Source organism: Octodon degus, unplaced genomic scaffold, assembly GCF_000260255.1.
Source record: "Octodon degus isolate 3935 unplaced genomic scaffold, OctDeg1.0 scaffold00001, whole genome shotgun sequence".
NCBI lineage: Eukaryota > Metazoa > Chordata > Mammalia > Rodentia > Octodontidae > Octodon > Octodon degus.
In genome coordinates this window covers 3,248,579-3,299,615 of record NW_004524577.1, presented here as the reverse complement: position 1 = coordinate 3,299,615, position 51,037 = coordinate 3,248,579, and the positions used below count along the sequence as shown (strand labels likewise).

Sequence of the window (51,037 nt, the reverse complement as noted above, 5' to 3'; positions counted from 1 at the left end):
TTTTTTTTTTTTTTTTGGTGGAACCAGGGATTGAACTCAGGCCCTTGCGCTTGCCAGGGAAGCACTTATTCTACTGAGCCATCTCCCTGGAACCCGGGCTTTGTATTTTTAAAATTCTCAAAGAAAAAAAAAAATCCCAATATACTCTCATAGAACAATCACCAAACAGGACCTGGATCTGAGACATCAGGTGTAGCAGAGGGGAGGGTGCTGTGCTCAAAGTAAGGAGACCAAGTGCAAGATCAAGATATACTCTAAGTGAAGCTCACCCTCGCCCCTCCACCCACCCAATTTTTTGTAGCTAGATTTCCGACAAAGCCATATGTCCCCACACCATTCCAAGGGGTCGGGGATTACTCTGGCGGAAGTGTAAGCAGCAAGAAAATTGCCTGGCTCAAGCAAATCTCCTTACTGCACCTGCTTGACAAATCGTACATGTAAATTTCTTATGCGAAGAGCAGCAGAAAACTTTTACAAAACCTATCACATCCTCCCAAGTCCTATTACATCCACAAAAGAACACAATGTCATGAAGAGCGTAAGTAGAAAGCAAAAGCTGAACTCTGAGAAATTAAATGTGCCAGCAGAAATTAAAAAAAAAAATAGGAAAATGTCAAAGAAATTTCACAATAGAAACATAGATAAAAATAGGAGAAATAGGGGCTGGTGAGATGGCTCAGTGGTCTAAAGCACCTACTTAGAACAAGTTTAGCAAAACACAGGGACAGCGGTTCAATCCCCCAGCCCCACATGCCAGCCAGCCCCGCCCCCTGGTGGGCTAAGCTGGTCACACACACACACACACACACACACACACACAAATAAAATTTAAAAAAAATAGGAGAAATAGGTAAGAGCATTAGATAATAGACTAAGAAAGTTAACTAAGAAGAAAAATGCAGGAAAAAATGCCATGCAGGATTTAATCCCACAAGCATTAAAGGAGTAGTTTTCTGGAGCTGATTTTTCCAACTCAAAAGGGCTCATATGACATTCAGAAAAATAAATTTTAAAAAGACTCCAAGGAACATCACCAAAATCTTATAATATTCTTAGGACAAAAGGATGTTCCCCAAAGCTTACTGGCAAGGGGGAAACTCACATATAAATGTACCTGGGTCAGAATAGATTTGAACTCCTTCTCAATGCCAGGAACTGGATTATAAGAAAGGCTGTCTCCAAACATGAGTGAAAATAGTTTTCAACCTAGAATTCTAAGCCCAGCCAAACCACAGATCAGTGAGTGGGTGGAACAAATGCATCTGTGGCCTTTTATGCTGCAAAAAATGTTACTTCCTATGAACTCTTCTTCAGGAATCTGCTAGAACATATGCCCTACGCCACAAGGAGGCAAGTCTGGAAAGATGTGAACGAATGGAGGACATAAGGACTCAGGAAGATGGGGCGTGGAGGTGCACATCTGGAACCCCTGCACTTGCCAGGCTGAGGCCGGAGGACTGCAGCAAGTTGGAGGACAGCCTGGGACACAGAGTGAGTTCACGTCAGCCTGCACTACATAGCGAGACCCGGTCTCAAAATACAAGAACAAAAGAACCAGGAAAGATGGTGAAGGAGGTTCCTAGGGCAGCCGACTTTAATTGGACAGGCAGAAGAAAGTTCTAGGAGGAATATTTCAAAAGGTAAAACTAAAAGAAGAGGGCCGGGGACATGGCTCAGTGGAATAAGTGCTTCCTTGGCAAGCTCAAGGGCCTGAGTTCAATCCCTGGTTCCACCAAAAAAAACAAAACACAAAAAACTAAAAGAAGAATACTTCATTGCCAGTTAAACAGAAGAACCAATGCTATTATGGGCTACTGGACTCTTTTAGAATATTTTGCTGAGTTTACACACCTATAATATTCAATAATGGAACTTAGAAAAAATGGGGTATACAGATGAATGTCCATTTTGTATCTGTGTATTCAAGGTGGTTGGGATAGATATATAGTTGCATTCTCTTAATGAATAGAATGATTTGTTCTAATGGTGTTTGTAAATAGGATCACAAGTCCGCATCTTGTACAGCAATTAACCACTAAGAAGAATATATGCAGTGCATTATTTGTTGAAACTACTTCCGATTTGATTTGAAACTGTCTCATTGCTATCTGTTTATCAATAAAACTTTGGGGAAAAAAAAAGAATACTTGATTTATTTCTGGTGATATACAGGAAGATCAAACATTTTAAAATGAGCATTTTCAGGGCCAGTGAGCTAGCTCATCAGACTAAGTGCCGACTAAGTGTCTGCTAAGGCAAGTGTAGGGACTGGGGTTCGATTCCCAGCACCACCTGCCATGCTGGCCACACCCCCAGGAGCACTGAGCCAACTGCTTCCGAATCCAGGCATGGTGGTGCACGCCTGTAATCCCAGTGCTGGGAAGGCTGGAAACAGTGGGATCACGACAAGTCCAGGCTGCATAGTGACACCCTGTACCAAATACATTAAAAAAAATTAAAAATAATAAAATGAACATTTTTATTAATCCCATGAAATTAATTTTTTTGAATTTCTTTTTTCATGTTCTTTTTTTTTTTTTTTTTTTTTTGCAGAACCGGGGATTGAACTCAGGCCCTTGTGCTTGCCAGGGAAGCGCTTATTCCACTGAGCCATCTCCCCGACCCTTCCATGAAATTAATTTTGTAAGAAAGTCATCTTATATGAAATGATTCAGTTCTGAACTCCTTCTTCTTCACTGTATGTCCAGAAACAAATGCGTAGCTCGCTACCTACCAACTTGTGTGATTCAGCCTCCCTGGTGAAGCCTACTTGAGGGTAGAAGGGGGGACATTCTGTGTACTGTGTCCGAGTGGTGGAGGACAGAGAAGTGGTGGTTTTCAACACAGGGTTGCCTCTAAATGCCTAACAGCAATAGAAATTTTTGTTTTACTGTTTTTTTGTTTCTATATCCAGTGACATTTAACTTTGGCCATTTGAACTTCTGCATAATAGTTGAAAATCTTTTATTTATTTTTTTAACAATTTATTTATTTTTAATTTTTTTAAACATTTATTTAGTGTGTGTGTGTGTGTGTGTGTGTGTGGCCAGCTCAGCCCACCAGGGGATCAAACCGTGGTCCCTGTGCTTTGCCAAGCTTGTTCCAAGTAGGTGCTTTAGACCACTGAGCCATCTCTCCAGCCCCTGAAAATCTTTTAAAAACTGAAAATGTGGATGGCAAAAAGTGGCTATGCTGGGAACCTACAGCAGCGTCTACCCTTTCGTAGCATACATCATCTCAAGAGAACTGCTTCCTGTTTCAGCAAAACCCTTCATGACTAATTTCAGCTTAAAAAAGGAAAACCTGGGCCGGGGAGACAATTTAGTAGAATAAGTGCTTGCCTGGCAAGCGCAAGGACCTGAGTTCAATCCCCGGTTCCACCAAGGAAAAAAAAAAAAAAGGAAAACCCTATAATGAAAGACAGAAAAGATGGTGGTGAGCAACATGTTCTGTGAAGCCTGGGAGAAACACCATCATGTCTATGAACACTGAAACACTGGAACTACCACAGCGAGGGCAGAAGCCAAAAAGCAGCACCAGGAGGGAGCAACAAGTTATCAGAAGGGCTGCGCCTGTGCTCCAGCGCTTGGGAGGCCGAGGCAGGCTTGCCCAGCAGGGGCTACACAGTGAGCTCAAGACCAGCCTAAACTGCACAGCAAGGTCCTTTTTTATTAAACAAACAAAACCACACACACACACACACACACACACACACACACACACACAAAGTAACATAAACAGTATCACATGACAAACAGCAAAATAACGAGGAAGACCTGGGCTTCTCTGCGGCTCACCCACTGAAAAAAGTGAGGCTTAGACTGTGAAAGACAAGGTGGCGCTAGAACACTGGAGAAAAACCGATCAATTTTGATGATAGAAATAAAATTTGGGACGAAAAATTTTAGTTCTTCTAGAATTCTTAAGTTGTGAAAAACTTTTTCTAAAGCCACTTCTTGAAAAATCAGGGCTGGGGTGATAGCTCAGCACTCTTAAGCGCCTGCTTGGCAAGCGCAAGGACCCGGGTTCGATCCCTGGTTCAGCCTGCCATGCGGGGCGCTGAGATGGGAGGATCATTACAAATCTGAACTGCATAGCAAGTCCCTGTATCCAAAGAGTGAAAAGTAGAATCCCAAAAAAAAAAAAATCTTTTCTCCTTTGCTTATGCTAATTTTCTATGTAGCCCAATGTCTGGCATCGCTCAATCTGAGACGTGTCTGCTCAGCTAGGGCCAGTATCAGCCCTTGGCAGCTGCGTGCTTCCCTCTCCGCCCCTTGGGGCCGCGGAGAGGAGCGCGGCTTGGCACCTCCGAGGCTTCTGCGCTCCGGATCCCCTGCCGCTCTGCACAGCAGGCTGCAAAAGAGCTGGGGAGATAGCTCGGTGGAATAAGTGCTTACCTGGCAAGCGCAAGGTCCTGAGTTCAATCCCTGGTACCACTAAAAAAAAAAAAAAAAAAAAAAAAGCAAACAAGCTAGCTGTGCAGTAACAAGACGAACAAAGAGAATAGGGCAACATATAAACTGGTACACCGCCCGTGAGAAGAGAGCTCTTGCCATCTGCAACACGGATGGACCCGGGATATTTATGTAAAATGTAGTAAGCCAAGCACAAGACAAGCCCTGCGTGGATGCGTTCATATGTAGGATAGTAAAACAACAACAAAACCCCAAACAACTGCCTTCATAGTACAATGGTGGTTTGCCGCAGAGGCGTGGGCGTGTCTAACCTGATACATGGGTACTAAGACAAGTCGGTTGGAGCAAGTTCTGGTGTTTTTGCATAGTACGGTAACAGTGTACGATTACTTTTTCTAAAACTAGAACAAAGGTTTTTGAGTTTTCACTGCAAATGGTGGAGATGTTTCACTCGATATAAACACAAGCATATCACATGTACCTCACTGATGTGTATTTAATGTGTCAGTTAAAATAAGGAGAAAAACGTAAAAAATTTAATGTAACAAATGATATGATGACATAAAAAGCAGGGTTCACACTATATTTCATACACACACACACACACACACGCGCGTGGAGGCTTTCAGACACTTCTCAAGTGGGCAATAGTGTAAGGAAGGGCTTACAAATAGTGTATTCCAGGGGCTGGGGAGATGGCTCAGTAGAATAAGCGCTTGCCTGGCAAGTACCAGGGCCTGAGTTCAATCCACAGTACCGGAAAAAGAAAAAAAAAAAAAAAAAAAGGTGTATTCTAGAATCAGGTTTTTTGGTATTGTTTTAGGGAAGGGTCTACAGGGTGTTCAGAATCTCACTACTAGATCGAGCAATCCGCCTGTTCACAGCCAGCACGGCAGGCCCGGGGATCGAACCTCTGGCCCCTGCGCCTGCTTGCAGGTGCTTTAATCTGCTGAGCTATTAGGCCGGCCCTTTAAAGGTTGAGTTTTACACAGGAAGAACAGCACTTGAAGGCAGGCCATGGTACAGCTTTCTGCTGGTGACATTGCTGGCTTAAACCGTTTTGGGTTAGTTTGCTTTATGTGGCACGTGGACACTAATGGAGGTACTCAAGTACCTGGTTTTGGCTGTGGAATACCCTGGGCACAGAGCGCGCGGCTGCTGGCAGGGTGCTTGCGCCGCCCGCGGCAGCGCTGGACCTCCGCTCCTCGCTCACAGAAGCTGACGCGCCGCTGTCTCTGCTATCTGCTCTGTAGGCTCTGCACGGTAGTTTCCAGCCAGTACGTGGGTGATGATTTGCTTGGTAAAGCATCTAAGTTTTTAAAAGGCTATTCCCCCTTGTTTTCTCAGGCACGACTGCACAAGGCAGGGTTGGCTGCTGCAAAGCACACTTCTGAATTAACAGCCACCCTGGAGACAACCACACAGCCGGGGGAAGACAGTCTATAGCCACACAGTGTGCTCAGAGATGTCACTGCACCCCAGGGGTGTAGGGGACTGGACAGGTGGGGGGCAAGATTTAAAAATGCACCGTAGCTCTCCACCAAGGAACAGAAGGCGGTCTCCGGAGGGGCGAGCGCAAGTGGAGTCCGCAGGCTGCGTCCCCCTCCACGTGGCAAGGACGGAGGCCTCCATCCCTCGAGGCAGCACATTGCATGCTTGAAATGCAAGAACCGGCCACCGAGGGCCCCAAGTTTCCTCGATTAAGTGTAAACGGGGCTGGGGAGACAGCTCGGCGGTCTAACTGCCTGCCTGACAAGCGCAAGGTCTCCAGTTAGACCTCCGGTACCACATGCTGTGCTGGCCACCAAAACCGGGCGTGGGGGTGCACCCCATTAATCTCAGCACTGGGAGGCTGAGACAGGAGGATCACTGAGTCCCAGCTGTATAGCGAGACCCTGTACCAAATAAAAAGATTTTTTAAAAAAATTAAAAGAAAAAGTGTGAATAGCACAATGCCTGACATTTTTTTAAAAGAGTAAAGCATTTCTAAAAACACTAAAATGATACAAATTTCAGAACAAGGTAGGACATTAACAATGGTTGTTATATTCCACCCTGTTATCTTCAAAGTGGTTGTTCCGACGTCCTTCAGGGCCTCTACCGTGATGCTAGCTCAGGTTTGGGGGGTAGCAGTTTAGGTGCTGCAAGAGAGATGGGGCAGGGCAAGTTCAGGGCATGCTGGCAGTGACTGAAAGGGCACAAGAGTGACTGGGAGGAGCTGAAATCCAAGCCCAGGTAGCCCCAAGAGTGCAGCTGGGGAACCTCGCTGGGGATCAACTACTGGGGCTCAGCTCAGAGGACTGCGGACTGCAGGAGTCCCGCGGGAAGCCGTCAGAGCCGTGGACGGCAGTTGGGAGATGGACTGGTCCGCACGTGATGGAATTAGCCAAAGTTCTGGGTACCAAATCCTCAACGTGGGAAACAGAATCTGGAGTTTCGGTCCAGGTTAATTGGAATGGCGTGCAAATGAGGTGGATTAACAAGGTAGTGCCATGTTACAGCAGGTGGGCGGGGCGGGAGAGGTCAGAAGAGACCTGTCCCTAACCACGGTGGGCAACGCCACTCCACCAGCTGCGCCCAAGCAGAGCCCTACATAGCGCTCCCCAAGTGCCGACTTAAGGCAGCAGCACTCCCCAGATTTCACTCCTGAATTATTTTCGCACTCACACTTTGTACTAGGTTCACCTACATGATTTGGACTTCTTTAAATGTTAAACGTTGCACTAAAAATACCCTTATAAATGCTGTCCAGAAGCCTCCTAACAGCAGGTGCCACGCACCCGCAGCACCTGCTGTGCCGTCACAGCGGCTCGTACAAATCCTGCCCCGCTCGGCTGCCACCGCCGGCCACCACACGCCCAGCACCAGCGGCGCACGTGGGTCTCGTCACCAGGCAGCAGGCCGCTTCCTCTGCACGCCCTGCGACCTCCCGCACTCCTCTGGCCGCATCACCAGACCCTCGCAGCAGCCTCTTACCGTCTGCAGTACTCTCCTTGCCTGTTCCAGTGGGCCGGTGCTCAAGGGTTTGCGCGCATCCACAGGTGGACTGCACAGGCCAAAAGAATACTTACAGGTTCAGGAAAAACACTAGCCTAAGTGAGTCGCAATTCCTCGGGATTCAAACTCAAATTTTAGAAGTTCAAGTCCGCACTGCTGTTGGCTGCCAGGTCCTGCCGCCCCGTGGCCACCGCCACAGGCCCGCTGCGAGCGCCCCCCAGGGCGGGCATCTGGCACCACCGGCTGGCGGCAGGGCGCACATGAGGGTCTTAATCAGGGAGATGAACGAGACGCAACCCTCATTTCCTGAGTAATGCAGACATCCAACGTGTGAAAAGTTTACTGAAAACTTTTATTGTAATCAAAACGTCACATAACAGGGTTGTAATGAGTTCAGCAAATCATTCTGCTGATATTTTAGAACTTATACCAGCTTTTGCCAGGCAATTAAAAAAATTCAAATGTGAAAATTTCACAGTAAACTCCACCCCAACTAATTAATGGTGGTTAAAAATAATAGGCCCTAGCAAAACCTCTCAGGTTACATGGTCACAGCTCACAATTCTGTACAAAAGTCCGTGTTATAAAGCTCTGATGTAAAAATCAAATAATCAAGCAGCAATATTTTAAGTGCAGCACAGGGTCTCCGTGTCATTATTTACAAGGCTTCAATCTCTTTACATTATAACAAAATTTAATACAGATGACTTAGGAATTAAGTCAATTAAAAAAATCCGCCCTTCTACACGGGGACAGATTTCGCTTTTTGGTCATCCTTCTCCTTCTCCTTCTCCTTGCTCTTCTTGGACTTTTTCTTCTTGTGTTTGTGTTTTTGGCTTTTCTCCAACTCCGCCTCGGCGCCCGCGTGCTTCTTGTGCTTCTTATGCTTCTTGTGCTTCTTGTGCTTCTTGTCCTTCTTCTTCTTCTTCTTCTTCTTGCTGTCCTGGCTTCCCGCCGAGCTGGCGCTGCTGCTGTGGCTGCGTGTCTGGCTGCCCGAGGGGCTGCGGCTCCTGCTCGGGCTGGCGCTGGGGCTGCTCTGGCTCTGGCTCTGGCTGGCGCCCGCCTGCTGCCCCGCCGCGCCCGCCGCCAGGCCCTCCTTCGCTTTCTCCGCCACCTGGTCTTTCGGGTCCTTCGCAGTGTTTCCAGAAGTGTCGTCCTCCTTAGCAGACACGTTGCTCTCACTGTCACTCTCGTTGTAGTCCGGCTCGAAGGCGGCTTCGTCGGTTTCTCGAGTTAAGTCGGAGGACAGCCTGGAGGACTGGCTGGGTGGGGGCTTCGGCTTCGGGGCGCTCCGGTCCGCCGGTGCCAGCAGCGCGGCCGCCTGCTCCTTCTCCATGTGCGGGGCTGGCGGGCTGAGGATGCTGGGCACCGGCACCTTCGCGGCGCCCCGCGCCTCGGTCACAGGCTTCTCACGATCCTTGCCCGAACTTTTATCTGCAGATTTTGGCTCTTCAGTCGAACGCTTAGTATCATAAGGGGACTTATGATCATGAGGTTTTTTGTCTCTTGAGGGACTAGAACTTTTTTTGGAATCTGCGGTGCCCTTCTTAGGCAAGTCTCTCTCCTCCTTTGGCTTGTTCTTCTGCGCAGCAGAATCTTTATTCCGAGAAGGAGAGTCTTTCCTTCTTGTTACTTCACTCCTCTCATCTCTCCGCTTAGAGCCTGAATGCTCTCTGTTCTCATAGTCCAGTTTTTTGTCTCTGCTGGGAGTGAAGTCTTTGCTGGAGGAACCCCGAGTGGAATCATGCTTCTCTGAAGTTCGAGTCTCTTTAGAGGACTGAGACCCACTTTTAAAATTTCCTTGTTCATTTACGCGCTCCAGACTACTGTCCTTCTCCGGCTGGGCGCTACCCTTCCGCTTCTCAGTATTTTCCTTTTCCAAGCCCGCGTGCTCTCGGTCTTTGCTTTTGCCCTTCTCACTAGACGCGGTGCTCTTTGAACCCTTCGCCTCATGCGGCACAGCTTCGTGGCTCAGCTCCTTGGCAAGTTTCACCTTCTCTGACGGCTCACTTGCTTTCTCAGTGTACTTAGTTGCGCTTGAGGGTTTAGTGGCGACATTTTTTATGACACTAGAAGGCTTCCCTGCACTTGGTACAGGCTGTGTGGCCTTGGCATCCTCTTCCTCAGACTCAAAGTCATCTTTATCCCATTTGGACTGCGGAACCTGGATCATAATAATAACATCTTCAGCAGGGGCCGTATTGTCATTGTTATATTCTTCCATAGTCTTAATTACAGTTCGCTTTGTATCTGGTTTTTCTTCAGATTTTCGCACAGGACTGCCTCCAGTTGAGCTCGTACTAAAAAGGAAAAAAAGGCTTTTTAATTAATGAAGAATTACTAATTATAAAACAATACAGAAATGCTAACTTCAACATGATACATTTTAACTTTTAAAGGCCAAATTATTCTTTTCTAATAAAAATAATGTGAACAAATGTGTCTCAACACCCTAATCATCTTATAACGGTCTTTAAAACCCACGAAAATGTTAATCAGGCCAATCCCCACAAGCAAGCAGCACATTCTTAACGCGGAAAACACAGCACAGGTCAAACTCAAAGAGCTCACTCCCCGCGGGTGCCCGCGCCCCTTCCGTGTCGGTTACCTGGTGTAGTCCACGAGAGCCGAGCTGGACCCTTCCGTCCCGGGCACTTTGCGCTTGGCCTTCCCCTTCCCCTTCTCCTGTTTAACCTTGCTAGAGGTGGACTCCAACTTTTCAGGGAGCTCTTTTGTACTAGACACATTTTCTGTCCCCCCAATTTTTTTTCCAGTCTCTCGGTTAAGCTTAATTTTTTTGGCTGGCGCAGATGAGGATGGAATTTTGTCCTTTTCTGGGGACCGATCCATCTTCTCAACATCGGATTCCATTTTGCGCTTTGGTGATGGCTTCATTATTTCAGTTACTTCTAGTTTAGATATTTTCATTGCAGCTGACTCAAAATCTTTATCTACACCTTTTTCTTCAGTTTTTCTTTTTCTCTTCTCTCCCTTACTATCAAGTGGCTTGTTTTTCTCACTGGGCTTTTTGGCCTTTTCTTCCTTATTAGCTAGCTTTTCTAACTTGACATCTTTGGAGTGGTCCTTCTTTACCTTTTCCTCCTTGATTGGCTTTGTTTCTGGGTGCTCTTTCGCCGATTTAGAATGGGCTTTCCTGAGGGTTCCAACCATCTTTTCATCCTTCTGGGAGGAAGAGGATCTAGCAGGGTCAGGCTTTGGAGTCTCCTCTTTGGCCTTTTTAAGTGGCGGTTCAGGCCGAGGAGATTTTTCCCGCTCCCCATCCAGTTTTTCCTGGGGTCCTTTAGCAGGTTTGACACCACTTTCTTTTTTGGACACAGCGTAACCATCGTTCTTCCGCTTGGTCTTGTCACCTTTAGCTTTTGGTTTATCTTTCTCCCTCTTGTCTTTTTCAGACACTGATTTGAAAGTGATGGAGTCTGCATCCATTGGCTCATCCCTCACCGGGGTGGCATCGTCTCTGCCTGGAAGAACAAACAGCGAGTCTGGCTTATTTTCCTCAACACCTGGAGGCTCTCTTGATTTCCTAGCAGTCTCTAACAATTCTGGGTTCAGGAAACCTTCACTCTCTTCGCCTTTTCTTCTTTTCCTGTGTTTCTTATGCTTATTTCCTTTACCATCTCCAGGAACATTTTCATTCTCCCTCTCTTTTGATTTTGTACTATCCTTCTGATTGTGACTGTCCCTTGTTGAAAGCTTCTCTGGGTAACTGCCACCTATATTTCGACTTCTATGACTCTGTCCAACATAGTCTTCTCTGCGACCTCTTGTGAAGGGTGAATTTCTGACATTAAGAGGTAAAAGTCTCTCTGGGGAGAAAGCCTCCCTATTTGTGGAGGGTCTAGGCTGTGCTCCAGCAGCATAACCTTTATAGTATTTTTCATACCACTCTCTGTATTTTCTCTCCCATTCTCGATAACGCTCCTTTTCAAATGGATCCCTAAAATCCACACTCCTCCCGTAGTACGCCTTCACGTCATACGGTGGCGGGACTTCTCTGTACCTATTAAAATATTCACGCTCAGCTTCTCCTTGAGGTACACTACGCTTGCTGGGAGACTGTGCCCTAAACGCCTGAGGAGATCTTGATCGGGAATGATAGCGTCTATATGGGGGTGACCGTGACCTAGACCGGTGGTGCCCGTGGGACCTGGACCGGGAGCGGTAACTGCGACTCTTGCCTCCGCCTCTCCGGGGGTACGGGGGTGAGCGCGAGTAGGAGCGAGAATGCGAGCGGCTGAACGAGCGGGAGTAAGAGCGTGAGCGTGTCGAGCCGGATCTTGATTTAGAGTAAGTGTATGAACTTCTTGAGTAGGATGACCCACTATAGGGAGATTTGGACCTAAAACCAAAAATAGAACAATAATTGGTAGTTGAGAAATATATATAAAGTACAGATTCAGATTCTACATTCTTGCTGCTTCATTATTCTTTAGGGCAAGTTTTATCTTGGGTGATTAAAGAGGCACAGTGACCTCCTCTAGCATGGAATACAGCAAAGAAATCAGAGCAACCATTTACCACAAAACAAAAGTGCAGTCTTAACTACAGTGGAGCGCATTCATGTGCCATGAGTTATATGAACTTATTAACAATTAACCAAAATGCCAATTGAATTCAAATTTCACTTCCTATCCAATTATTGAAATAGCAGTCCATTTTTTGTCCTATACTGGCTAACAGAGTAGCTTTAAAAGGAACCACATTTTAAGTGTAAAGCTAAATAAAAAAGAAAGACTTTTAAACTTCCAGGGAATTTTTACAATTCAGTTTTTAATCAATGAAGTACTCTTATGTACACTACCTCATAATCACACAAGTTAATGTTCCAGCGCGAAGCTGTGGCCTCTGCTAAGAGGGTACTTGCAAGTTTCTCTATTTCCTTCCTTCCTTCCTTCCTTTCATAAACATTTCCCAATTATTTTAAACTATAAATGATGCCAAGGAACTAGGGCAATTTAATCCCCGTAATTGCTACTTTTACACAATAGAATTTACAGAGACATTTTTTCAATAAACATATACTGGGAAATAGGCGACATCTCCATTTCTATATACCTAGACCGAATCAAAAATTTCATAAGTACACTTATATCCACAGCTAATCCCTGGATATTCAAAGTCCCATTTGTAGTTCTGTTGTGAAGGCTTACAAAACACTAACCTGGAAAATGAGCGCCTACGCTCCTTTTGAATCTTTTTGTATTCCATCAATTCCTTAGCAAAATCATTTGTAAACTCATCTAGCTTGGACTTTTTCTTTTCCCTAGTAAAATAAAGTTAAAGAGTGAAAGTTAACAAAAACCATTTAAGAAAACTAACAAGACAAATGTAATTAGATCATGAATGAGATGAATGAAATTGTCATTAGTTTTCCATTTTAAAACTACAAAGGACTAGGAATCCCTGAGGAAGTTGTTTATATGGCTTTGGTTTAAATTTTAGGTGAATTTTCTTTTAAGTGGAAACACTGGAAAAATGTTTCCAAAGATACCTATTTAATGTTATGCCAGAAAATGAAAAGGTATATAATAATTGCAAATTAAAATACTTACTCTTCCTTTAGTCGGCGCTGTTCTCGATAGAATTCTTCCCTGGACAAAGGCGGTGCCTGTGTTGTCGGGATGGTGTTTGAATGGGCTGTCTGTACTCCTGATGATACCCAAGGTGTTGACAAGCTGGCAGGGGCTGGAGGAAAACCTGGGGGAGGGACACCGTACCCAGCAGGTGGAGGCTGGCCAGGGGGAAACTGAGGAGAGAACTGTGGAGGAGGGACGCCTGGGGGGAGGGGAAGCGAGTGAGGTGGAGGAGGGTACAGAGGCGGCGGTGGAACAGGCACAAAGACTGGAGTCGCTGGGAGTGACGGGCCTTGAGTCCTCTGTGATCTTTCACTGTGGTGTCGCCCGCGGTTTATACTTCTGGAGAAATAAATTTCAGGATATTGCTTTAAACTCAATTTATCTCAGAAGTAAGCTTACCTTTTCCAGCTATCGTTATTTCCAAACATACAATGGAATGGACCCACTATTCAACTCACACAGAAACATTAATATCACTTATTTGTAAATGCCACTGTACAGAGGGAGGCACAGTGACACATGCCTGTGGTCCCAGCTGCTCAGGAGGCCGAGGAGGGAAGGTCACGAAATGAGGAGTCTGAGACCATCCTGGGCAACAGAGCAAGACTCCATGTTAAAAACAGAAAAGTAACTCTTAGCAAGGGCCACAGAGGCTGAGATGGTAAACACAGAGGACCTTTACTAGCAGCACTACACTGAAGATTCCCTGGCGAAGTTCAGAGTACCACTGCGTTCATCACCCTTTGTCACTGTCTGCTCAAGGAACAGGCGATGGATGCTGCTGCGACGCAGTTCTCCCAACTGCCTTTCAAGACCAAAAGTTTAAGTCAAGAAAAACCATTCTTGTAACCTTCTTCATGAGGAAATGGGCAAGAACCACACAAAATCATTTTAGTATCTGTGACCACCGGTGAAACACCTGTTTTCTCTCGATGTATAAAATAAAACTCAAGTTGCCTAAAGTTTCTGAATTGTGCCTCAGCAAAGAAACTGAGTGAGATTCCATTATACTCAAGTTCTTTAAATGACGGCCAACTGGTATACCAAAGCAGGGGAGAAAGTTTAGACCTTAGGTTTTTCAGAGTTATGAATTAGTAGCTATTTATTACCTTTTTTAAACGTGAGATTTAGTAACGAGGTAGTAGCTAGTAAAGACACTTTGAATACGCCTGTGACGGAATTCTGGCGGCCCCTCCCCCGTGGCAGCCGTGGCCACAAGATGAGACCTGCGCCTTCCTTCTCTGATTAGCACTGCCTATGCCTTTTCAGGGCAAGAGCACCTAGCAATTTCTCACCTTTTCTTTTGGAAAAGAAGTGGTAAGGAAAAGGGAAACAATGTATTTTTTCCATGGCAGCTGAGGTAGTTAACCTTCATCACCAACACTGTGTATGCTCACAAGGAGAAAGTAGTTGAGAAGGAGTATAGAAGATGTAGCTTTAAAAACTATCACTTCAAATATTAAATATAAGGCCGGAGGGGTGGCCTGCACCCATAATCCCAGCACTCAGGAGGCAAAGGCAGGAGCACCGCCACAAAACTGAGGCAAGCCTGAAATTACCCATTCAGGTGAGATCCTGACTCAAAACAAGAAAAAGAAATATAATTTCTGCTTTGTCCGGTTTAGGGACAGCTACTGAGGTCCAGGAGAAGCACAAACACAACGGCCCCCTCTTGCCCCTGCTTTGCTTTCCCTTGCTGTACTTCCGAAGGCTTTCCGAGACTTTCAGCATGCCTACCTGTAGCAGCTTCTCTCCCCTCTTCTAATTTGTTGTGGCGGAGAAACCAGATAGCCGAGCTTGTTGGAACTGTGCATGTGGGGAAAAGCATAACAGAGGTCTGAGCATTTCTGAATTGTTTTTTGTACCGGGGGGATCAAACTCAGGACCCTGCACTCGCCAGGCTGGCGCTTATTCTGCTGAGCTATCTCCCTGGCCCGTCTGAGCACTGCTGCAGGAGCACAGTGTGTGGCCGTGACTGCCTGAACATCGCAGCACCCACCTTCTGCTGAAAACTTTATCTATTGAGTCTGCACACTCCAGGTAAAATCCGAGCAAATACACTTAATACTGATTTGTTTTTCTGCTTAACTGTGTTATAACAATAATGAATCTTCAATATGAAATATTTTGTTAAATTTTAACTAGCACTCTATGAATTTTCTATAGAAAAGGAGCCCTGGCTACAAGGCGCCATGCGGGCACTGTATACAGCAAGGCAGGCCACCAACATGCCGCTTTCGTGCACATGAATGGAGACAAGGCAGGAGAGCGCGGCCCGCTGCGAGGGGGGCGCCCTGAAGCCCAGGCCCACCTCAGCACAACGCCCACGCCTCTGGGCTTCCTGTGCTTCCTTCTAATTTCTTATTTAGCACCAGAAGTTTGGTTTACCTTGCAACCAAAAGAGCTAAATTTTAGAATGAGTCTTTATAAATCAGAAAGCTATTAAATAATCCGGATTTTTAGTGACAAGAAACAGTCCATAGAAATCAGTGTTTTGTATTTCATGGTTAAAAAAAAAAAATCATACTCAATAGATTTAAGAATGTAGGGCTGGGGAGATAGCTCAGTAGTGTAAGTGCTTGCCTGGCAAGCACAAGGTCCTGAGTTCAATTCCCAGTACTGGGGGGAAAAAAACAAGTAGCAAGACTTGAACACAGATTATACTCAAAATGAGGAATTTGTTTGATTCTTTAATATTAGTATGTTTTTTGTTTACACAAATCATATTTTGATAACTCAAACTAAAGGTAGGGAAAAAGTTTAACCTTTTAAGTAACATCACATTTTTTTTTTTTTTTTTCCTTTTTTGGTACCGGGGATCAAACTCAGGACACTGTACTTGCCAGGCAGGTGCTTATGCCACTGAGCTATATCCCCAGCCCCAACACCACATATTTACAAATGAATTTTCTTTTTTTCTTTGGGGCAGCTCAGCCTGCCCTAAGGGCAGGACTGGCACAGCATGTGGTGCTGGGGATTGAACCTTGATCACCTGCGCCTGCCTAAGCTTATCTCAGCAGGCATCTTAGACCACTGAGTCATCTCACCAGCCCAAAAATGAATTTTCAAAATTTGTTTATTAATTCACTAATTGAAGTCCTAGTCAAGATCCCTATTTGTTAAGATATTTAAAAAAGGATTTTGCACATTACTATTTTGGAAAAAAAAACTACAACTGACCCCTAAAACAGTGGATTTGAACTGTGGAGGTCCTTTTATATACATAGAGCTTATTCTTTTTTTTGGAGATATAACAATTTGAAAAAACTTCCAGACAAATGTCATGGCCTGAAAATTTCAAAAACCTAAGAAAATGGAATGCACTAAATACATACAGTGTATGTAGTTAATAGTTTTGTAATCATTTACTACCACAAAATATAAACAAATCTTAGTAAATGCTACAATGTATCGAGACTTATGCCCACAGACTGCACAAGAGAAATGTAAGCAAGCATAAGCACGCTGCATCCACACACTGGCCTCAGACCACAAGCACCTCCTGCCATGCTGCTCAAGTGCTGTGAACCTGCATTTACGACAGCGTGATGCAACGCCAACAGTCGGGGGCAGTCAGTCTGCAGCTCCTGCGTCAGAGGGACGTGGCACCTTCCACAGTTCCGAGGTTTCTTTCACCACAACACAATCCACATGCAAAGCGTAAGTCAATGAACGGTTAGGGGTAGGCCTCTGGGCAGTGGTGTAATATTAGGAAATTTCAGGAGTCAAGCGATGGGCTAGTGACGTACTTCAGTGGCAGAGCTCTTTCTTAGCATGTGTGAAGCTCTAGGCTCAGTCCTTGACAATGTCCAAAGTAGATTCTTCTAGGCCGGTAACCTAGCTCTCAAGTTACTTCAAGAGTCAACTGTAATGTACTTACACTTTAAAAAAGTAACTCCTCATATGAGCTTGGATTTGTGACACTCAACATGGAAATCTGCAGTAACTAATTTGGTCTATAAGATGAGGAGTCACACTGGAAAGCGCCTGCCTAACTGCAGGTGGCACTGCCTCACTCACAGCAGTCGGAGGTCGGATACTTACTGTTCCCAGCCAGGTCGACCACCACCCGGGCGAGCGGCATTTATTCTTACTGGACCTTACAAACAAAACCAGAAACAACCCGTAAATATAAAACTGCGCATTGAATAAAACCAACCATTTCTGAAGGAGTAGAAAGGTGCCAATCACAGTAGTTCTACTCACCAGTCGTGGGGATCAGCTGTCCATGTAACAGTGACTGTCCAAGCAAAGACGGGGCTCCAAGAACAGGTACCTGGTAACCCTTTCAGGAGAACCACAAACAAGTGTCATCAAAAAAGAAAAGGACAGAAGAGAATAGTTGAAATCAAGATTTAAAAAACCAAACCAAACCAAACCCAACTAAAGAAAAGAAAGTTTACAAACCAGTGAATGTACCTTCTCTTCCATAAGAGCAGTAAGTGCAATCGAGGAAGCTCCCTTTGGGTGCTCCGAGGCAAGTGCTGCAGCTGGCAATATTTTAGGATCAGAATCCCTGGAAAATAATGTAATTATAATGCACTGAACAGTCATCAAACACGGGAGACCGAGTAAAAATAACTGTCACTAACTGTCCAGCAGCAAAATGTGTTAAGTCAAAGAAGATGAACATTTCTGAGCGAGGAAAGGACTGAGTCTTTGGTGAGTTCTTTGTGCATAAATACAAAAGTAAAAGAAGAAACTGTCATAAGAACTACTACATATGCCAGGCGTGGCACACATGTAATCCCAGCCCCAGGGAGGCTGAGGCAGGAGGATCACTGAGCTTGAGGCCAGCCTGGGCTACAAAGTGAGTGAGTGCAAAGCCAGTGTGAACTGCGTAGTAAAACTGTGTTCAAAGGAGAAAAGAAACTACTACAAGTAGGTGGGATTGGTGGGTCACTCTGTAAATCCAGCACCCACTGAGTCAGGAGGATGGCTGTGAGTTTGAGAGCAGCCCGAACTGTGTAATGAGACCCTGTCTCAAAAAACTGAAAAAAATTTACAGATAATAGAAAGTTCCACAAATAGCAAAACTTCAAAAGGAGTAAAAAGTCAGAAGTATATGCTAAATAAACCAGGAACAAAATTTTAGTTTTAATTCAACCACTAAACTGAATTGGTGTTCTTGGATAAGCCTGCCATAGGATTCTCTGGGTCTCATTCCCACTATCAACATAAAAAGCTAAGGGGACAACCAGGTTTCTCAAATAGTATGACTCTTAAAGTCAGACTCTTAAAGATTTGGCTCATCTGGAACAGGCTCAATATTTTTAGGTACTGGGGATTGAACTCAGGACTTTGTGCTTGCCAGGCAGGCACTTATGCCACTGAGCTATCTCCCCAGCCCCAGGCCCAAGATGTTTATAAGAGTAGTACTAATACCATTTTAAGAATGGTCTTAGACTACAAGGGCAAACCTTTCTGAAGCAGGATTGAAGTCTACTTTCCTTACTCCTCTATGTAATCATGCTCTGCGATAGCATTATTCCTGATCTCCGCTTGCACCAAGGCATCAACTCCTCTATGCACCAAAATTGTTCTTAGTTGTACTGTAGTCTCTTTCCTAATACCATCACCTTGACCACTGTGAGTGGATTCTGCCTGTTCCATGAATCAACACTGAAAGGCTGGCTGGCAACATGCGTATTATTTAGCTGCTTAATCATCATTTGGCAAAAGATTTTCCATCTCCCTACTTGCCCAGGAAAACTTAATCATCACTTCTTATGAATCATTTCAACTTACTGGACACAGTGACATATGTACTGAAACTAGCATTGACCAATATACAATAAAGAACTGTATTATACACTTTGTTCTCTGGCACTGAGAAACAGACTTACCGGAAAGGCCCATCTGCTTTTTCTGAATGGACAGATATGGAGACAGTTGCGGTTATGTCAGGCACAGGAGCTGGGGCAGAGGATGCATTTCCAGGTACAGAAGGGGCCAAGGAAGACTGACTTGAAGTTAATGATGATAAAGAGGGAGCTGAGTGGGCAGACGACGAAGTCACTGGAATCATCAAGGGATCTTGCTGTCGGGATATTGGCGATCGCATCAGCGGCTGCAGGTTGCGCTGAATGAGTGGTCTTGGAGGTGGTATTGGGGGTGGTGGTGGAGGTAACTGTTTCCGTAGTCTTTTTGTATAGCCCGTTTCATTTTTGAAGTTATTAACAGCCTAACATACCAAACATAAAAATGCAGAAATGAACCAATACAGCTTTCACTCTAGTAAGGGTGAAACCATCAAATCTGTCATTAAAGGGATGCGAAGACAGTTACCTGTCGTAAGAATTTGTTGGCAATTAAAGCATCAGGAGAGACATCATTCTGATGACACGTTGGACACGTATGTTCATCCGACTCCAGGAGTGCTGTTCTTATACCTGCCCGTCAGGAAATTTTCATATTATTTCCAAACACACAGAAGATCATTTCATATACTGCATAGTGCACTCTCTTGTTCCAGCTATTCCTCTACTTTCTCTCTGACCACAGACAGCTACATCAGAAAGTCAAGATCCATTCTAACGAAGCTTAAACAGAAAAACCTCTTCCCCGATAGTTCTGGTTTAGCTAGTAGTTGAGATATAGAGCAGCGGCGGTGAACTTATGGCATGTGTGCTGCACACACCTGGTATTGCTGACAGCTTTGAAAGGTTCACTGGCACAGTGAGAAGAAAACAGAAATGAGAACAGTCTAGAAAGTGGCAACAATTTTCACTTGGCTTACACCTTCTGATTAATCACCATAAAAGGCACTTTAAAAACAAGCATCGACAGCCATCCATGGTGGTGCACACCTATAATCCCAGCACTTGGGAAGCTGAGGCAGGAGGATCGCTGTGAGTTTGAGGCCAGCCGAGACTATACAAGGACAAAAGGAAACAAACCACCCCTCCTCCATCTTTCAGATGAGGAAACTGAATACTAGCAGTGAGCAGGTAGATTAAAGTGTACATTCACTGATTAGATTTCAATCAGCAGCTTAAGTGACCTCTTCTTGACCTTGGTCTTCAAAGACATCTGAAAATAGTGATATCCTGAAACTAAATGCCATACAGAATCGAACACTAAGACTTTCAGATAACACCATTTTCTTGTGGGAAGAAGAAACAAACTTAGGAACGTGGCAGAAAAAAAACTAAGTGCTAATATAACTGAGTTAAAAAAAAAACAACAAAGGGCCAAAACACATGGCAGTGCTGAGTGACATTTATAAGACAGTCTTTTAACTTCTCAGAAATTTTACAACAGTCCAGGAAAGAAACTATAGTGTCATTATATTTCCAGAATGATCTAAGGCCCAAAAGGTTTTAAGATTTTGTATAAAATGTAAAACATATAGAAAACAAAAATGATTAAAAATATGACATACTGACATTGACAAAAGGATGTACAAAGGGCGGTACAGGGCCACAGGATAATTCCTGAGAGTCCTTGGCTGACCTTATCAGATACAAAACTTACATTTCTTGTTATATAGGTCTTGCTATATCTTGGTCTTAACCATCCAGCAGAAAAGTATAAAAATGAGGTATATAAAGTAAAGCCATACTGGGGCCGGGGAGATGGCTCAGTAGAATAAGTGCTTGCCTGGCAAGCGCAAGGGTCTGAGTTCAATCCCCAGTTCCGCAAAAATAAAATAAAATAAAATAAAATAAAGCCATATTAATACGATGAGCTGTAAAAGGCTCAAGTCAATAACTTCTGAGGATAATCCACTAATATTATAGACTGCTAGATAGTGTTAGATTGTTCAGTTCAAATATAAATTCAAACACCTATAGTATTTAGATGCCAATAGAATATTCACCTCTGACAGAGAATAAAAAAAATGATACAAAAGAATGATCATTTTGTATTTATATATATAAAATAGGATAAATTTAGAGCTATTTTTGCTTAATTCAAAGAGAAGAAAGAGGTGTACTAACAGTGTTTGGAAAGAATATCCTGCCTGCTTCTTGTACTATGGATAACCACTAAGAAGATAACAATGTACAGTGTATTGATTATCAAACTGTCCTATTAATCAGCTGTGAAACTGTCTCATTCATATTTATTTCTCAATTAAAAAAATTAAGAAAAAAATATGACCTAGTCACCCGAATGAAAGCATAGGAGGTAGTTAATTCTAATATTGAAAAGGGAAAAAGAGTCAGCTTTAAGAGCCTTTAAGCAAATATAAATTCTCCAAAATACGTCTTCACTGCTTCAGCGGTTCTTACATTCATCGCAGTAACTGTTTCCACAGCAGGGAATGACAACAGCGTCAGTCATGATGTCTTTGCAGATCAGACAGAGCAATTCATCCGGGATAGGATCGTCTTCTTCTGATGAGGACGAAGGCTCCTCTGGCAAGAAGGGTGGTTTTTCTTTTTTCCCAATTGCATATGCTTCTCTGGAAAGGAAGGTTTTAAGTGCTTCATCAGTAAGAAGGCGAAATAGTCACACTGTAAGTCCTACCCTATAAGGGGAACATGAACCTCAGCACGATGCCAAGCATTTTAGACAAGCAAATCTTCCAAACTAAGGGAGCAGTTAATGCATATCCTCTAACTAAGCAAACATACAAAACTCTATAGAAGTATAACAAAAAGAAAGAAATGGGCTGGTGAGACGGCTCGGTGGTCTAAAGCACCTACTTAGAACAAGCTAAGCTAAGCAAAGCACAGGGACCGCGGTTCAATCCCCCAGCACCACATACCAGCCAGCCCCGCCCCCTGGTGGGCTGAGCTGGCCACACACACACTAAATAAATAAATAAATAAATACATATATTAAAAAAAAGAAAGAAAAGATAACAGTAGCTGGAAGGATCCCAGAGTGCTCAACTCTTGAGAACTGAGGGTCAGAGAAGTAAAGTCATACATTCAGTGCCATGAAGCCCTACTAAGATGGCAAGAAACAATATAAATTTAGAGAATAGCCTAATAATTTTCCCCTGTGCTAGCATATTTCTTGAAAAATCAAGTAACAAACACATCCACCCCCACAATCGAACAGTCTCTAAAACTCGTGAATTTATTAGAGTGAGTGCTACAAGATGGGAAATTACAACTGGTATTGACATTATACAATTAAAGGAGGGACAGTTCAAGGGAGATATTTTACTGTCACGCAATTACTGAAAACCATGATCTATCATTACTAAGAAATTAACCTATTTATAATCAATTTAAAAATATGATCTGAAGGATCCAAAGTATGTGTTACAGAAAGATACAGTAACGCCTCATTAGACACTCACGCCTTATTTTTTTCTTTTCTTTTTTTGGTGGAACCAGGGATTGAACTCAGATCCTTACACTTGCCAGGGAAGAACTTATTCTACTGAGCCATCTCACCGGCCACCCTTTCTTTACTTAGAAATGCACTTTGCAAAAATGTTGGGTATTAACTACACTGAAAAACAAACAAAGCTATGTGCAGACTTGTCACTACTGTTTCTACACCCCCAACTCTGCATTAAACAAATCTGTAAAGCACGTAATCCCTGAGAAACCTTTCTACTTCATTTAGGAAAAGACTGTGTTTATCTCAACGCTGAATATATCTCAGCTGTCCGCAGTAGGTACCTTAGGTGTGTTATTTGGGCTGCAGCTGCTCCACAGACATCACCACGACTCCAGAAATAAGTACCAATGTGCTTATGCCCCAGTGTTCCCAATTTGTGGAAGAGGAGTCTCCCACTGCCCAAAAGACAAAAGAAAGAAAAAAAAGAGGAGAACAGAGGATAGAAGAAACAGAAGAGTCTGAGTTGCATATCAGTGGTGTTAGTGGAGAGGGTGCAAGTTTCATTTAAAGTATCTGGTCTCCCATCTCTCCCCAGTATTTGCTGTGTGCTTCACACAAGAGGGCTTTCATATTCTCAGTCAAAAGTGAAGAAGGCAATTCTCTGATGCTAACTTTTCCAACACAAATTTTACTTTTAAAGAACTTACAAGGGCTGGCCAGTTGGCTCAGCGGACTGAAGCGCCTGCTTAGGCAGAGCACAGCGGCCAGGGTTCAATCCCACCGCTGAGATGGTGACTGAGATTGGGTGTGGTGGCACACACCTGTAATCCCAGCGCTTGGGAGGCTGAAAACAGGAGAATTACTACAAGTCTGATCTACGTAGTGAGACCCTGTAAACCCTGTGCTAAAATACATTAAACTTCCGTGACAAAGATGAAGTGGTCTGCTCTCAGAATGACAGCACTATCATCATCAACCTGAGTGCTTAGAAGCTTCTATAAAGGATCTCTGAATTAGAAACAGCAGAACAACAGACTGTTCTAAGATGGACCACGAAAACAGGATGGTGACTGATAAAAAATAGATGGGGGTGAAGCTGAGGAAGCGCGCAGGGCTGGGGCTTGACTGTAAAGCACCGCATACTCACGCACAGACAGTGTTTCCCTCTAGCAGCCCGCAGCGCCTAGTCTCAACATTCCTACCTGCTTGCTGTACTATTGTCAACATTTACAGCAATAAGCTAAGACAAAGTGCGGGCTGCAGTATTTAAAATGTTTCTTTCGTCACTGAGAACACCTATTCTCAAAAGAAAGAATGACTGCTAGACTATGGCATTCTTAAAGTCACTTACATTTTTAAAAGACAAAAAAGAAATGACTATGCAGACACCTATTCCCTAAACTGATCTTTCTCAAGGTACAAACTGAAGTTAACCTCAATTTCCTGTAAGACCTGTCAAAAATTTTTCTGGCAGAATACACAGAAGCAGAGTCTAAAAGAACAGATACTATTAGGTGTTCCTTACAGCTACTAAAGGCAGTCAAAAGGCAATTTAAATATGTTAATTGCCAGGAGCGGATAAAACGGCAAGTTACCTCGTTGAACTGTAACACTACATTTTCGTATGTGCTCCTTTCATTAAAACCTGGCTCATGAAATAAAATCCAAAAACTAAAAATATGCATGAAGGTGTTTTATAAAGCTATAGTTGGTCTGAATTAATGGTTTATAAAATAAACTACTTTATTTTTATTTTTTTCTATAAATTACTTTAGAAGCTTAAGGCTGCATGGTTATTGTCCAAACTTACTCAAGATTCCTCAGTATTTCATTTATGCTTGGAACTTAAATCTGCCTATCTTACTGAACTTTTAAGCATTTGTTAAAATGATTATACCCACTTTGTTCACTTAAGAAATGGAAATACTATATATATATATAAGATAATGTGGAAGCATGTACATGGATGAAGAAGACAGCAGGGAATGACAGAAAAAGAAAAAAAAAAAAAATAGAAGACTACAAGGGAAGTGTCACTCACTGATGACAGAATCCCCAAATCCATTTGAAACTGGCTTTACATGGAGCAGACTGCAGCCTTTCAGTATTAAGGAAACGCAGCAGGTACGAACTAAGGACCTGGAGGCACAACACTCCCACCAGAGCCGAGCAGAGCAGGACCCCAGCCCTGTGCCCGGGATGGACCGCAACCCGCCGGCCTACTTACGCGTCTATCGTTGGGATAGCGTACTTCCCAGTGTTGGTAAGCATTGCACCTTTCATATTGGGGTCTTTTACTTCCATCATAAAGCTTTTGGGAATTCCAGTGCTCTTCTTAATTCTAGGCCCGGATTCAAAGTTCTTATCCTATTTGGAGAAAAAGAAGACAAAAAAAGAAGTAGTCATCTTTAGTTAAGGATCTATTAATACAGGCAGTGTTTACTAACTTATTCACCAGGTTTTACACAACTGATCTCATTCAATGCAACTGTCATGTGAGGTGACTGCTACTAGCCCCATTAACATCGGAAGCCTGGTGAATCTGGCTCCAGAGGCGGGGTTGCCTTGCCATCTTAAGAGACAAATCAGTTCTTACCAAGGAGGGAAAAAGATGGCTAAGCAATAATTCTGAGGGAAATAACTGTGCTGCAGTTTCTAGTCTGGACTTACCCCATTTGTTGGGCAATTCTTAATATAATGGCCAGGTTTACCACAACGGAAACATGTGTAAGATGGAGGTGGCGGTCCTAGAGGTTTCTTCATGTAACTGGAAAAGAAAACCGTGACATGTACACAGATTTCTAAATAATAAAGCTTTCCTGGGGGAGCTCCCCACAAGTTTCTAGTCGTAAAAAATTATTTTTGAACTTACTTGATTGGGTCGTATTCATGGCCAGACTGCGACATCATCGCTTTAATTTTATCTTCTTCGGAAGCATTGGCTTCAGCCAGATTGGCAGTCTGTTTAACAGGTAATTATTTGACACACACATTAGAAACACATTTAAGACCATACAGCCAAAGCCAACAGCACTCATCCTGTAAAGAGCAGTATCTAGACTAAGCTCACACAGCTATTCACATGGACAGCCTGGAGGAGGCGCTGGGACTCCTTAGGCTACTACAGCATCGGGGCGTCTGGAGGCTGAAAAGAAGTCTCCCTGGGGGCACTCAAGCCTTAGACCCTGCTGGTACCTTCTCTTAAGATTTGCAGATTACTGTCCTATATGTCGAAGACTAAGGAGAAACACTTGAAGGTTTTAAAGCTTGAAAATACTTCAAGTGTTAGAGCATTGCGACTATAATTTTATAATTATTACCTGAAGGTAGGGGTCAGGGAGGATCAACAAACATGTTACACAATTAGAAAAGTCAGAAGGCTCTTTAGCTCATGGTGTCAGCTTCAAATTAAATACAAAGAATTTACATTTTAAGCTTTTGTAAGTTTCATTTTCCAGATAAATTTTATGAACTTTAAGGTACCACATACAATAATGTAGGTATAAGCAGGGTCTAAGGGAGTGATTTCTAGTTATTTGAATCTTCAAACATCTAGCACTCACATCAGTCATTCATTGGTTTTATAACTTTACATTCATCCACAAAACAAGCAACCAGTTTTAACATTTTATTGTAATTTTATATACAAAGAATGCTTAACATTAACAGAGCTTAGAACAACAGCAACATTTACAGAAAACTGGATTACAGATGTTTAACAACTAATTTGTTTGAACCCAAACACTGTATTACAAATAGATTTTTAAAAAAGAAAAAAAATCCCCCAAACCTCTACAACTCCCCAACTCTCCCCCGCAAAGAAACAACTGCAGTGACAGATCAAAAGCTCAAATATGGCCCTTACAGTACACAGGAGGAAACCAGCACACTACAGACTGCTGATGTGAATGCTAGGTCAAGCCACTGTGCATCAGGAAACTGTAAAGTCAAATGGGTTTAGTCTACTCTGACTTAGAATCATCTAGTTTAATGGCTTATAGTTTTCCTAGGAAAGGAGCTTAAAAGAAAATTTGTTAGGAGGTCATTTTAGCGGGATTCATCCTAGGGAAAAAGGGCACAGGCTACAAGAAAGCCAAAGACAAGATAGGGACAATATGGAAGGAGACTCCCTCTTTTCATTTATCTTGGCCTAATTTGGTATGGCAGGGAAAATGATTTTTAGAAAAATGGACAACTTCCTTCTTCGTCCTCAAAAGTCAACCTACTTTTTTTCCCCCCAGGCATGATTTGCAAGCTAAATTTTCTTTTTTTCTTTTAAATCCATCACTAGTACTTTCTCAAACAAAAGATATACAACATTGAGCCGAAAATGCAAGCAATCTTTTCATAAAACATGACATATACAATGGTTTCAGGAGGTAACAAGTTGTCCCTCTGTCAAACGTACACACTGGTATATTCCTGTGAACAGTTTTATACACTTACAATTCATGTAGTCTGTGTTCAAACAAATTAAGTTGATTAAATTTTTTTCTAAAGCAGATAGCCTATAGCATAAAAAAATAACTAACATTTAAAAAAATGATCTTCACGGGATTGACTCAAATAGTCAAGAAATAATCAGATTGTCCATGTAAAGGAAATCTTCTGTTTTGGCTGCTTAAAGTCCACATAATTTAGAGCCAAAACCTGGGAATTCCTGCAGAACTGTTTCCAATGTGTAATTTAAATGTATGAGGGGCAAGGATTAAGTATAGCTTCATGGGTTCTTCTGGCTTGCAGACGAGCAATACTCCAACATTATGCTGAGACCCACAACGCACTCGCCTACCTTCTCAGGACAGAAACTACTCTTTACAGGAGAGCAATATATCACCGGGTTTGCAGAATATACCCTCCCCCAACCCATTTAAAAAAAAGGTTTCAAATAGAATGTTAGAAAAAGCCTTATATTTTCAAGAATAGATGCATATATACCTTTGTAAGCTGGGCCAGAGTAATAGATGCAGGAGAGTCATCAATCTGTTCACAAAAAATTAAACACACATTCAAGTTTCACACTGACAACATCTGAAAGTGATCACTTAGCCCCTAATGTCACTTCATGTTCAAAATACTGAGCATTTTCTTAGTTTTCTAAAGACTTATTTTGTTTCAAGGCTGCTAAGTGTGGCTTAACCTATTTCTGTTCTACATCACTTCACGCTAAATAGGTTATTTACTGAAGGGGACTTAATCACAAGAAAAATAAAGTAAAATAAAGGGCAGGGCAAGCCAATGCATGACGCACTCCACTCAGCGCTGTGCCTAGACACCAGAGGCCCTGTCTCTCAGCGTCTCTGAGTGGTGCCGTGCCCAGTACAGGATGCGCGGCAGAGCGAGAGCGCCCAGCCCTCCCTGCGCCACCACACACGGGGCCCAAGCAGCTCCCACACGGCTGCCGCGTTGTTCTCTGATGAACATGTGCTGCTCAGTGGAAGTTCGTTTATTTTCCCATACAAAGAGCTAGCAACAGTTTCCAGCCAAAGAAAGCACAACTTTGTCAGAACAAAGATGTTTAAGGAAAAATTTTAAAAAAGAAAAAGAAATCCGAAGATATCCAGGGTAAGCAAAGCTGTCACACATGATGAATAGATTCTAGAAAGTTAATTAATGAAACCAGGCAAGTATATACGCAAAATTTAAGAGGGCTTTAAAAAATGTAACATTTAAAAATTTTCATTTTCTAAAATGACTTGAGTTATAAGGTATGTGTCTGCACATTACACACAAATACACCTTCAGCAAACACTGCAATCTGGAATACATGACTTCCCTAGAGCTTCCTGTTCATAACAGTGCTGCTTAGTCAACACTGAGCTTCTTGTGCACTGTGGGTCACAGCTGTTCCTCAAAATGGAGAGAATGCAAAAAGACGTCTGGGTCCAAAAAGCCTCTACTGGACATTTTGCTAAGAGAATTAAAAGCGCGACTTAAGAGACCCTAAACAAAATGTAACCACGTTCAATGCGAACTTTTCAACCAATGCCCACCACAGAAGGGATTCAATAAATGTAAGTAAAAACAATGGCTACATTAAGACACATCTGACAAATATTTCATGGTTTTAAATGTCAGCTTGATACATATTACTACTGGGATATTTATCTAGACAAAATATTCTTTGCTTCATGCTTGGGGGGGTGTTGAGCAGTTTCAAAGACACTAACTCCACATTCCTTTTGTAGAGCCACATAACCCACTAGGGTTCTCACTCTTGGAAGTCACTTTTCCTTTGAGAACTATTCTCAAGAAGTAGAAGTGCAATAAAACATACACAAACATTCTATTTTTATCTAGAGTCAAATCCACCCGACTCCAATCTATTTTTAAAAGGAGTACTGTGTACTTCATATTAAGGAGCAGTTAACAGAATTTTAGTGGCAAACACTGAATTGCTGGAACCCAGTCTTCCCTGTACTATGTTTCTATCCAATGAAACAAAAGAGCAACTTTCTAGAGAAGTTCATTACCCAAAATAGGAATACTGGAGATTTTCTGAGAAAGCAAACCACTGTATTTTCCTACCACCATAATTTAAAAAAAAAAAAAAAAAAAAAAAAAAGGTCCCTGTAATTAGGACATGGCCTATGGGGTCTACAGGTCTCACTATGTAGATTGGACTTGCAGAGATCCTGTTTTCAGCCTCTCAAGTGCTGGGATTACAGGCGCACGCCACCACACTCAGTCTCTATTGCTGTCTCAGCACGCCCCACAGCCAGGGCTGGCATGGCGCGTTGGGAATTGAACCTCAGCTGCTGCACTCTGCCTAAGCAGGTGCTTTAGTCCGCTGAGCTATCAGTCCAGTCCTAAAAAACTGTTTTAAAAAAATTTTCCCACTCCTCTAACACTTAAGATAAATTTTCATTTTGTTTTTCATGCTGGGCTTTTTTTTTTTTAAATATGGAACACTTCACAAATTTGTGTGTCATCCTTGTGCAGGGGCCATGGTAATCTTCTCTGCATCATGCCAATTTTAGTATATGTGCTACAAAGCGAGCACTGTGCTTGACTTTCTTGAGCTTTCCTTTTAGCTGTCATTAATCATATTGTATATTTATTGAATTGAAAGTGGTTTCAAATATGCCGTCACATCTCCATTACATTTTCCCCACTAAATGATCACTATGGCACCTAAATGTAACTGTAAACTTGCCAAATTTATCACAAATTTAGAAAGGCATCTAATTTTGTTTTCTACATATTGTAAGGTATTAAGAAAGAAGTAAAAATATGTTGACAGTGGTTTATGAACATTTAGGATTTTACATATACTCAAGTGTCAGCGAGAATACTGACTTCTCGGTAAGATTATCAGGGAAGGTACTAATGTTTTAAAAAAGTCTGTCACACTAAACCATACCTTCACAAAATTGAGGCATATAGTAAAAAATCAGGAAAATGAACCCACCTCCCCACACCTATTGAGAGGGCTGTACTTCTAGAAGCAAGGTCCTGACATCTTATGCCAATTATACCTGACTAGAATTAAAGAAGCCCACAAAACATGACTCTCACGCTTAGCGAGAATAGCCAGCTTTAGCGTCCACGTGGAAGATAATTAAGTAACGCGGCCGTGGAGCACAGAACAGCCAGGCTTGTAAGTGTTGGCTTAAATTACCGAAAACATACAGATATAACTAGAGTAAAAAAACTTAGTTCAGTGCCTATTTTTTTTTTTTTTTTTGTGACTGTGTACACTCCACAGCTTTTAAGGCTCCTAAGATGGACACGAATTAGCTTTGATGAACGTATTCTTTCTCATTCTAAATGTCAGCAAATAAAACAATGGGGATAAGTTATTTAATGTCTTCATTTCAGATAATTCTACCTAAAAATTAAAGGCACTCTACAAACATAAAAAAAAGGAAAAACCTAAATAAGCTTGAAATAAACTGCTTATAAATGTAATACAGACATGCCAGCAAACACACAAGGCTAAAAGAATGTTAACTTTATTTATGAACATGTGATTTGTGTTTATACACATGCTAATAAACAAAAAGGAAATAATTACTTTCAAGAAATAAAACTTCATCTGAATGCGTTTAAATACTATATAAAAAATGTACTTTATACAAAATGTGTTACATTTACTACTACAGTCACCAGGATAGTCAACCTTTTTTGTGCTAGCATTTGGATACATAAAAATCAGCTTTAAATCAATCATCAGCAAAACAGAAACTCAGACAAGTTTTACAGCATTATGCTTTAAAAAAAAAAAAATCCCATATATCCAAAAAGAGGGGGATACCCCCAGACACTAAGGCTGTATTTAGTTCCATGAGAACTAAAGGCCATATACTTTAGAAAACAAGTTCAAAGTTCTATTATCATGTTTAAGATTCAATGATGCAAGGTTAGTGAAATGCCACACAAAGATCACTAATATGCAAAAAGTATAAAATGAAATAGCAAGCAATATACCCTTGAATTCTAAATGATTTCAGACATCTTGCATTGTGTACAGTAGTCTCAAGCCTGAGCAGTAAAATGTTTAGAGAACCATCAATTTTACAGAACCCAATTAGGATAGACCTGTATCCTGAAACATGATTTACCTACAACGCAGGAATGCGCTACCTTTAAGAGCTCAGTCAACACAGTGTCACACTTAAGGTCAATCTGCAGTTATAAAAATCAAATTACCCTGGCTGGAGGGGTATCTCCAATACGCTACAGCTTTCAATGGCCTACAGTGAACGCAGCATTTTATTTTAGTATCTTATAATAAAAAGGGAAGTATTTTACTTTAGGCATAAGAACAGACTAGAAAAGAAGTGCAAGACCATGTATTCAGTTTTGAAAGCAGTATACGCAATGGTATAAAATCATCAACACATCTTGTACCCTTACGGGTTGGGGTAATTTCAGTTTTCATTTTATAGTACAGTTGCAAACAAAGGATGGGAGCTCAAAACTGGCAAATACTGCAAGGCTAGCAAAACCGTATTAGAGGTCTCTGGAAAGCCCTTTTCTATGATGTATTTGAACTTAAGAGAAAAGCATCAAACTTTAATGTAAGCTTTGCATGTTGCTAACACATTTTTGAAAGCCAGCATGAGGCAGGGGAATAAAAAACTAACAAAAACTAAGTGATACAACGTGGAAATGGCAAAATATACACTCCAAACATTTTTTTATTGCAAGAAACAAAAAAGCACACAACAGCCTGTACATACATACAAAATACTAACTATAGACAGACAGATGTAGAACATGTTATCATGTTCATTAGTGTAAAACCTACACGATCTAAAAAGGATCATACATTACTGTACAACACTGCCATACAGGAAGAATGCTACCATACGGAATATCAAACAGTGCTATGGGCACAAACTACCCATTGCTACAGAATGAGTGTGCAAATTATGCCATATTATCCAATTTAACTGAACTGTCATCAAAATACATTTTATTTACAATGTGTGCTACGGTCAGTTGGATAGTAAGTTCTAAAATGATTTACTTCACTGTAATATTATAAAGGTAAAAGCAATGTGCAGAAAAAAGTGTGAGATTGTGTTTTTACATACTGCTTTTGTAGTTCCCATCACTGGTTCAGTTCGACTTCTAAAAAATAAAAGACAAAAACTTACATTAGCTATGTAATAAAACTATGTCTCTCCAATCAGTTTTAGGAACAGTTATCTTTCTGTATAAAGATTTAAATACAGTCCCCTTCTGAAGTAATGGATAAACTAATCTTTACTACTTTTGAATAATTTTTTTTTAACTTTTGAATAATTTAATACACATTTGGAACTAAAAAATTTCCACACGGCACTATGGAGTTCTAAAATAGGTATACCTTGCCACTTACAATAAACATTTTCTGAAAGGTTGTGTGAGGATTTCCTTTATGCTTAGAAACTCTGTGGCTTACTCTGAACAGACTTAAAATTTATTGACTTGTTTTTTAAGATATACACTTTCACATCAGACTTTTTTTTTTTTGTGGAACTGGGGATTGAACTCAGGCCCTTGTGCTTGCCAGGCAAGTGCTTATTCCACTGAGCCATCTCCCCGGCCCCCTCAGACTTTTTTTTAAAAGAAAGATCAATGACATAAACACTTGTGGTTTGGGTCCTTGAGAAAAATTTTATGCCCTAAAAAGCTAACTCTCCTATCTGAAAAGGCTGATAGTTAATTTCAAATGTTTTTAAAAAATGCTCAAAGACTAAGTAAGACTGAAACGAGCAGGAAGATTCAAACTAACATAAAAAATTGAGTATTTAAAAGAATGAATTAAATGGTTATGTAAAGCTGGGCATCTGATGTTTACAAGACTATGAATAAACCCAAAAGGGAACTTACTATGTACAGGAAAGGGGACAGAAGATGCTAAACACAGCTTTAGTTTTAATTTTATGATATTTTGACTATAAATAAACATTAGACAACATCTAAAAGGAATTTTTATTTTTTATTTCTTGTAGTACTGGGGATCGAACTCAGGACTTTCTGCTTGCCAGGCAGGCACTTATGCTGCTGAGTTATGTCCCTGGCCCAATATCAAAAGGGGATTTTTAGGGTTTTGCATGATTTGAAAGCCCTAAGGTAAATAAGTAAAGATTTTCATGAATTCAGACATTTTATGAGGTAAATTCATTACAAATGAAATATGAGGTATTATGAGTTAGCATGCAATTTTAATTGGCAGCTTGTTTTGTCATGTACCTCAGAGAAATCCTGTGTCCAGAATTTCTCAGTATTAAAAAAAAATCCAAAAAGTTTGATATTTTTAAAGAAGTACATAGTAAAGTATAATTTCACACTATGGGCATTAATTCTCAAGCTAAAAGCACACTGTCCCTGCACTCTTGGAAGAAGGACAATCTTAAGTCATACCCAGTTAAGATTTAGAGAAGCCCTATCTCAAAAAGGGCTGGGAATAGCTCAGTGCAAAGCTGAATTCAACCCAAACACTACTACAAAAGACAAAAACAAAACTAAAAGCACTTATAAATTGTAAGTTCCCTTATTAACTACAACAAAATTTTTTTTGTATTTTAAGGAAGGGTCTACAGGGTATTCAGGGTCTCACCAATAGATCAGACTCATAGTGAGCCTCCTGTTTACAGCCTACCAAGAGCTGGGATTACAGGTGCGCACCAATATGCCCAGTCTCAATTGCAGTCTCAGTGCGCCCTGAGGGGCGAGCCCGCAGATCAAATCCCTGGCTCCTGCTTGCAGGTGCTTTAATCCACTGAGCTATTTGGTCAGCCCTCAAAAAATGTTTTAAGTTGCTACAACTGAAAAGGTATTGCACAAAAGGACCTCCAAATGCTAACACATGAAATGTAACTTTACCATAAATTGGTAAGAAAAATCTCAGCATACGTGCCCATGTGATCTAAAGCTCCAAGAAATGAATATTTTATCTCAACTCCATAAACACACTTCATTTTTCATAACTGGTAAATTCCAGAATTTTTCACTGATCTGAAGATGATTTTGCCAAAATTTTGAACAAAGATATCTAACTTCTCAGTGGAATCATTACCCTTACAAAGCCCAAGTTGCTGCATTATTCATATATTTTAGTTTTGCTGTCACTATTAAAATTGCAAGGAAGCAGAAAATGTTAAGAATATAGTTGTAATTATGGTTCTGGTCCCAGGGCTGCTGTGTTCCTACTCCAATAAAGGGCACTCACCCAGCACCACTGATTCTTACAACTCTCTGTAAGCTGGACAACAGCTGTCCCTAGCCATTGATGGGGAACTGGACCCAGGACCTTCACTCCCCCTTACACCTTGCAGATGCCCAATTCTCACATGTAAAAGAGCATATGTTTTCATAAAACTTACTGCAATCCCTACACTTTAAATCATCTCTAGATCACTTATAATACCAACATAATATAACTTTTATAGTTATACTATATTGTACAGAATGACAAGAAAAAAATCTGTGTTCAGTACCAATGCAGTCATTATAGGCTTAATGACAGCGCAGACCAGCAACAATGTAACAACTATTTCCCCCTAAAATAAACTATACTCACACCTGTTTAAAGAAATCTGAGACAGATACATTAGATAACGTATCAAAATATCACAACTGGTATAAAGCCCCTTACTGATAAAGGAGTATATGTCAGCATTATTGAATACTTGGTGCTTCAAAGTATGTAGACCGAGTCCTACAACATACTTGGTGTTTTTTCCCCCGGGGGGGTGGGGAGAGGATATATGAGGTCCTGCTATATTGCCTAGCCTGGCCTCAGATCCACATGTATATTTCTGTGGTAAAGAAGAGTTCATAAAGAGCAAACATTTATCTCAGTAACTGTTCACTTCTAACTATGTAGTCTGAGTCAATTTAACGAGGGGTCAGTTTCAGGAAGAAAAAACAAAAACAACCCACACTCAATAGTTGTGAGGATTGGAAAGATAAAATTGTATCAATAAAATTTTTAAAAATTTAAAAAAGGTCTATTTTGAGAAGTGCATGAGATTTTATAAATACTTACATAACATATGTCTTGCTTGTAGATTTAACACCTCCTATAGGAACTCTTCTAACAATTACAGATGAATTCTTAGGAATTAGAGCATTATCATCAGTATATTCTGGAAATAAAGATACAAATCATCAAAATTCTATTTGGGAATTTGGGTAAACACCCAAGAAGTACAAACTGGCCCACAAAATATAAACTTTTTTTTTTTTTTTTTTTGTGGGACTGGGGATTGAACTCAGGCCCTTGTGCCTGCGAGGCAAGCACTTATTCTACTGAGCTATCTCCCCGGCCCCGTAAAATATAAACTTTTAAGGGGAACAACCTTGAGCCACAGGCTCTGTCTTGTTTGCTCCCTGCACTGGCCCCACTCGTGTAGCAGTGTAGCACATGTACACAGCCAAAGGAGGCTTCTCCTCAGGAGGGGGCTTCTCTTCAGGAGGCCCAAACAGCACTACAGAATTCTGGCACTACCACTTTTGGGGGTAGAATTTCAAATCTCAGAAGGGCTGACCTATCCCATAGTTTATTAAACAATGTGAACTACAGGGGTGGATGGTGGCACAGGTCTGGGATTCCAGCACCCAGAAGGCTGAGGCAGGAGGGCTATGGCAGCTGAAGGCCTCTTGGGTCACCTAGTGAATTCAAGGTCAGCATAGAATATATACTGAGACCCTGTTTCAAAAGGACAAAAACATCACAAAAAACCACAAAAAAGGAAATTTTTGAAAAAAGCTCCAAATTAAAATGAAGACAGAGGCTGGGGAAAGATAGCTTGGCAGTCTAAGCGCCTGCCTGGCAAGTGCAAGGACCCAGGTTTGGCTGCGCTGGCCCAACAAGGAGCCAGCCACTAAAACCAGGCATGGTGGAGCACACCTGGAATCCCAGTGCTGGGGAGGCCGAGGCAGGAGGATCACTAGGAGTCTGAGCTATGTAGTGAGACCCTGCACCAGACACACAAACAAGTGAATGAATGAAGACAGTCTTCTTCCTACGGCCTTAAACATGAGCTGGATATTATGATCCTGCCTTCATGGCACTTGTTCCTGGAAATGACAGACTAAATACTGAACTGTGGGGGAAAAAACTCCACTGTCTAGTAATGAATGGCAGAGCCAACTCTGGATAGAATGCTGATCCAAAGAAAATGGAAGTCATTTTCTCCTAGGAAACTACACTTGTGAGTTAAAAGAGAAGCCAGCAGCTATATAAAAAAGATGAATATTTTAGATAAAGGGTAAAGCATGTGCAAAAAAGAATTGCAGAGCTAAATAATACAAAATACAGGCAAAAAAGTATAGCTCAGTCAGGCATATGCCTATAATCCCCGCACTCAGGAGGCTGAGGTAGGAAGGTCGCTAAGAGTTTGAGGCCAGTTTGAGCTACACAGGAAAAACCTGTCTAAAAAAAAAGAAAAGAGGAAGATCATATACTGACATTCTAAGTGCAACAGGAAAACATGACAAAAATTTATGTTAGAAAATAATTACTCTAGCATGTATATGAAAATGATAAAGGGGGGGGGCAGGGAGATAGCTCAGTAGAAAAAGTACCTGCCTGGCAAACGCAAGGGTCTGAGTTCAATCCCCTGCTGGGGGGAAGGGGGTGGTGTAAGGGGAAAGAGGCTGGAAATACGGTGACTATAGACAGTTGGCAAAAAGAAAGGACTGGGAGAATGTCCTCAGGATAGAGGGCTTTTTTTCTTTTCTGAACTGGGGGATTGAACTCAGGACCTTGTGCTTGCCAGGGAAGCGCTTATTCTACTGAGCCATCTCACCAGCCCCTAAGGATAGAGGGCTTGAACACTGGGAAGATGAAGATAAAGGATAAGGGAGGAACTTCTCATTCCCAGCTTCACTAAATGGCTGGGCAACTCTTCAAGATGCACTGTGAGAATGAACAGGTGCTATTTTTCTACTCCTTGAATTTTCTAGAGTTTACAATACTTTTATTAGAATGAAATTAAAGAAATTGAACCTTATCTATCATAAAAAGATCTGTAAAGGAATAAATGTACAAAACTTTCAAAAAAATGAAACAGCAACAGCAAAAAACCTCAGAGCTCCAAAACTCACTTAAGAGACCCACCCCTCAACCCCACAACTAGACATCAAGGTTCACTTTTAATGTTATTAAAGTGGCTTCATTTACATTACTTAGCACAATCTGGTGACTCTAGACTCTTCTAGTTATCTCGTTTATTACATGTGTAGGCATTTTAGGCTTTCGTGTATATATACAGTGGTTTTAGTCATGCTATTATTATACTCTATTAAAACTCAATCTTTCAGGATAAGGTTCTGTGGACATATTTCAAGTAACTGGCTGTATTTTGCAGGTATCCAACTAGAGTGATGCAACTCCTAGATTTAGACCTGCCAATATGAGACTATCACCATTATCCTGGACAGCTGATGACAAATCCAAATTCCAAGCAAGCTCTGAGTCAGAAAAGCAGAGGTTGGAGGATTTTTAATAAATTTGTTCTAGAACCAAAACAGTATGAAAAATATGACAGGATATTCCTCAAACTGTAACAGCTTAGTATGTTAAGTATAGCATAGTAGTATGCTAAGCAGTACTAAAATGTCAGTTGACCCAGTATCCCTCAAACAGGCATTCTAACTGACCACTTAAGGGTCTGGATCTCAACGCTTTCTATCCCTAAAAGTACTTTATGCTTAAAATAATTCCTTAACACAAGCAGTCCATCATTTCACTTCAAAAGACATGCCAGTGGGCCAAGGATATTTCTCAGTGGGGCAGCGCCTACCTGGCAAGTGCAAGGTACACAGTTTGATTTCAGGTACCGAAAAGGAAAGGGAAGGAAAGGAAAGGAAAGGACAGACAGACAGACAGACAGACATGCCTGTGTAAGTTTTCATCCAAAAATATGAAAGGCACGGCCCAGCACTTGGTAAGCAGAGGTAAGAACACTGTAAATTCAAGGCCAGCCTGGCTTACATCATGAGTGTAAGAACAGCCTGTACTACAAAGTTAGACCTTGTCTCAAACAAACGGCCTCCCTGCTCAAACCAAACAAAGGCCAAAAAACAAACAACAAAACAAACCAAGAGGAATTCGAGAAATAGAGAACCAAAAAGATAATAAAGGCCTTTTTTCTTTTTTTGAGACAGGGTCTTGCAGGGCAGTCCAGGTCGGCCCTGAACTTGCACTGCGTCTCCCAGCTCACCCTCCCGAGGGTCGGGATTATAGGCATGCACCACCATGCCAGGAAGGAAAGGTCTATATTAAAAGTACTTCACATTCAGCTTCTACAATTTGTTTCTTTCGGGGTTGGCATTGATACACACAAGCAAAGCTTTTCATGTATAATAAAATCATTTGGGATCCAGTGTGAAATAAAGCCTAGGAAGAAATAAGCGATACTCTGAAGTCTAAACCACACAACTCAAGCATTTTGGTCTTTTCATACTTGAAGGAATTAAGGGATGTTTTGCAAAAACATGGTACATTAGGTAATTTAAACATCAATTCAAACTAAAATGATCCACTTCATTTTCTCCTCTGCAATCTCTTGTACAGCGAAAGACTTCTTTTGCAACCTTTCATTCACTGATTAGTGCTAAAACCAAGTGGCATTTTTACTCTGTCAGGTAACGCTTTATATTATTTTCCATTAAATTCATTAAGTAACTACTATGTCAATGATCTTTTTCTCCTCTAGTATGAGGACTTCATAAAACACACATTTTGTCTCCCACAGCTTAGCCAACCTAACATTAACATTTCTCAACACAATACATAAAAGTATGTTGCTAGGCAAAGGGTTTCCCTGGATTGCAGGGTCCAGACCATGTATCATGTTTGTATTTCCTAGACCAGAATAACAAAAACTCACAAACTCTTCAATTTTGTGGACAAGGTTCCTTGAAGCACAACCTGCTCTAGTTTAAACGTTGTACTTAACTGCTAGGTGGACAACCTAGCCTCAGATGATTCAACCATGTCATGCTCATGTAAATATGAAGCCTGCATGGTATGTGATAATTTACATTCCCTTAAATCCAAGTTTTATTTACAGTGTCTTTCCTCTCATTCACACTCAATATGGCAAGATGGCCTAAAATTTAAAAAACATCTGTTCCATGAGCTGTGATGACAATACGCAGGACACTTTCCGTGTATTTATAAAAAGCTGCTTCTCAATTGTTCACGGCTAAACAATTTTTTCTTTCCCCAAACAGGAGAATACAGTAATTACAATTGACGCTTGTTTTATAAGAAAGCAAACAATATGCTTTAGCACATTAGCAATAAAGTTTTTCCTTCAAGGGTATTTCTGAGTTCATGCAATGACAGTACTGCTTTTCTTTAGCCTGAAACAATCACACTTAAGTCTACGTTGTAAATAAAAAAACTTGTCCTCTACATGAAAAACCACAGGCTAGAGGTAAGGGATTTCCCAACCAAAAAACGCCTAAACATACAAACATTCCATTCAACACCCTAGGCATCCAAAATTACCTTTAGCACAAACTTAGCACTTCCGGCTAGCTCATCAAATCCCGTCACTACACCTCGGTAGACCGACCACGAATCACAAATCAGCATTACTGTACCCGACCCCACAAAAGAAACCGAAACAGGCTCAGCCAGAAAGATTCCTGGATGCATTTACACCACTACCGCTCAGGTCCCAATAGCACACTTTGGACACGTGAAAGGAGCTCGGGGATTCTCATCAGTGGCTGATCTGTACCCAAAGTAGAAGCCCACCATTTTTCGGTGTTATACAAATCTACTTTACATCATCAGTACGTTTGCATTTTACTGAATTGCTAAATCTTGAGTAATATGCTGAACTAAAAATTCAACTACTAAATTACTGTTATTACTAATTCCATTTACAGACAAGACAAAAGCAATAACCCTTTAAGTTCCAAATACAATTCTGACGCTGACCGTACTCTCAAACAAATAAAGGTAAGGCTCCCTTCCGCACAATTCCGGCAACTTGAAATAAAGAAGGGATGGGCGAGACTTACAACTCGCTGTTCAACTCCATCCAATGGTGCGTTAGTGAAGGAGAAACTGAACTGACTCCCTGCTTCGCGAAGAAACCTTGTTTAGACTCTCCTGACAAAAGCACGTTACAAAACACAAGGGAAGCACCCAGAAGACAGGGTAACAACCACCTCCCTCTCTCGCGCCTGCCCCTCAGTTTAGAAAACCCCGAGAATAATCGGACTTAGCTTTCGGATTAGTCTGACAGATGATCCACATACACAGAAGTCAAATTAACCAAGTAAACGCCAAGGTCGGCTGCCCCGTGGCCCTCAGCTATCAACGAGAGCTGTATCGCAAGTCTTAAAAAAGAATGATGGCGCTGGGTTTCCAATCGGGCCTCTTAGTTCGTAGTATTCGCTCTGGACCGGGCCCCAGACTCTTACCTTCCTTGGTTTGCGCGTTGGTGATCTGCAGGTCGCTGTCTGCAGCTTTCAGCTTCTCTCTCCCCATAATCTGCTTCTTTAAGTCGCAGAGGGAGATGTGGAGCCCATCAAAGGTGACCGTGTCATAGTTGCGTTTGGAGGAAAATTTATAATGCACACAGGACATTGTGCCAAAGGATGCCTAAGGTTCAGCGAGGAGACGTGGACACGCTCAATATATGTATATTTATAAATTTAAGAGCAAAATATGTACACACATAAAACACTCAAAAGACACCGAAGGCCCCTGAGGCCTCAGATTCAACACCCCCCAACCACACGCAGGGGTTCGTGAGAACAGTAATGCCGAGCTACCCCGAGACTCAGGATCGCTCCGGGGGAGGGGAGGAGGAGGAGCGGTACGGGCAAGGGGATCGCGAATCCACCAACGGGCAGCGTCACCCGGCCGGGTGCCCCTCGCTCATGCTAAGGGCCGCAGCAGCCGGGGCGGGCGGTGCAGTCCGTCGCGATCAGTCCACGCGTGAGAGTCCGAGCGACCCCGCGGGGTCAGGGGTCCATGGCGCGGCCGCACCTCCCGGCCGGTCTCTCGCTCGCTCGCTCTCCGTGGACCGGGGGACCCAGGCCCCGGGAGCAGGCCGAGGGAGGGCCTAGGAGTCCACGCGCGGCCTCTCGCCTCCTTCCGCTTCCGGAAGCCCGGCGTCGGCGTCCCCGGCCCAGGCCCAGGCCCAGGCCCCACCACACACCCCGTCGCCGGGTCCCCGCAGGAAGGCGCGGCGGCCGCGGCCCAGGCCAGGCCGCGCGGGCGGCGGCGCGGAGGAGAGGCCGCGCTTCCTTCCTTCCCTCGGGCCGCCGGCTCCGCCTCCCCCCGCGGCCGCCGCCGCGCGGACACAAAGCGCGCCGGGCCTCGACTAGGCCGCGAAGCACTTCCTCACCAGCCGGGCCCGCCGGCGGCCGGGCTCTGGCGGACCCCGGGGACACCGCCGAGGCGCCCGACGTTCCTCTCGCCGATCTTCCGCGCTCCTCTCGCCTCTCGCTCCCGTCGCCTTTCGGCCCGGACCGCGGCGGGAGGCCCGGGAACGGCCCGGCGGCGGCGGGGGGCGAAGGCTTCGCGGGCTCCCTGTCTGTTTGGCCCCCCCTGCCGCTCTCCGGCCCTCACCCCGCGGCGGCGACACCTCCAAGCCAGGCGCTATGGCGGACGCGGCCTGGCTCCAGGCGGGCGCCGCACTCCGGGGTCTCTAGGCAGGGACCGCACGGGCGGCGCACGCGGGGCGGGGCCTGGCGTGCGCGGAGGGCGGGGCCGGGGCGGGGCCTGATGCCACAAAGCGCCGCGGCCGCCCACGTGACCCGCGCTTTGTGACTCAGAGCCCGGAACCCCAGGCGGCGGGGAGAACGGGAGAAACCATCGGCAGAAAAAGGGCGGGGGAGGCCGCGGCGTAGACGGAGCCCGGGGCCGGGGCGGAGAGGCGTTCGCAGCGCAAACCCGCGAGGGCGCTCGGCGAGCTCCCCCGTCCCCGCAGTTCCCGTCAACCCTCCAAAAACCCCAATTTAAGTAATCGTTGCGGTTGCTACGCTGTCCCCTATGGTTGCTGCACAAACACGCTTAAATTTACGCTTCAACAAAGTGGTTGTGCTAAACTTTTCATAAGGGGAAATTCTGGAGCCGCCGCCGCTTAGAACTGATCACCACCACCTTTACTTCCGTGCCGATTTACTGAGCTCTTTCTCATCTGTAGACACAAGACCAATCTCGCATTGCCACGTTCTGGAGCCAGGGTTTTTGGGTAGGAACCCACGTAAAACACCATTAAAAGTAGTACTTGTGGGGGCGTGGGGGCGCACGCCTGTAATCCCAGCACTGGGGAGGCTGAGGCAGGAGGATCGTTGTGAGTTTGAGACAATCCTAGGCTACAAAGTGAGCTTAAGGCCATCCTGAACTGCATAGCTAGACCCTGTCGTTAAAAAAAAAAAAAAAGGACAAAAGTGGTACTTGGTTTATGGGTGGTTGTGGATTACGTGAAATTCATTTCCAGAATTTAAAACCATACCTGGCCTGTGGCTCAATGTGTCTCAATAGAGGTGGCTCAATAAATGTCTATTTAACAACAATAAATATCTCCAGTGTCAACATGACCATTGTCTTAAATTTATAGATGAAGGAACTGAAGCTAACAATCAACCATGTTCTGAATTTGTAAAAGGGAAGGCCTGCTCTATTTTTGGGTTTTGAATGAGATATTTATTTATTTATTTATTTATTTATTTATTTATTTTGGCGGTACTGGGGATTGAACTCATGACCTTGAACTTGCCGGGCAAGCACTTGTTCTACTGCGACTATCTCCCCAGCCCTTGAATGAGATTTTTAATTACCAATGCCCGGAGCTGCTAAGAGTGACAGCGCAGGCTGGGGTGATGGCTCAGTGGACTAAGTGCTTCCCAGGCAAGCGCAAGGGCCTGAGTTCAATGCCCGGTTCTGGAAAAAAAAAAGAGTGACAGCTCACACCAATAATCCCAGCACCCTGTGAGGATGAAGCAGATCACAAATTCCTAGACCAAATTGCCCAGGCTAAAACAAATCCATACAAAAATAAATAAAAGAGCTAGAGATATAGCTCAGTGTGAACTGTACCAAGACATCCTACCCCCGGGGGGGGGGTTCAAAGTTACTAGGTGAATAATGATATGTTACTTAAATGACCTCTCTGAGTTTTACAGACCAGGCTCAGCAAAGTTGGGCAACAAGGTGATGATATAGCCAAGAGAGAACAGCATTTCTAGGGAGTTACTGAATGTCTTAGCCTAAATTCTGCCTTCACTTGATTTAAATCGATCACCATCTTGCCTGAGGTGGTGGTGCAGGCCTATAATTCCAGCACTTGGGAAGCAGATGCAGGAGGGTCACTGCAAATTTGAGACTAGCCTTGGCTCCGTAGTGAGCAGTTTAAGGCCAACCTGCATTATCTAGGGAGATCCGCTCTCAGGAACAACCACTCCATCATCATTTTGTCAGAAAAGCCTTCCTAACACCATCTAAATTAGAGTGGCCCTCATTTTTTATCCTTCTCTCTTTAGTTTTTTTCATAACATTCACTGACAGTTGATATGGTATATGTTTGCCTTTACTTTTTAATATCTTCTCCTCATATACCTAGCTGAGAATAGGTATTTTATATTTGTGTGTTCTCTATCCTCAGTTTAGGTGCTAAACAAGTAGGCATTGAATAACTAGATATATATTTATATGATGTTTTATATATATATAATGTATTTGGTGCAGGGTCTCACTATGCAGCTCAGACTCATAGTGATCCTCCTGTTTTCAGCCTCCCCAGCGCTAGGATTACAGGCATATGCCACCATGCCTGGTCTTGGTGGCCAGCTCAGTGTGTCCAGGGTGCGGGCCCGGCGCAGCAGCAGGAATCGAACTCCAGTCCCTATGCTTGCCCAAGCAGGCACTTAGTATAACTCAAGATGTACAAACATATAAGGAATTACAAGACTGGCTTACGCGGGTCAGCCGCAGCATCGGATGGAGAAGCGTGCGGAGGGCGCCTGCACCCTGGAGGCCGAGGGAGTCAGTCCAAGGTCTGGAGCTCGCTGCAGTGTCCTTGCAAGTCTGTGTCGGGCGGCCGATGGGTCTTGGACAGGAGGCTGAAGGACTTAAGGTGGAGGCCGAAGAGTCGGCCCTAGCAGCCAGGTGACGTCATTCAAGCTGAAGGCAGAGACTGGCGCTTGCTGAAGGATGGAAGCTGGACTGTCCTTCTTTTCCCTTTCTTACCATCCAGGCACAAGCCACCCTAGGGTGGGTCCTCTCCACCTAATCTTCTAAACTTCTCAAGTTAACACAATCAATCAACCACTACAATATAGTAAATGGGTAATTTTCTCAGCTGGTGCAGACCTGGGTACGGGGGCTAAACAGAGTGGCTCCCAGCCCAATCCGAGCACAGGCCATTTTAAGAATATAGGCAGTTCCAATTGGGTCCACGAATTCTTCTCAGCCTAAGGCCCTTTACCAAGCTGTGTTTACCCTGGATATTTTTATTTATGGAGGACCTACTGTCACATCAAACAAGTCAAAATACCCTCACAAGCCGGGTGTGGTGGTGCATGCCTATAATCCCAGCACTCCAGGGGCTGAGGCAGAGTTGTGAGTTTGAAACTAGCGTGGGCTACAAAGTGAGCTCAAGGCCAGCCTGAACTGCACAGTGAGACCCCATCTCAGAAAGAACTGTAACAAAAGAAATGCTATGAGACTTAAATGGCTTTGCTCGATGGTGAGGGTGACGATGGCTTAGAGGCACTGGGGATAAAATCTGCGTTTTCTGTTTGCTGAGACCAAGTACCCAACACCCAAACTTGAAGGAGGCAAAGTTTATTTTGTCTTACATTTGTAGAGGTTTCAGGCCAGAGTCAGTTGGCTCCAAGGCAGGGTGGAACGGCTGAGGGGCACAGCAGAGGAGAAAGAATTTATGGCAGGTGAAGCTGGAAAAGTAACAGCAGCAACCACACCCGCCCCTACACTTCATCCAGGACACCTGCCCTTTCTGTGATGTCACGCATGCCCAGGGTGGGGCACCCTTAATCCCAGCACCACACCCTTAATCCCACCATCGCATCATCTGCATCCAGCCACTTCTGAAAAGCCCCACATCTGACCCCTGTGGCTTCGGGAAACATCTCAATACAGGCTGTAATATTCTGTCCCCAGCACGCGAAAGACGCACAGCCCTAAAGGCATAAAGGCATTCAGTCCATCTCTAAGGCTTGCCAAAGCCCTGATAGCTTCCCCAGTGCTGAGGTCCGAGTCGAAAGCCTCCTCTGAGATGCAATGCAAACTCCTAGCTGCGAGCCCCGTACAAGTGAGTAGAAAATTATACACTCCCAATGTGTTGCCACTCCAAGTAGGGGGCTAGGCGATGCAGATTCAAGACTTTGCCACTAACAGCACTCATTTCTACTTTTTCTGCTTTTGTTTTAATCTTAGATTGCATATTGTAGTCACTGGTCCTGTCTCTTAAGACATCTTCTAAAATATTTTCTTAAAGTTCTTTCCTTTTTGACATTTTAGAAGAACACAGCATAATTCATTTGTATTTTATATCTCTCCGTTGCGGTTGCTTTGGTATTTCCCCAGAGCTGGAGGCAGGGTAGGCAGTGTGGGTAGAAAAACACCGGAACTGGTGTCCTTCTCAGGGCGCATGCCAGTAGGAAGCACCGGATAGTTACTCATTATTGTTTTAGGGGATTTGGGGGGTTATTGTTTGTTTGGTTTTTTGGCTCTGGACCAAACTCAGGGCTTTGCACATGCTAGACATAGACAAAGGCTCTGCCACCTAGCCCCTAATTTTATTTTATTTTTGTCTTTTTGAGACAGGGTCTCAGCACGCAGTTCAGGCTGGCCTTGAGCTCACTGTGTCGCCTAAGCTGGCCTGGAACTTGCAATGATCCTCCTGCCTCAGCCTCCTGAGTGCTGGGATTACAGGTGTGGGCCACCATGTCTGGGACCTAATTTTGAAATGCTAAAGAAAAATCAAATATTTTATGGTATGAGACATATTTGCTATTTAGCTATTCACGGAAAGATTACTCCTTTCTTAGATTATTCTTCAGAAATTTCATGTTGATAAATGACTGAATTTATGACAGTTACCAAAAGTTTGGTGTTCAAGCTATTTATATTTTATGGTTATTAATGTCAAGGTGGGATATTAGTTTTGAGAAGATTTTTGGCAACATTATAGGGGACTGCTATCTTTGCTTTTGTTTTTTCAGTAGCATTGAAAAGCATATTCAATTAGTTAAAAGTTGAAGTCATAGATTAAGTCATCAGGGCTGGGGAGAGAGCTTGACGGTCTCAGCGCCTGTGTGGCAAGCGCAAGGACCCGGGTTCGATCCCTGGTACCACAGGCCATGCCAGTCCTGTAAGCTGGGTGCGTTGTGCTGGTCACGGAAACCAGGCGTGGTGGCGCACACCTGTAATCCCAGTGCTGCGGACGTTCAGCCAGGAGGATCACTGTGAGCCTGAGCTGTATAGCAAGACCCTGCACCAAATAAATAAATAAATAAAGTCATCATAGGAGCCGATATTTTGAAAACAAGAGAGAAGTCTGTTGTTTTTCCACCTTTTATGTGTTAGTCAGCACCCGTTCAGTTTGCAAGAGGAAATGTCTGACAACAGCCTGTGAAGAACAGGATCAGGAGAGTTCTGGAGTTGACGCTGGTGGAGCGCACCGTAGAGCCGCCAGTGCAGAAGCAGCGTGGCATCCTCTGGCCGACTTGAGTGTTCCCGCATCTACCCATCAGTCACTCCACTCTTGTTATATAGTCAGGGTACTCCGGAACTCAAGGTCTAGCATGGGATTTACAGGGATGCGCTCTTTTCCGCAGCAAAAGGCTGGAGCAGCGCAAGTGGCTGGCACCCGGAGAATGGAAGCTAGCGGGGCCTCCTTGACAGTGGACCGCCATGCTGCAGCGAAGAGAGGGACACTAGAGCTACACACCACGTAAAACTATCAGAAGGTGACATACTGTGAGCTCGTCGTGGGTTACTTGCTGGTAATCCTTGCATTCTGGCGGCCCAGGCAGGAGGGTCACAGATTGGAGGCCAGGGTCCGGCCAAATAGCTCAGTGGATTAAAGCTTCTGCTTAGGCATGCGCAGGGGTCAGAGGTTCAATCCCCAATCCCCAGCCTGCTGTGCCGGCCCCGCCCTCGGGGCTCACCGAGCTGGCAATTGAGTCCCATCTACGTTCCACCCTATCGACCCCTACTAAATACAAAATTACAGCAAATAAATAAGTAAATAAATAAAAACAAATTGGAGGCCAAGCTGGTTTACATAGCAAGTCCAAGGCTGGCCTGGGATTCAGAGCAAGTCTAGTGCCAAAAACTAAATAAGAGACACGGTAAAATAACTCTGTTTATGAATTTTGAAGGCATGTAAGACCAGTATATAATTTACCTAGGTGTATACATTAAATTAGTCTTTTACAAGGTGGCTGGAATGGAACAGCGATTGCCTCTGACCTCAGATGCTGAGCTGGGGTAGCCCTGGGGACACTCCAGGTGGTACTTACCTTATTCTTGGGTAAATAAGTTCACAAGTACGTGTTGTTTTGCTGAAAATAAAGACTAAATAATTAAACTAAAGGAAGCCACGCACAGGATAATGACAGGAACGGGATATTACCACAGCAGAAGTATGAGTCATCCTTTGATGTGACCCTGAGTTCTCTTCTCTCCCTCCCCCTGGCTGCCAGGGAAGAAGTTTACAAATCTTTAGACAGAAGAGCACAGTGCTTTTCAAAGAGATAGGATTTAGCTAGCTTTCTAGATCTAGTTGCAATTAGATTTGTTATCTTGGTTGAGATTAATGTGAGCTAATGTCGTGAGGCGCTGCTTTTGTACCTGACACCATAATCAAAATTAAACTCGTGTTTTGCTTGTACTTTAATGTGGTTCTAGCTTTTCTGTGTGGAGGTAGTGATGGGCCACGGTCTTGGGGTCTTAGGACTGGGAACCAGAAGATACCACCAGTGACTTGGCATTAGCTGGGTTCCCCTGATTTCCCTCCACCTTACAAAAGTGGGACTCAGTGGTGGGGTGTTCTGGGCAGGCTGGGCCTGGTCGAAATGCATGGTGCGAGGGCCACAGATGCAGGCAGACACACACAGATGCTCGCTTGCCTTCTCCAGGAACTGACAGGCTCTGGCTAAACAGGTCTGGGATGCTCGTTATGCCAGAGCGAGGCTGGGCAGTGAACTGGGGGAGCCGCCTGCTCTTGAGTGAGTGGGACCCGTTCCTTCACTACCCCAGTATGATGAAGGTGATGGGTGCCTGCGTGTGCCAGCCACCAGTGGTTACATAATGTTTTTTTCTTTTTGTTGTTTTTGAGACAGGGTCTCATTGTGTGGCCTAGGCTGGTCTCAGAAGCACAGCAATCCTCCTGCCTCAGCCTCCCAAGTGCTAGGATTACAGGCATTGGTCACCACTCCTAACCAAAAAGTCATGTAATTTTACTTACTTACTTATTTATTTGGCAGAACCAGAGATTGAACTCAGGCCCTTGCACTTGCCAGGAAAGCTCCTGAGCCATCTCCCCGGGCCTACATCTTGTAATTTTAAATGCTCACTTGAAACTTGGATCCAACCATTGCTGTATGACCTTGGGAAATTTACTTGACTTCGCTGAGCCTTGTTTCCCTCTAGGCCCTGCTGTGGGGACCCCGCATGGCTGTCCCCACAAGGGTGCTGTGCATAGTTCAACACACTGCTGTCCTCGGCTTGACATTCTTTTTACATTTTGAACACAAAGCCTCTGTGAATCCCATAAACTGGGTGGCTGTTCTTGGTTTCTTGCAAAACAGAGTTAAAATAGTGTTTTCTTTCAAAGAGAATGTAGAATGCTGGTTACTTGGGGCTGGGGTGGGGCAAACAGAGAGGGAAAGAGGGGGTGATCTTCCACGGATAAGGTGTTTTGATTTTGCACAATGGAAATAGAATTGAGATCTGTTGCGCAGAGATATAGTTGATGTTACTGAACTGTACACTTAAAATGCTAGTGATACATTTCATGTCATGTATAACAAAGTATTTTTTAAAAAGACTTTTTAAAAACCCAAAACAAAACAGGGAATATCCCTCTTGAAGAGTCTTTACCGCGATTTAATGACTGTGCAGGTCCAAGTCCCCACATAAGCACGGTTTAGGAGTCAAGTGGGAGATGCCGGAGAGGTCTCTCTGGAGCGGACGCACGTGCGCACAGTGCAGGACTCGTGGCCTCGTTCTCACGGCACCCAAGCCTTTTTCCTGGCGTATTGACTCTTTAAATCCTCCCCACAGGCCTGCGCACGGGTCCCACTGCTATCCCCGCCTCGCAAATGAGTTTCAGAGAGATGAGGTCATGAGCTCCAGGTTACGCAGGAGCCTTCATCTTAAGCAGGGCGTGCCCAGCTGGGAAGCGCACTTTCTGGACTACCGGCTCCTCTTTCCTGCTTCCCATAGGAGGAAGCCAAGGCGGCCTCCTCGGAGGTGCCCTGGGGATGGCTGTCCTCTCCCCAGTAATGACTGCCTCCTGCCTCCTGCCGGCCCATCCTACAGTCTCCGTCCTTGTGTTTTTCTGCCTTGCCTCTGCTTCTAGATTAATGTCTGGCCGGCCCAGACCTTGGCTGCCCCAGCTATGTCTTCCTCGAGGCACCTGGTCAGAGATGGGTGATTATTGGTGGAGGCCCAAGTGACCCTCGATAGGTAGGGCTGCATGGCTTCTCCAGCGGTGACCAGTATGGGAGTTAAAGGAGGACAGCGACCTTGAATTTGGCTTGTGAAGGCACAGGGGAGGTCTTGGCTGACCCGGCCATCTCTGGGGTTCTGTGATAAAGTCATGACACGGCCCCCAGTGTCTGCCCTCCCTCCTTTCCCTGACTCTGCACCTGGAATGTAGCTCCTCTAGATCTGGGGCTGTGCTTGCGCCTCATGTTCATTACTGTCACCCTGTTTGTCCAACTGTGGATTGAAAATATTCCAGGACCTAAATGAGCCCCTACTGAATATGTGCAGACCCTTTTCCTGTCATTATGCCATCAAGAGTATGACAACAATTCAGATAGCATTGACATAATATGAGGTAATATAAATCCTAGATGGTTTAAAGGCTACATGAGGATACACGCCAGTTGCATACAAATATAACCATTTTTACATCTGAAGACTTTGGTATCAAAGGTGGACCCTGGAACCCATGCCTCAGGTACCTCTTGGATATTGTATTGTCTTAATGACTCTGGGAGTGAGGTCTGATTTTCTTCCATATGTCACAGAGGAGGGTGGCTGAGGCTCAGGGAGGGGATGTCCTTGTTATACACCTCTGAGAAGAGCCCAGGGTCTCAGCGGGTGGTGATGGAGCTAGAGTTCAACCCCCCAGGGAAGGGTTCCGCAGCACACTGAGGGGCTGCCTGCCGCACCTGTGCCTCCCTCAGAGCTACGCCTTGTCATGCTTAGCTGGGTCGAAGCCTGGAGAGCACTGGACCAGAGATGCAGGACAATGGGAGAACACGCAGAGGTTGGACGCACTCCTGCGTCTTACACATACCTGTTGGGGGCCGGGGGGTCTTCCCGGGCACGGTTCTAGGCACTTGGGACACAGCCCTGATCACCACAGGCGATGCTTTGCTTTCTGAAGCTCCTGTCCTAGTGTGGGAGAGAGACAGCAAGCAGCTAGACAGGGAAGCAAACACAGTACCTAACTCTAGGCTGCTATGGATGCTGAGAGATGAGAGAGGGGCAACTCACGAGCCAGGGGAATTTAGCGTTGGGTTGTCGGGGCAGACCTCTCTGCCGAGCGGCATTAAAATGATGAAACTTAGCCTATGAAGTTCTAGGAGAAGGACTCTCCAGGCAGGATGCAAAATGAAAAGCCTCTGAGGTGCGATCAAAGCCAAAGTGTAGGCCAGCTGAAGTGCGGGTAGCAGGAAGGGAGCCGGGCTCGGGCGTGGGGAGAGAAGCAGGGACCAGAGCATGCAGGACCACCGAAGCCGTGCAGACTCAGTGATGCTTAAGAGCGCAGGGTTTGGGGCATGGAGGTCGCTCAGTTGGATAAGCAGCTGCCTGGCAAGTGCAAGGTCCTGAGTTCGATCCCTGGTAGAAAAAAAAAAAAAAAGGGGGGGGGCCTGGCCATAGCTCAGTTCTTTAAGTGGCTGCTTCCACAAAGCTGTGAGCCTCAGGTTGCTGTAGTTCGACTCCCACAACCCTCAGTCAGACAAACCATGCCTGAGGGCATTCAGAGCAAAAAAAAAAAAAAAAAAGAAAAACCCTTATTCCGTTTGGGGGGCATGGCCCTAGCTCAGGCCTTTAAGTGGCTGCTTCCACAAAGCTCTCAGCCTCAGGTTGCTGGAGTTCGA

General features: G+C 43.8%; 1 protein-coding gene and 1 non-coding gene across 4 annotated transcripts; both read right to left on the bottom strand.

Moving 5' to 3' along the window:
- Positions 1–7,745: 7,745 nt before the first annotated feature.
- On the bottom strand, positions 7,746–40,412 carry Rbbp6 (RB binding protein 6, ubiquitin ligase). 3 transcript variants are annotated; one of them, XM_023715165.1, is made up of 19 exons: positions 40,142–40,412; positions 34,740–34,839; positions 31,798–31,834; positions 27,194–27,238; positions 25,128–25,216; positions 24,926–25,022; positions 24,483–24,622; positions 21,247–21,419; positions 19,298–19,401; positions 18,856–19,193; positions 17,429–17,525; positions 17,216–17,294; positions 17,054–17,108; positions 14,747–14,815; positions 12,986–13,348; positions 12,595–12,696; positions 11,612–11,772; positions 10,021–10,894; positions 7,746–9,712 (listed from the first exon to the last, which is right to left on the bottom strand). In XM_023715165.1, the coding sequence occupies exons 1-19, from the start codon at positions 40,305–40,307 to the stop codon at positions 8,155–8,157; spliced, it is 4,647 nt and encodes a 1,548-aa protein (XP_023570933.1). In that variant the 5' UTR covers positions 40,308–40,412; the 3' UTR covers positions 7,746–8,154. The 3 variants fall into 3 exon arrangements, with proteins under 3 accessions (XP_023570933.1, XP_004623182.1, XP_023570885.1); XM_004623125.2 differs by having other exon boundaries at positions 10,021–11,772; positions 40,142–40,307; XM_023715117.1 differs by lacking the exon at positions 12,595–12,696 and having other exon boundaries at positions 10,021–11,772.
- LOC111815235 lies at positions 29,153–29,258 on the bottom strand. The gene has a single exon (XR_002819969.1). It is a non-coding gene; the product is annotated as a U6 spliceosomal RNA (small nuclear RNA).
- Positions 40,413–51,037: the final 10,625 nt, after the last annotated feature.

Excerpts from the sequence above, each read along its gene's own strand:
- Rbbp6 (XM_004623125.2), bottom strand. The coding sequence starts at position 40,307 with ATGTCCTGTGTGCATTATAAATTTTCCTCCAAACGCAACTATGACACG. Across the intron at positions 21,420-24,482 it reads GCTATCCCAACGATAGACGC|AGAAGCATATGCAATTGGGA; the intron begins GTAAGTAGGCCG and ends CTTCCTTTCCAG. Across the intron at positions 17,109-17,215 it reads ACAGCTGATCCCCACGACTG|GTCCAGTAAGAATAAATGCC; the intron begins GTGAGTAGAACT and ends TTTGTTTGTAAG.